This window comes from Mustela nivalis (genome assembly GCF_964662115.1).
Source record: "Mustela nivalis genome assembly, chromosome: 8".
Lineage (NCBI taxonomy): Eukaryota > Metazoa > Chordata > Mammalia > Carnivora > Mustelidae > Mustela > Mustela nivalis.
In genome coordinates this window covers 139,581,054-139,650,691 of record NC_139027.1, presented here as the reverse complement: position 1 = coordinate 139,650,691, position 69,638 = coordinate 139,581,054, and the positions used below count along the sequence as shown (strand labels likewise).

The following is a 69,638-nucleotide window of genomic DNA, read 5'->3' as shown; positions in this document are numbered from 1 at the left end:
ACCCCTCCAGCCATCCCGCTAATTCCCGGGCTCAAGGCCTGTTTAGCGAGGGCGGCGCCCGGGGTTCTGCCCGGCTGCTGCTTTAACTGGCTTCCTTTTATGAATGAAGGAAAAGGAGAAATGTGTTTATTTGAACTCCTGCCTCTGAGTGACAGCCTGGGTCGGGCTCTCCCATCTACCCTCTCTCCCTCCGTTTGTTAAGAAAATAAGGGAGAACACGTCCCTCCTCCCTCCCGAGCTCCGGGGCTTTGGGCTGGGGCCACGGAGGGCAGGGTCCGCGCTCCCCGGCCTGCTGCCGTGATGGAAGGTTCTCAAGGCCACGGATTACTTGTCCCACCCCTGCCAATCACCCCGCTGTTTACCCCCCAGGGCAGGCCGGGCAGCTTTTGGCACAAGTCACCGCATGGGCTTGAGGAAGGAGGTGGACCAGGACTCCCGGGAGGCGCAGGTGGAGGGCCTCGTCTCCGTGTCCCCCGAGACCGTCCCCATTTGGGCAGGAAGGGGAGCAAAGACCAGCAGAGCCCCCAGACAGGCTGAGCTGGCTTTGCCCGAAGGAGACGGCTCTGCTCATCCAGAGCCTCACGGGCCACGGGCCACAAGGGTTCCTTCCGTCTTCCATGCGGCCGTCCCCAAGGACGTACCCCATGAATCCCTGGGAAAGGAAGGGGGGCGATTCTCTGGGATGCCATGCATTTTGCCGCCTGCTAATCCAGGGACACATCTTCCAGAGCGATTGTCCCCTCTCCGGGGTGGCTGAGCAGGAGACCACCCAAGCCTCAGCCTTAGGGACCCCAAAACCAAGGATAAAGACATCCGATGTCAGGGGTTCAAAGGGACAAGAAGGGATCCTAGCCCAAGGATCCCAACCGTTTAGGGAGCACAGGAGCCCCAGATCAGACCCGACCGCTCCCCTGGACAGAGGAGGGCCCCCTGCAGTGCGTCACCGGCCAGGGGTCAGCTCCGCTGGCTCGATGCCGAGCGTGACCGACCCCAGCCCTTCCTCCCAGGACCTTTGCAGGAGGACCACTTCCTCCCGAGTCTGGAGCTCAGTTCTCTTATCTCCTTGGGGCCTCGAATGGCGAGGCGTCACGAGATCTTGGGCGCTACGAACCCGGTATCGGTTAGGAGAGAGCAAGGGCAAAGGGCTGTCTACTGTCTCTGCCAGCCTTTGGGGGAGTGGCCATTGCTCTGTGGCAGGGTTGGAGGGGGACAAGTGCAGCCGAGAGTGGAAAGGAGAGGCTGTCTGACTTCCGGGCGGAACCAGCTCGGCCCCGCCAAAATCCACAGATGCAGCACAACTTTCGGCAACTCCTGCCTGCCCCGGCCCTAGGCTTGCAGCCTCATGTAAGTGTCTGCTCGGCCGGCTTGCCCGAGAGCCTGACAGTGACAGGTTCTTGATCTGGTACCTAACGGTCACTCAACAGCCCGGGGCCTGTTCTCCTTCGCCGATGGAAGCCAACAGCCCAGACTCAGGACCCCACCCTGGGCTTTAACCCTGTGCGGAAGGGAAGGGGCAGAGTCCGTTTCGAGGGGATTACACCCTCCATGGGGGCGGTGTGGACCAATATTCCGGAATTCAGATATGCCCCCCAGCAAACTGTGTCCGTCCCAACTCCATAGGCTTTCCCCCCGAGACCCTGCCCTGCACAGCCAGGCCTCCTGCGTCTTGGTAAGTATCGGGTCCTCTGCAGAGTTCCCACAGTTTGCAGAGCGTTCTGTCCTCAATGTGTGGGGCTAAACGTGGTCCTTCTGCTCTGCAGGTTTATGCTCTTTGGCAAGAGGGGGAGGAGAAAGCTTCCTTTCGAGCAGCCTGCTAGACCTGTCTTGTTAGAGGAATGATCGACGCAACTCATCTTGAATTTTGATGCAAAAACCGATAGTGACATTTTACCAACAAAGATGTTATCATGAAGACGTTACTTAGGCACAAAGATGATTCCTTCCATTTATTTTTTTGCACACGTAGGGATGCTGGGCTGTTCGGGCCATCTTTGGGTGAGGCATTGGAACCCTGGGAAGAAGGTCGAGTCCCAGCTGGACGCCGTGAACCCGTGACGTGGACTTGTCCTTCTCTACCCGGGAGCTCACCTCTTCCGAACCGTCTGCCGTGTTCTTCTTGCTTCTTTCTTTCTTCGAATCAGACGTCCCCCTTTTTGCTTTCTTTCTCTTATTTCTGAATGTCACCACGTCTTACTGGGTAGTGAGACTGGGAATGTGCTGGTGTCCAGAGTGTGGGGCGTTAATGAGCTGTAAGTGTGGGTCAGTGGACGGAGGTGGCAGAAACCGCAGGGCTGATTCTCCTGGCTCGGAAAACAAAGGGAGGCTCTTGATGGGAACACGAGTTTCCCCCGGGATGACCTGTCACCTGATGTGATTCTTAGATGAGAAGGTGATGCTTTGAGCCTTCGATGACACAGACTCCCTGCTCTGGATAAATTCAATGTCCCCCAAAGGCCACTTGCTTCCCTGTGTCTGAACCCGAGTCCAAGCCATCCTGTGCTAAAAGGAGCTACCTCTCCTCTAGTTGGCCAAGACCATGGCCAAGGCCGTGCTCTGTTCTCCGACGTTCTATGACGCCCGCGCAGCCCCGGGCGGTACACGCACGAGCATGGTTTTTGCTTAAATGTTAGATTAATTATCTTAATGCATATTAAGGGGGGACTATCTAGACCATCCCGTGAGTGGTTTCAAGGATTATTTCTTGGGATGAGGCTAAGTTTAAAAGGTAAATTGACTTTAATTAACTTTAAACATTAGATAATATTGGAAAAGCCAGAGCATGTCCATGACCGGCGTTGGGGGCAGGGGCACTCCTTTGTTGCTGCCTTTAGTGATTCCCAAACTGTCTAAGCTCATGAAGATTCTCCAACCCTGGACCTGCCTCCCCATCTGAGGTGCCCAAACCCCGTCCTCTAGAGCCAAGAGCAGACTGGCCCCCTCGGTTCTCTCACCACCCACCCTGGACAGGCCCTAGAACAGCATCCTGTCCACGTGGGTGCAAGAGATGTTGGCTGTTGGTAATGGGGGCTATGGGGCTCTTTTTAGTGACAGGGAACTTGGCAGCCGGACTCTGGCCATCTCTTGCCCTGCCTCAGGATTAGGGGAAAAGGCAAGCACAGAAACTGACAAAATGGCAAAGGTGTTTTGACTGGTGGAGAAGAAAATGGCTTTCTCTGTTTGTCTTCAATTGCCAGGATGGAGAAAATCAAAGCAAAGCAAAAGAAAATTGCCCTCAGCAGCGAGCCCGCAGGAGCCCTGACGACTTGGCGATGAGTGTGGGCCGCCTGGCCGCAGAGGAAGCCGCGAGAAGGGTTTGCGTCAAAGGTGACCTGCCCCCAGGGGTCTTGAAACAGGGACGTCACACTGATCTGTCCGCCACCAGCCTCCAACCCCCAGGCCCCTCCAGGAGCCAACAAGAACATGGCTTTCTCGCTTTAGAACTGGAATAATGAAAGTGCCCTTTTGTCTGACGCATCTCAAGACTTGAGCTGAAATTCTGCTCCCAACCTGAAGTCACAGCGGGGACCGCTCCCCATCTGCAAAATCAAACCACCCCTGGTCCACAAGTGTTCTTTCCGGTCGAGCCCTGGCTCTCTGGAAATCTGGGGGTTACTTAAATAACATTTTCTGCCTTTCAGTTCTGAGGTTTTTCAGAAACACGATTTCCCCAAAGGGCCAGGTGGCTGAAGAAGAAAGGCGTTTCATTTTTTATTGGTCACGAAATAAATAAAATATCTCTCAAAAGTTGTTACTTTTAAATTGGCCTGGATTTTCTCTTTCCTTCGGTTGAACAAGTTGAAGAAAATAATGTCATCTCTTGGCTACCAACCACTAAGATGATTCTGTTTTATCTAGCAATTTATATGCAGAGTGTGATGCATGGTTTAACCTTCCTAATTGGGGGACACACTGTCTGAATTAGTGACAAGTCTGAATTATGGTGCTTTTAAGAAAAAATATTCCATTTTAGTACTCTCAAGTCCATGAAACCATCAGAACTGGTCTTCCAAAGTAGTGCCCAGTGAAAGCTCCCTGGGAATTTTCTTGAAGCAAAGAAAAGAAGAGCTTGCCAACTTACACGGCAGGCAGACTAGCACACCCTTGAAAACAGCATATTATTTTAGGGTGTTTGTATATCTCCTTTCCAAGTTTTATTTGCAAGAACTCATTTGTCCAAATGACTAATTTCGTGAGGCAGGGGGAGGGTGGTTCCTAAGCTTGGTTGTGTTGATTCTAATTTCTTCAGTCCAAGAGCGAATTTTACTCCAGTCCCTTTCTGAGTGACCACAACCTGGTCCAGGGTAGTAATGGCCAAGAGCTTTTGGGGATCACCTACTGAGGTGATCTCAGCATGATGGAAGACGCTCAAGATGAAGTATGGTGGCCGCCTTGGGCGAAGCACCTTCTGAGCGAGGCAGGGAATGTTCATAGCCACCTGGGGCAGAGCCCTTTGGAAGACCCAGTACTGGGGGCCTGTTGGGTCAAGTGGTTCACCTCAGCGCCCAGGCTCTGGGAAATGCCTGTCATTTCACACAAGGACGTGGCAAGGAGGCAGACGGATGGCTCATGCTTGCCTCCCCTCTGGGGCTATTAGAAGTGAGAAGATGAGCATGTGCCCTTGGGGATGGTGGAGGAGCAGGTCCCCCTCCACCAGGTGGGGGCCGTGCGCTGTCCCGCCATGACCGATGTGTGTGCGGCGGCTCTGAGCAAACGCAGCAGAGACTGGGGTTTGGAAATTCCATGGCTAACAAGGTGGACAGACAGTAAAGGGAAACAGGAGGCCACAGGGGTCGAATGTGGAATATCAATACTTATACATAATTCAAATCCAGTTAGGGAAGAAGGTAAAACCACTCGCCTGTGCCTTAGAATGTGCTAGAAGGGAGGAAATCTCACGCACAAAACGATGTGCCCACCATGTCATCGAAATATCAAACATGTCTCAGGCAGGGCGGTACTGGTCATGAGGTCTGTGGACAAAGGTGCAGCAGGGGCGGGCATGGCAAGCTTCTCACAGACATGTTTCTAAGTGATCCAAGGTGGTAGCCACGGCCTCTCTGAGGTCAACAGTGAGGAAGAAGAACCAGCTGGAGGAACTGAGGCAGAAATGAAAGACAACTAATTAGCCAAAGCCCCAAACAGCTTTCCAGGTGACTTTTCTCTGGACTGGACTTCAGGACGTATGTCCACGGCATAAGGAGTTTGAGGGACAATGAGTGAGCGTGCCCCCCGCCTCATGATGGGCACAGCAGAAACGTGTGTGCATGACTGGGTCCACACGCAGGAGATCAGACTTTGCAGAAGTCTGCCAAGAACAGAACTTCAGCCTCAGTGTATTTAGATCCCATTGGGGAATCTCTAATTATAAAAAGAACCACCATTGCTCTAGAGGTCCGCCACGGTGGGAGCTGGGTGCGTGTTCCCTTGTGATCTGGGTGTGACACTGATGGCACCTTCCCTCTAAGAGGCCTCCCTTCCAGCTCTTGGGGAAAAGTGGAGAACTCGTGGGGAAGCAGGTCAACTGGTCGTCTTGGTACAAATGACTCCCATTGTCAGGGACACGCGGAGAACCCCGCAGAGAAGAGAGGCGCTTACCTGGGCTTGTCAGCCACTATCTTTGGGCTATTTCAGGCAAAAATAAATGACTGGACGAGCTGTTTTAATCCTTTTCTTTGCTACGCCTTGTTTGCTTGTCTCTGTTGTGCTCTTTTTTCTTTCCCTACGTGTGCATTTAGTCAAAAGTAATTACCAGAAAAATATGGAAGAAAGCAAAAAGAATTCCAAGTATGACTTGCTTTTTGCTCCTCTCTTAAGGGATCGCTTTTATATATATATATATATATTTTGGCAAAGCCAGAACTACTTAAAGCAGACCCAAGAAAGCCTGTCACCCCGTTTTAGCCTTTCTACCAAACAGCACTGGCTTTTCCGGGAATAAAGAGAGAGATCATCCAGCGAAATTCCGTTTGGGGTTGACTTTGATGTTCCGACGTCTCGATGCAACTGTAAACATCTTTTAAATTCACACACCACCCCTAAGAGCCTTTTCTCTTCTAAAAGGAAATTACTTGCAACAAATATGACATCGATTTTCCATCTCCCTTGATTAGTCTCATTTGGTCTGATTTTTATTATTTAAGGCTTACCGACAACGAGAATATACAGTTAGCGATGGTTCTAATTAGATTTTGTGACCTTTAAGGAAGAAAAGGCGGGTCTGGGCCCGGCTGCGCCTGAAACTGCCGGAGAACAGAGCTGGGTTTATGACTGTCTCCCGACGGCTCCCACAGGGCACTCCCCGGGCCGCCGAGTCTGCTCCCAGGATGAGGAGGGGCGAGGGAGGGAAGGGAAGAGGTTCGGGAGGAACAGGGTGGCCGGTGGCGCCAGCACGGAGGTGCTCGTGCCGGCAAAGCGGGGCTTGTGTGCGAACTGCCATCAACAGATGGTCCACTAGGAAACAGTGGCGTCAAACAGATCGGGCTTGTGACTGGGTCCATTGAGAGCAAGTGGACTGAGCAGGAAAGATGAGGTCATGGGCGCATATAGGAAGCATAGGGAATCTTTTATGCGCGCCCATGAACGGGGGGCATTATGGAGACGTCCCCGCAGCTGGGACAATGGGATATTTGCTAAAGGGCCAGCTTGTTCATCTGAGATGTTGGGGGGAATATGCATTTTTCCAAGCCTGTTTTCCATAATGGCTTGAGCTTTGGAACACATCGACCAGACCCAGAGAGAGATAAATATGTGGTCTGTCGAGTGTCCGATCTTTCCTGAGTGAGGCATTCAGTGGAGTTCAACCCCGGACCCTGACAAGTCGCAGACAGGAGCCAACACAAATGGGAAAGGCTTTCCTCTTTAGACGGACCTGCTTTTCCGAGCATCTGCCCTGACGATCAGTGGATTCGACGCTAACGCCTGCAGCGTGCCAGCGACCCCAGAAGGCGCCCACCGTGTTACGTTTGTTGGAGGCGGACCGTGATTCCCATGGCCCATCAACACGCCGGCCCGGGACACACAGACACCCTTACCGGGATGCAACAGACATTTGTACAAACGCAAACCAAAAACAGATGGGACTCCCCAGTGGCCATTTTTTTGGTTTTTCTTTGGCGTGATTCAGGAGGCGAGGGACTGGTAACGCGTGAGCCGAAGTTGAGGCCGGAGCAGAGAGTCCCGATGAACCCGGCAACCATGTTTGAAACAGAAATAACTATGGAAGAAAAAGCCTGTCGCTGAGCCCGTGTAGACCTCGGACGAGCCGGCGCTGGGCTGAAACTAGGTGGATGTAGTTCAGAGACACCAGACCCAAGTGAAACCTGACCGTCAGTGAGAAACTCTGGAGCTTTCCAGAAGGCACTTAGCTGAGCACGCCGCAGTGTGAGCAGAGTCAGGGAAGAAAGGGACACCCCCGCCCTTCCCGGCACGAGGTGGGCCTTCGTGTCTGAGCGAGGTGGTCTTCAGGGGCCAGGGTGGGCCCGAGATGCCCTCCAAGTGCTTCTGCCACTTGCAAACCCATGAGAGAAGAGGCTGAAGATCCCTGTCCCTGGGCTTGGGGAAGATGGGGTCATCTTCATGCCAAGATGGCGGCACTCAGCCCAGCGGCTGGCCTCACCACGGCCCAACTGGATACCAGGCACGATGTGGACAGTCCCCGATCCTACGCACAGCTACAGATGCTGACTGAGAGGTTAACTAACTGGCTCAGGGCCCCTCCGCTGGAAAGGGCCAGTCCAGGCTCAGACCCGGGATGACCTCAGCACCAACGCGGGCCTCCTGCTGGACACGCTCTTCTTCTGGCTCATCCTTACCCATCTGTGGGTCAGCTTTGCTAGAGTGTTCGTTCTGTTGCCCCCTTGTGATCTCCTAGGACCCTTCCTTCAGAGCAAGTTTGGACTTGGGTGGTAGGATCTTGGCCTAGTTACTTAATTCCCTGCACCTCAGTTTCCCCATCGGCACATGGAGGCTTAATGAGAGAAGCGAAGTCAGGGGGCTTGCTCTATGATGAAAGGGCCAAAACGAAGCCACATCAGGGCCCGGTGTACAGCTCAGTGGCCAACAAATGTTTATGATGCAGACCTTAACATGGCCACTCTCTCTTCACGTGGAAGGGGGGGTGAGGCTGGCTGGGGCCTCAGACAGAGAAGGCCTCTTTCCGTTCTACCCTGGGGCCCGTTGCCTTCACCTTAGCTCCCACTTTGGATAGGAGCCTGCTCCGTCCGGGGACAGACACCCTTCCCAGCACTGGGGCTCCCGCCCAGCAACTGCTCGGCAGGGAGCTGGTAGACCGGATGGACTTCCTTTCTTTGTCTCTGCAAGACAAGGTGACAAAAAGGACCCGTGATGGGGTTGGTGAGGTCTCCTCGGCGGTTTGTCACTGATCACCTGGCTGGTTCTGTCACCGGCCGTGGTGAGTCGAGGAGCCGCGAGAGGCTCCCTCGCAAACTTCTGGCCCCTTGCCTGCAGAAAGCACGGCCCGCGGGCTCCCGGGTGGGTGCTGGGGAGGGTGCGGCGGGACCGTGTCAAGCAGAGCGCCTTGCGGGGACAGCGACCTGTGTGGCAGCAAGCTGTCAGGAAGGCAAACCTTGCGATGGCAGACATGGCTTTCTCTTACAACATCCATTTCTTTTAATTATTCCATTCCAACAACTTTGAAAGTCACTCGGTAAGCTGACAGATGATTTATGCCTTGCATTAGCTCCTGGCGGGGACGGCCAAAGGCCTGGGCCGCCGCCCGGCCTGCTCTAGGCGCCCTCCCCGCGGCCAGCTTGTGCTCCTGGGGACCCTCCACTCGCCACCAGACCTCCCGGACCCGTCCTGGGGGCCCTCCTGTGGGGCTGAGGTCCGTTCCCTCCCCTCCTCATCCTCACTGGCTTCTCTCCATGGTTTTCCTTCAGTTACGAAGATCCGAAATCTCTCTAAATGGACAAAGGCCGCCACGGAGAACCCCTGACATAGGGCAGCTCCCCTGGCCAGCGAGCCCCCGGGGCCCCGGGCCTCAGGAGAGATGGGGGTTACCTGGGCCTCAGCACCTGCCCCAGGAAGACACCCAACTGCCTAAGAACGTGCAAAAACAAAAGGCCATCGCTATGAGCACGGAAGCCCGCGCGGCTTCGGGCTAGTGCCCCAGTGAGAGCCAGAGGGTCGCTGATGGGGACAGCAGGGTGCCCGCAGCCCCACGGATTCTCCCTGCCCTGGGAGGATCTCAGGTGAAGGGCGCCCGTGAAATGTCTGTCTCTCTGAAGGTCAAGACTGTTTTATGGGCCAAGAACATTTACAGAGCTGCAAAAGGGATCATTTTTGCTAATGCCGTGAAATTATACTCCGAGTCAAGTAACAGTGGCCCACGGCAGGTACGGAGGTAATTTTCCTCAAATGTGAAATCTGGCTTTTAGAGAAGTCGGAAGCCACTCCAGCTGAGGTTAACGGGGTCCCTTTTCCTGTGTACTTTAAGTGAGGCGAATGGGAGCTCTAACTTTGCAAACGGGCCGCTTGAGAAGAGTTGCCGGGGAGGGACGGATGGAGCCGGAGCCCTGGGCGTGGTAGGGCCAGCCAGTGAGGGGTGGAGAGGGCCTGTCCCGGAACCTTCTGTCCGTTCCCCTGCGGCTGTGTGTGTCCCAGGCAGTGCAGGATGGAGGCAGGGACAGACACCTGGCTGCTGGGAGCCCTCACTAGGTGGGGAGATGGAGATGGGGCAGTTCATTCCAGTTAGGGCAGGAGCGTGGGACAAAGGCAATAGTATTACCCCAGTTTGACGTCGGAGGTCAAGCTGCCGCTGCATCCGGCTGCCTCTGTGTCGCTGTTGGGGGGGGGGCGGACGTCCAGGCACTGCGGCCCCACCCGTGAGCTGCCCCTGGCCCCGAACCTGCTCACCCTCCAGGGCTGGGGACTCCTGGGAAGAACCACATCCTTCCCGTGTCCTGTTCAGTCCTCTCGGGCTTCCCTGCGTGCCTGTGCTGGGGTCCTCTGGGCCTCCCGGTGTGTGCGCCTCCTCTTTTCCAGACTCCTCGGAGGAGAAAGCAGCCGGAGCACAGCTGTCCTGGGCCGGCCTGCTCCCTCTTCCCTTCCGCTCCCGCAGCCACGCTCCCTGGGTCCTGCACCTGCTCCTGCGGGCTCTCCTTCCTGCGCACCTGCTCCTGCGGGCTCTCCTTCCTGCGCACCTGCTCCTGCGGGCTCTCCTTCAGCGTGGGTCCCGAGCTTCTGCGAGGTTGCCCACCTGCCAAGCAGCCATGCAGAAACCAAGTTCATGACCTCCCTTTCCCCGAGAGCCAGTTCCCTCGGGGCTCCCAACGTGGGCTTTGCCAATGGAATTCCCACCCCAGGTCTCAGGCGACGTCTTCGGCAGCCGGCCGGCTCCCAGCACAGCGTCCTGGCAATAGCGGACTGTTCCTTGCCTTCCTTACCCCATCAGGTCAGGGGTGGTAGCGCGGGGTGCTCCCGTGGACTCTATTTGGGAAATGTCTCCTGGTTCCAGCCCCATCGCTCCCATCCTGGGTGTGCTGCCCTGAATCAGACCGTCCTTACCTGACCTATCAGCAAATTCTCCCTGCCGCCAGCAATTCCATCTGAGGCCTTCTCTGCACTGACCCCAACTCACCCCTAGCCCGCTCGCATCACCCCCTTTCCCAACCCTTCAGTATCCTCCGTTTCTCCTGCAGAATGAACCCAACCCTTGGCCTGTTCCCAAGCCTTTGGTGAGCTAATGGCCGTCCTCTTCCCGAGGGGCTAGGAGAGCTTAGAATTGCGTGTGATTTAACGTGTGCCTGGCACGTCCCCTCCCCGGGCCTCCTTGTCTGGTGGGGTTTCCACCCTTCCGTCCTTTAAGACCAACCCAGCACCCCCCCCCCCCAGGGAACCCTTCTGGCTCCCCGTCCTTTGAAATTCCACGCCATCTCAGAAGTGGCTCTTCTGCAGACCCAGGGCCCCAGACCTGTGCACGTCCTCCGGATGCCTCTGCTCTCTACGACACGAGCTCATGAGGACAGGCGCCTGCTGTGTTCATGTCCGTGCCTCTGCCATGCCGTTTTGGGTGGAGGACACAACAGCTTTTAGGTGTCAGCTGATAAGACTCATGAAACCGAGCAAGGCAGTGTCCCGGGATAAAGCAGGAATAAACCCCAGACCGTCCCAAGCGATTGCAAACTCCAGACGAGAGAGTCTGGAATCATGTAAAACACATGGAATGCCCTTTGTTGTCAGTGCAATTGATGGGTCATCAGAGGTTTTCATAAATGACGTCTTCAGGATCTAGAGATGCCAAAGAGATAGCAATGTCTGGTTGCCAGGGGCCAGCCAGAATGGCGGGGGAGGAAGGTGTGAGCAGGAAGATGAGGAGGACCCCACCCCGGGCAGGATGTCCCTTGCAGACTGTGCGCCAGCGAGCCTAAGCGGCCCCCTGATCCCCGACGACCTTCCTATTCTATCCGACCCACTTAGAGAATCGAAGACCAGCAGCGCCGGCAGAAATGCTCCTTGCAGGACGCTGCCCGCTAATGGTTGGTGACCCAAGAGCCAAGAATGATCTGGGACCCAACTCAGGAACCAGCCCATCTTTTCTGTTCGGTGCAGCAGCCCCAACAGCTGTCCTTGGGTTAAGTGAAGCGAGGAAGTGTTAGGGTGGACAGTCTAGCCGGCAAGGCAAGCGGTTGTTTGAACTGGATTACTTGTTTGAAAATACTTTGCTCAATAGAGAAATTGTGAGCGATTGAGCTTTTTTTGCAAATCATATATATAGATATAGATACATATCATATATATATAATTTGTTTGTTTTTTTAATGGATCTGGGGAGTGACTGTTAAATAGAAACCATGATGGCTGAGCGCTCCAGGAAAGTGAAAACTTGCTCCCCGGGTATTTGGGCATGGAGTTCTGTTTGCATGTTGGGCTCTCTCAAGGTGGCAGGGGCATGCCTGCCTCATCTCAGGCAGTGGACCTGTCTTTGCCGGGGACTTACCAGCAGCCGTGTCCGAGCCTGAGACGTTGTGCGTCCCACTTGCCATCTGTGACCCTCATGAGTTCTGTGCTCCAGGCATCTGTCCAGTGCTGGAATCCAGCTAGTGATGAGGGGCGGGGCGGGGCGGGGCGACAGAGAACGGAAGTCCCCAGGCTTTCCCCTGCAGGGCTCACGCTCTCCCAAGTGTGCCTTTGCCTTCAGGAGTCCGAAGGAAGTAATTCACGGGTTCCCATGCTGCCCTGCACGTAGTAGGTACACCGCACGTGTGTGTGGATTCCTCCCCGTGGGCTCTGGCAAGGCATGCTTCTGTTATTTTAATTTAATTTTACTTTTTGGCATCTTGGACATGATTTACCACCAGCTCTCTCTCTCTCTCTGGTGTACTTTCTGACTCAGACACAACATTTGTAAACTTGAAGACAGCCTGTCCGCGAAATTAATTAGAGCCAAAGTTAAGTACCAGTCATTAGGTTGCTTCTCCCATCACATCATTTTTATAAGCCTGTCTGAATGAACTGTGGCTCCCCTGCCCCCGAGAGTCCTGGACAGGGAGGGAGGGGAGCCCCTGGATCGGGGTCCCTTCCTTGGGAGTCACTGAAAACACCCCTGTGGGAGGGTGGCAGCCACTAGGCTAGGCTTTGTCCTGTCAGGATGCTTACGCTCCCCCGTCCTGGCATGGAATGAGGTGAGAAGCGAGATTGGTGTGGGGAAAAGAAAAACAACACAGCAACAACTAATAAATGCCATCATAAAGAATATTTTAATCCCCTAGAAGGACTATGCTTTTAAAGGCCCGTGCTACATTTTCTGTAAGAAAATAGATGCTCCCACTTGCAAATGAAACAGATCCGTCTTGATTTACGGCTTAGAGCCGATTCCAACAAAATTTAATTCACCTAAAAGTACTCCTTTAATTATGACTTTTCGTTCATACCATCTCGCACTTGAAGGTCTTGGTCTGGCAAATCGGCTGGTTTCACCTCCATTCCCACCCTTTGTCCCACTGGGGTCCCTGGACAGGGGTTCAGAAGGCAAGCCACGCCTTGTCCCAGTTTCCAAGGTACAGCTTAGCCTTGCCACTCACCAGGTTTGTATGTTTGACGACGGACGGTCCCAGGTCGGATCCGAAGAACACCAGAGCCTCTGACGCTGGAGGGAATTAACTCCGGAAACATCCCCTTCTGCAGCTGACGTATACCGGGGACCAGGCTTTCACTAAAAAATAGCCAAACCCAGGAGTCCGGCAAGAATTTTCTAATTCTCTGAAGAGAGGACCCTGGGGTTCTTCACCTGGAAGGTGTCTGGCATCATCCAGACACAGCCTAGAAGGCTTGAATCTACCCCCAAAGGACTCTGAATCCCTTTGGGAAATCTAGGTTGTGTTTCTCAGTTAGAACTAAAACATACTCTCGGATCTATGTGGTTCCAGAATCATCTTCTTGTGAACCCAATGCAGGGTGTGGTTCAAACCAGTCAAAATGGTAACCCTAGGGAAGTCAAGTACGTGATCTTTATCTGTTTTTAAGTTTTGGAGCCTCCTAGCTGTGAATATTTTGGTACCGGCACTGGTTCTAAGTCACTGGCTATGTAGTCACCATATTTCCACAGGACCCTTGCCCTTAGGATAACGTGGGAATGATCTTGGGAGTGGGGATGTTAGAGACAGGAACCTGAAGAATCCAAAATTTCTGAAATTCTCTGTATGCTATTTCAACTGCCTTCCCCCACCCTTTTAAAATAAATTTGATGTACCAAAAGAAAACGGCTCTGGTTGTATAGATATCTATACTATTTAGGAAGTAAGTGATGTAAGGTTTCAATTTTAACGAGCCATTTTGTTATAAGAAACTTGAAATCCAGGCCTTGTCCCAGGTTGCAAAGAGAGGGGACAGCAGACCCAGCATGACACGGCCGAGGTCACCGACTGGGGCCCACATCCCCTGCCTCCACATCCACCAACAGCTGCTGTAGACCACAAGAGGACGATACTCTCTGACACACGGGGGGCTTCTTCCTAAACCCCCATGGGGCCCCACAGAAGGGCCTAAACGCCCAAAGTCCTGCCGAATCCGGTGTGGTTCTTGGGGTGAGACGCACCTGCTCCTGCCAAGGCCTGCGGAGCGCCGGCTGCCCGTCTGCAGGGCCAGCTCCGGAGGGCGGGGCACCCAGTGGTGCCTCCTAGCGAGGGAAGCCCAGACGCCAACATCTGGACAGGGAGCCCTCCAGCGGTTTCTGGGCCCAGAGACAGCGGTACCCTCTTGGGTCATGCGTCTACCTCGGGGGCCGACTGTCCCTCCCTGTTCAGACGGACCAGCCCAAATACCCATCTCTGCTTGAAGAGTGTCAGACGGTCACGCCGGCAGATGCCTTGCAGGACAACCCAGCCCCCGCCTCTCATCTTACACACGAGGAGGCCCACAGGGCACCGCGTCCCAGGCAGCAGGTAAGGGGAGGGCCTGACCCCACGTGGAATGGGGGTTCTCCACCCGTTGTCTTCCCCCGGCTGCCGGTGCCACTGACCCCTTGTGGCTCTACAGTGGCCACCCCCTGCCTGCCCCCAGGGAGGCTGGAGGCAGCTGTCCACCCCCTCCTCTGAGGGGGCCCCTCGGCCTGAGGTGGTTTACCTCGCTGAAGAACCTATACTTTTAGAAGCTGGTAAACGGAAGCATTGAAGAAATGCCGGGACACGGCGCATACGGCTTTCCCTTCCCTGGTTTGGGATAAAGAACAGGCGTCCCTCCCTGCGACGTGGGATAATCGGGCAGCATTACAAGGTTGGGAACTTGGGGTGACCTTTTCTCTTGCCAAAAGGAAATAAAGCCACTTTTGAGCATTTTCAGCATAAAGAGACAATCTCTTAAAATCACTACCCGAGCCCCGCCTGGGAGAGGGACAGGCTGGAGACCCGACTTCATCTGCCTGCCAGGCAGCAAATTGATTTAGCAGGCAACAAATGTCAGGAGAAATTAGAAAGGGGGTCACAGCGCCAAGAAATGAGAGAAGGCTGACCAGTGTCGCAGGGGGCCAACCTGTGTATTCACGATGGCTTCTGGCTTTTTATTTCCTTTTAATATGTAGCCTCTGCTGGTGACCAGAACAATCCCTCACGTGTATGAGGCCGGTTTGCACACACCGGGCACTTCTCTGGGTTCCGGGGCACGGGTGTGCACGCACGCGCGTTTGCACTCGGCTGCTTGCCACCAGCTTGCCTCCGTGAGGCCGCTGCTGTGGTCAGATAATTCTTGGAGTTTGGACTCTTTCCCTGGACCACAAAATGAACACTGGCATCACTGGGGAAAAGCTGTTCTCTCCGCCCGATCTGATTGGAATTGCAGCAGGAGAAGGGCTGTGGTCACCCTGCCTGCCCTCCGCCGCCCTCCTGCCTGGCCCAGGAAGATGTGGCGGCCTCAAAGAAGGGGCCACGGGCGTGGGGCTCCGTGCTTCACTGGCTGTCGTCTGCTGGTTGCCGAGGGGTGCAGGCAGGAGGGCCAAGGCCAGAGTGGCGGTCCCGGTGCTGCAGATGAGGAAGCCGGGAGCCTGAGCCGCGGCAAGCACACCTGTCCCGGAGCCGCGGCCACAGACACAGGGCGCTCCGCGCGCCTGTCCCGGCTGCTGGTCACGCGGCTGTGCTGTTCCCTGTTCCAGGGTCTTCTCCCTTCCGGGGAGTTTTAAATCGTTTGGTTGGAGGCCCTCCTGTTTCCTGGTCCACCCTTGCAAGTGTCAGAGAGTCTCACATCGTGTGGACGTTGCTCAGTGCCCAACCCTGGGAGCTGCCCTGTACCCTGGGGGTGCCTAACCCGTATGCCCCTGTGCCCAGTGCTCCCTGCGAGTGCACGGAGGCCTTCTGCCCCTGTCCCCTTCCTGTCCTTCTCTGGAGACCTGTTGGCTACCTTCCGGCCGGAGACTTATTTCATCCCCCTCTGCCTCTGTCCTCTGCATTCTCCCCAGGGAAGCTACAAGGTGAGTGAGGCTGGTCTGGAGGTTGCCCTGTTTCACGGAAGGCTATGCACCCCATTTTCTGAAGGTGCCCAGAGAAGCATCCTCCTGCTGCTGCATCATCCTTCGTCCTGGCTGGCCTCATCTTCTTCCTGTTCTGCCCAGGCGCCCCCCGGCCAGCTCCCCTGCGCAGGAGCTGTTCTGGGTGTGGGGAACGCGGCACTGAGCACCGTTCAACCTCTGTTTCAAGGTCGTTGGAATCCCAGTGTCGGGTCCCAGGAGTGGACAGTGAACCCACACACCTCCAGCCCTGTGATCTCCCAGGACCTTCCTATGGCCATGTCTTGAGTCTGTCTGGTTTTGGAGCAGACCCCAGATGAACGTTTTAAGGAGACTGTCGGAGCCTTTGCTGCCCATCAGACTGATCGTTGGCTCCGTGGGTGGCTAGAGCAGAGAGGTGGCTGGGCACTGTGGCTGCTGAGCCCCGAGGTGGAGGCCAGCATGCTGGCCCCACTGTCTCACGAGGTCAGCCTCAACAGGGGTTCAGGGCCTCGGAGCTGCCCTTGCCCCTGGCAGGCAGGGTCCACTTCCTCCTGGTCCTTTCTCTCTCCCTTCCGCAGACTCCTCTGTATCCCTTCTTTCCTCCTAGCCCCCAGCTGGCTTCCGGAGCTGGTGTGTGTTGTTCCCCAGCCAAACAGTGGTGCGGAGTTAACTCCCCGCTGCCTGCCTCACCCCTCCAGGGCGTGATGCTATCGGACCAGCCGCTGTCTGGCTGGGCTCGTTGCGAAGAACAGAAAAAAGCAGGGGGAAGAGAAAGAAAAGCTGGCAGAGGGGCTCCAGGTGGTAGCTGCCTCCAGAGACAAGCCAAGCTGGATTCCTAGTCCTAGGGGCTGTCATGGCCACTACCAGCCCACGGCCAGGCCTTCTAGAGGGGGCAGCAGGCAGCAGGAAGCAGACGTAGGCTTGCCCTGTGCCTCAGCCCTTCCAGGTCTGGCCCAATGCGGAACACACATTAGTCTCAGCCCAACTGCAGAATTTGGGAAAGTGTGGACCACGGGGACCTCCAAATCCCTGGGCGGGGACAGCGCCCATTGGTCCCTATTCCTGGGACCACCACAGACTTCATCTGCACCCCATGCACGTGCCTCCCTGCCAGCTTCCCCACCCCACCAGGCTTTCCTATCTCCAGCCTATGGTCCAGACCTGACCCCTGGGATCGGGGAGGCAACCGAGCAAGCCCAGGCCCCAAACCAGATGCTGGTGGAAGCCCCATGGTGCCGGTTCCCTCTCTCCCAGCCTGAGGGTGGAACTCAAGGTGGTCCCAGCTAAATAGCTTCTGAAAGAAAAGGTCAAGGGGAAGGCCCGTATCACTGTGTCTTGCCAGGGGTTTCCCAAGACCCAGGATCCAGGAAGAGATAGAACCTTGTCATGAAGTTCCCATTCAGACAAAAGCAATTCAGCAGAAGGATGCTGATCTAGAAGCCTCGGGAGAAAACCAGGAAGCTGGTCATCTAAAGGGGATTAGGGAAACTCACTCAGGAGTAGTGGGAGAGCCGAGGCAAGAGGAAGCTGGTGAGGTGGGAGTCTCCCCTTCCTCACAAACTCTGGCTCTAGGTAGAACTGGCCTGAAAAGTAGGGTCCACAGTTACTATGGGGGGTCATGTGCCCTGGGAAGAAGACCTAGGCACTAGGGTCTTGGGAACAGGAGCTAAGCCACAGAGAGAGCACACCTGGGAGTCCCATGCTAGGCTTGCATCTGCTGTTACTGAGAACACCCATCCTTCTGTCTCATTGGTCCCTCTGTAGGACTGCAGGAGGCCATGTGTTCACCCTTGCATTTGTCCAGGCCTTTGTCAATTCATACATGTCTTCTCCTATCTGTCCAATCACTCATCATCTAACCATCTTCGATCTGGCCAACCACCTTCCTTCCGTCTTTCCTTGCTTCTTCTCTTCCACTGATCTACCTTCCTATTTCCAACCACCCTTCTTTCCTTCTTTCCACCCGCCCATCTCTCTATCCATTTCCACAACCACTGGCCCACCCACCTGCCCTTACACCTGCCCACAACCCATCCATCCACCCACTCATCCATTCCTCCAACCATCCATCCACTCACCCACCCGTCCCTCTATCCACTGTTCCTTCCATCCACTCATCTACCCATCCACCCAGCCATCCATCCACTCATCCGTCCTTCTGCCCATCCATCCATTCAACCATCTATCCATCTGTTCACTCATCCATCTATCCACCCATTCATTCATCCACTCATCCATTCAGCCGTCCAATCATCCACTCATCCATTCACCCATCCATCCATCCATCCATCCATCCACTCATCGACCCACCTATCTGTCCATCCATCCATCCACCAACCCACTTCCCTATCTGCCATTCTCTGGCTCATCCACAGGATTCCCTGTATATTGCAGGTAATCACACATGTACACGGTATTTTCTCATGTCCTGTGCTGTTTCAAATCGACTCCAGCATATTCTTCCCACAGGCACCCCATGGCATCGTCAGGCCAGGGCTCATCATCCCCATTGAGCTGGGAAATAGAACAACTTGCTAAGTTTCAAACAGTTAAGGGTTGGAATATGGTACCATTCTACCACACCTGTCTGCATCTGACTCGCCTTGGGTGAGACCCTGGAGATTATGTGGTTGGGTTAGTTATGAGGTTTGACTAGGAGCAACCAGTCCTCATGGAAAAGAACACGTTAAGAGAAAGAAGCACAGCATTTGCTCCGACATTGGTCCCTGCACACCAGAGCAGCTTCCTTCTGTGTTCTTCGCAAATACAGGTCTTGAGAAAATGAATCTGTGGGCTGTGTCCAGCTTTCCCATCTGTCCACCAGCCTGGTGTACAATGTGTGCGTCCTCACGTACCTGGTGGAGGCGCTCAACTTTCCCGTCTTACTCTTTGGCTACTAGGGCCTTTGGGGTGAGCCAGCGAGCGCCGGGCCCACGCATCTCTGCCCAGACTGCTGAGGTCAGCACTTTGGTTTTCTGGGAATAACTGCCAGAACTCTGGGTTCATGGAGCTGCAATTTCCCTCTGTTGTTTGGGGGGTGGAGTGGTCATCAGTTGTCCTTAATAACCGAGCAAACAACAGTATAGCTTTGCCATTGGCTTTCTTAATAGCAGAGAGTGGTCTCTCTCTTTCGAATAGCAATTCCGCAGACTGCATTACCGAAGCGGCTCTTGCCAACCCTGTCCAAGTGGCTATGTCGTTCTTTTATTGTTTCTCTGAAAAGCTCTTATTAATTAAGGTGAAAGCCAGACACAAACCCGGCCGCGCTGCGTCCTGAGGCACCTGGCCTGAACTGTTCCTTAGGGGACCTGCAGCTGTCCCCTCCGCTTTGTCTGGGGCTTCTGGTCTCTCAGAGTTCGCCAAAGCCTGAGCCTCACCCCAAGAACTGGGGACATCTCCCAGCCACGGTGGGGCTGGCAGAAGAGATCGGACTGCCTGTAGCCCTGTCCGCTCTGCCTGTGCTCGGTGGCCAGAGAGCAAGGGGGCAGTGACCGTGGGAGCAGACAGAATCCCTTGCACCTTTGGATCTCGTGCACTATGTCCTGTTCTGTGTCTTGAGGTTCAGGGAAGTGTCAAAGGGAGCCCTGTCCTCAAGGGACAGAGCACTGAACTGAGGAAACGGGACACGACGTCTGGGAACAAGAAGCCGACAGTCCAAGCGGCAGAGCATCCGGCACCCCAGGGCCATGAGGCCAGTCAAGGTCCTGGACCCTGCAGTAGATGACCCTTGTATTTCAGAACAGGAGAGGAAAGGTCAGGGATTTTTCTGGAGTCAGGAGACATTAGAACGAGGCCTTGAGAACAAGGTCAAGTCGGAAGAGAAAGAGAGAACGCACACAAGAGCTGGAGAGGGTGTGAAAAATGGATCTCTCGTCCTTTCCAAGGGGCAAGGGAGGAACCGCAGGCATAGAGACGAATAGGGCCAGACCAGCAGGAATTGGGGGCTGATGCCCAAGCTCAGACTGGAGGGCAGTGGGGGCTCCCAGGATCTAGGCTCAGGCGGTGACTTCCTGCGAAGTGACAGAGCTGTGAGAATGGCAGGGATGGGGGAGCTCGGGGGCGGGGAGGGTGTGCTCTGCCACGCGCGTGCCGCCAAGGTGCGGCCCCCTCCTGAGCCATCCTTCCGGTCCTGGTAGACACACTCAGCCTGAGGCGGCCGAGTCCCCTTAGAGGACAGGGTCCCCGAACCATTCCAGTTTGGCCCGGTGACGGTGGGCCGGGCCCTCCACCTGCAGAAGCCTTGCTGGGGAAGTACACACTCCAGGTCACCCCAACCCCAGCACCGCTTCCAGCTCCTCCTCCTGCCCCCTGCCACTGGGAGGCATCTTCGCTGGCCTGTCGGCCCTCCGTCCTCCCTGTCCCCGGGAAGAAAAAAAGAGAAAAGATCCACCTGCCAAGAAAGCATTTTGTAATTCCAAAGGAGTCAAGAGCAAAAGGCCCAGCTGATGCGTCTTGCGGCCCCCAAGCAGCTCTGTAAATAAGCGCATGGAATAGTCATCAGATTCATCAGGCCTCATAAACTTTCCCCCAGTGAGATTCCCCCAGGGACCACCCTGGCTCGGCCCAGCTGCACATTTGCTCTCTCCCTGCAAAACCGGCTGGCTGGGGACACAACGAGCTGTCCCCAGGCCCCAGCTAAGAAACGTCCCAGGCGTCACCAGCTGCCCCCGTGCCTGGGGCTCCAAGCCCGGATTTAGAGTAGCGACACCACAAAACCTCCCTGACGGGGGCACCCCTGGGGCCTCACCCTAAACTTCTCTTAGTTTGGGGGGGATGATATTTGCCGCAACCTTGCTGGGGGGCTGTTTCCTCCCCTTCCGTCAGGAACTTCCCAAGGCCCCTCTGATCGGATGTTCTCCATTGGCCCAATGAGGAAGATTTAAGGATTATCTTAATAATAAATCAGCAGCCAAGCAGCAGACAGCCCGGGAGCGGCGAGGTTTTAGTACCTGCAGCTGTGGCTTCGGCTCCTTTGTCAAGAGTAGATGAGAGGGAATAAAAACTTGCTTTTTTCGGGAAAGCAAAGGGAGCGCAGGTGTCCCCAGGGGCCAACTGCAAGCCAAAGCATTTGGGAAAAAGTAGTTTTATGGGTTTTTTTCCTTCTTTTCTCCTCCAACTAACAATTACTCTTGAAAGCAAAACCTCCGTTTCCCTCTCAGCTCGGGTGAGCCCAGCGAGCTGCGCGGGTTCCTGAGCGTCCAAGACAGCTGAGCACGGAGACCCGCTCCTGGGGCCTGGTCACCAGCTCTTCTGGGCATCCGAGGGGGCTTGATCTCTACCGTGTGGCTCAGATCTGCACCAGATAAACGCCTCCCTGGTGGCCCATCTGCCCTCGTGCAGGTGCCCAAGCTAGTAGAGAGTCCTCCACAGAACGGCGGACCCCGTGCTGAGTCCTCCCCACCACCACGTCCCAGGCACTCACAGACACCCGACGGAGCAGAAGACACTTCTAGTCCCGTTTCCTGGAGGGGCAGGCGATGCAGAGTGTCGTCGCATCCTCCCACCCCCAACAGCTGGGAGCGGCGGGGTTGGGACCGAGGGAGGGTCCTCCCCACCGGGAGCGCTCTGGGCCGCCAGACATTCCCCATATTGCCTTCCCCCCGCTTTTAAGTCATGTGCCAACCTGCCCTCCCTTGAGTCAGCACTGCCTGGCCCGCTTCTGCAGAAACACCCCCAGCCTCCCTGGGCAGCGGCAGGAGAAGGACGTGAAATGCAGAGTCGGGGCATCAGCACATGATCCCCCTGCTGCCACGGTCCTGTTGGAGACAGTGGGTGGTGCGCCCGGCCAGCACCTGGTTGCCTCTGTCCCGATCACCATCGAGGGGGTAGGTGGAGGAGAAGGGAGGCCCCTGTGCTCGGAGGCACTTTCAAAAAGAAGAGACCGGCTCTTCCCTGAGTCTGGCCTCTTGGCCTCTCAGCGCCTTCCAGCTGTGTACCTAGTGCCTCGTCCCCTTCTGGGATGCAGGCTGTGACAGGCTGAGCCGGCCCCACGCCCCCCCCCACCCCGTGAGTGTCTGCCAAGCCCAGAGAAGCCGCCAGAACCTCAGCTCCCGTTCGTGCATCTTCCTCCTCGTTCCCTACCAGATATTTACGCTCTACAAAGCCACGATTATCCAGGTGGAGTGGACTTGGCACAGAAAGGGGTGTCCCATCAACGCAACAAGAACACAAAGATGGACACAAGTGCCGGTCAAAGAGGCAGCGTCCTGTCCTGAGGCAGCTTCCCCAGCATGCCATGCAGTTCCTAGCAAATGACAGACCACAGGACATCCTTCTCGCCCAGACCCCAAGTCCCGCCAAGCAGCCCTCGGCCCCGCCAACGGAGCCGTGGTGGACAGGCATCCCACCGCATCTCCCACAGCACCTTCTGGACCAGTCAGAGGAGACCTGGCATCTCCCAGACCCTCAGCCCTGTGGTGGGTCCCCAGACGCATGTGGGGCATGTTGCAAGCAAGCGTTAGACGCTCCGAGCCCATGTGTCAACAGTAATGGTAATCACTGACCTTGAGGGAGGGCTGCGAAGCGGTCAGGCGCTGTGTCCGTGTGTCCCTTTGTCCTTCCTTTCTCTTCCTTCTCTCCTCTTCCTTCTTTCAAAAAACAAATTCTGTTTTAAATCTATATGCTGTTTGCCAGGCTTCCACTATGCTTAACGTTTAAGGATTAATTTGCTTTGTTTTAAAGTCTATTAAAATAAAAAAAATCATTGAGAAACACTGAGGAAAACGTATATACATACATGTGTACCTCAGCATATAAAGTAAGTATGAAGTGAGATGCATTTTCACAGACTGAGCACACATCGTAACGGGCGCCCAGACCTGGACCCAGAACTTGGCCTTGCCCTGGAGCCCCCATCATGTTCCCCTCGGCAGCGACCCGCATTTCCTGACGGAACCCATCGCCCTGACTTCTAACAACAGAGATTACGGTTGCCTGCTTTAAAATAAACAACAACAACAACAAAACCAGTCACTATGTTTTGCTTTGTTTTATTTTGTGAGACAGAATACTATTTGTTTTCTTTTTAATTAAACGGTTAGAAAGAACGTGGATTTTCTGAGGATGAGTTTGGAACATGGATGGGCTGTGTGGGGGTGTGGGGGTAGCTGGCCGGCAGTATGTGTTTGTGGGGACTCTTTCATGGAGGCAAAGTTTCCACGCAGTGAATTCACAGAGAAGTGTGCAGCTGAATGGGCTCCAAGCCATGCACGTACCCGGGCAACCACCGCTCCCAGCAAGACAGAGACCGTCTCTACCATCCCAGAAAGTGCCCCCGTGGCCCTTCCGGCTCCCCCCAACTACCACCAGCACTGCTGTGCTTGCGGTGGCTGCAGATTCCATCTCCCTGGGCACCGGCCGCCTCCACTGGTCCTGAGACAACAGGTGCTCCTTTGTCTTCGAGTTCCTAGGGCGGCAGGTGTCAGCTCATTCTTTCCTTACATGGAGTATCGCATCGGACAAACATGCACCCTTTGCTTTAGGGCTGACAGACATCTCCGCGGTGCCCGTTTTTATGGACGCACGTTCTCTTCTCTCTGGAGTGAACGAAATTGGTTTGAGAGAGGCGGGTGGCGTGTCTAGCTTTTTAAGAAACTTAGAAACGGTCTCCAAAGTGGGTGGGCCAACTCGCGCTTCCTCCCGCAAACGTCCGAGAGTTCCAGGCGCTCCTCGTCCTTGCCCGCGGAGGATGTGGTCTGTCCTCCGAGGTCGGCCTTCCCACCCGACGTGAGCCTCTCCTTTGCCCCTGTGTTGCCCTGGTGGCTGGTGATACGCAACGACGTTGCGCTGTCCATTTGTGGGTCTTCTTTGTGAAGTGTCGGCCAAGTCTTGTTCTGCTTTTGCTTCCTTACTGAATCTTAGGAATTCTTTATTCTGGAGATAACTTCTCTATCAGATACATGTACTGTAAATACTTCCTTCCTATCTGTGACTTGCCTTTCTATATACACAACGTTGACTTTGGATGAGGAGAGGTGTATGTGATTGTGAAAACATCTGATTTGCCAAGTTTTCATTTGGGTGGTTACTGCTTTCTGGGTCCTCTCTAAGAAATCTGCCCGCCTCAAGTTCATGAAGAGACTCTTGTATGTATTCTGCTAGAAACGTCATAGTTCTGGCTTGTGTGTGTAGGTCTCTGATCTACCTCAACTTACATTTTATGTGTGAAGAGTGAAATAGAAGTCAAGGCTCATTTTTTCCTATGTTTCCTGCTTTTCCCACTCCATTTGCTGAAAAAAAAACAACCACCATTTTTTTTCTCATTGAAGGTGCCACTGCCTTGACCCCTCTGTTAAAAATCACTTGACGGAACGCACCCAAATCTATCTCTGATTCTTGATTACGACCCATTGCTCTACTTTGTGATTCCGTCCATACCACACCGTCTTGATTTCGGTAGCTTTTGATGCATTTTGAAATCAGAGAGTTGTGTTCTCCGGGTTGGTTGTTTACTTTCAAGATTGTTTTGGCTATTCTCGGTCCTTCGCACTTGCACTGAAATGTTAGAAACAAGTTCGTCAGAAGCATTCTATAAAAATGTCTCACTGAGGGGCGCCTGGGTGGCTCAGTGGGTTAAGCTGCTGCCTTCGGCTCAGGTCATGATCTCAGGGTCCTGGGATCGAGCCCCACATTGGGCTCTCTGCTCAGCAGGGAGCCTGCTTCCTCCTCTCTTTCTGCCTGCCTCTCTGCCTGCTTGTCATCTCTCTCTGTCAAATAAATAAATAAAATCTCTAAAAAAAAAAATTAAAAAAAAAGTCTCACTGATATTTGGATTGGAATTTTGTTGAAACTATAAACATCCATAGTTCGATTGGAAAGAACTCGCACCTTAGCAATACTGAGTCTCTAAGCCACTGGGGTGGTTTATCCACTTAGACCCCTTAATTTCTCTTAGCATTGTTTCCTACTTTTTTTATATGCAAGGTGTGCAAAACTTTAAAGTCATTCTTAAATGTTTCATGTTTTTGATGCTATTGAAAAGGGAATTGTTTCAAAATTTCATTTCCAATTCTTTGCCGCTAGAATAAAAAATATAATTGATATATTATATTGACATAATATATATATTATATTTGTATCCTATGGCCTTATTAAACGCACTTATTAGTCCTAGTGGTTGTTTTCATATATATTTTTTTATATATTCTTTAAAATTTTTTACATAGTCGTAACATCTCCATGCATAGTGAGGCTTGTGTTTTCTTTCCAATCTATACAACTTTTATTTTTCTTGCTTCATTACATGAACTAGGAATGTCAGTACAATGGTAAATAGAGCCGAGAGTGAAGGCAGACATTCTTGTCTGGTTCCCAGTCTTAGGAGAAAAGCCTTCAATGTTTCAGTGATAATTAAGATGTTCACAAGGATTTTCGTAGATGTATGTCCATTATCAGATGGAAAAAGTTCTCCTTGTGTCCAAGTTTGGGGACAGTTTTGGTCATGAAGAAGCCCTGAATTTTGCCAGATACCTTTTCTGTATCTTTTGAAATGACTGTATGGTTTTATCCACTTAATTTGTTAATATGGTGAATTGGTCAACTTTATATCAACTACACTTACCTTTGCATTCCTTGAAAAAACTTGACTTAATTGACTTAATCTAATTAAATCTACTTAATCTAATTTTAAAAATCTACTAATCATGATGTATTATCCCTTTACATGTCACTGAATTCAGTTTGCTAACATTACATTAAGAATTCCTACATCTGTTTTGTGAAGAATTTCAGTGTATAGTTTCCTTACAAGGCCTCTGTCAGGTTCTGGTGTCAGGATTACGCTGACTTCCTAATATAATTTGATAAATATTTTCCTTTTGGTTTTCTACAGGAGTCTGTGTATAAGTTGTATTATCTTTTTCTTTGTGTGTTTGATAGCACTCACCAGTAAAGCACTTGGGGCCTGGAATTTCCTTGTGGGATCTAGTATCTCCTTCGGTGAAGTGTGTGTTCAGATCTTAAGGCCATTTAAAAATTCTGTCATCTCATTAAAGAATTATATGAAGTTTTTATGTGTTGCGGATAAAAGTCTATTGTCCATGATGTGGTCTGTAAATATTTCTCCCAGGCCATGCCTTGCCTTTGCCCTTTCTTAACAGCATCTTTGGAAAAACAAATTTTTAAAAACTGTGACAAACCCACTCAAGCTAATTCTCTCACCATCTGAGCTGCTGGGTGTCTCAACAGCTAGTTCCTTTTCTCTGCTGAGTCGTATTTCATGGTATGGATACACCACAGTTCACTTAACCATGCTGCCAGCGAAGTCTATCTGCATTGTTTTTTCTTTTGTTTAAGTAGGCTCCACGCTGGGCTCAAATGTGGGGCTCAAACTTACAACCCTGAGATCAAGACCTGAGCTGAGATCAAGAGTTGGACTCTTAACCAACTGAGCCCCCCAGGTGTCCCTGGGTTGCTTCCTTTTGTCTTCTATGAATAAAGCTGCTATAAACATTTTTGTACATGTCTTTGCATAAACGTTAAGTTCCCATTTCTCTGGATGAATGCTCAAGTGTGTAACTGCTAGGGCATGTCGCGGTCATGGTTCATAAGAAACCGCCATATTGTTTTCCAGATTGGTTGTACCATTTCACGTTCCTATCATTGATGTGCGAGTGACCTGTTTTCTCTCCATCCTTGCCAGCATTTGACATTATCGCTATTTTTTAAGCCATCCTGGTCGATATGCCCTGATAGCTCATGAGGGGTTTCCTTTGCATTTCCCTAACGGCTGATGATGGCGAGCAAATTTTCATATGCTTATTTGCCATCTGTACACCCTTTCCAGGGAAATGTCCATTCATGTCTTCTGCCCATGTAACTGGACTGTTTGCTTCTTAGAGTTTCAAGGATTCCTTGGGCATTCTAGATATAAACCATTTGCTGAATATGTGGTTTTCAGATATTTTCTTACAGTTTGTAGCCCATCTTTTTATCCTCTTAACAGGGTCTTTTGCAGAGGAAAATTTTAAAATTTTGATGAGGTTCACTTTATCAGTTTTTCCTTTTACAGTGCGTGCTTTTGGGGTCAATTTGAAGAACTCTGCCTGGTGCTAGATTCTGGAGATTTTTCTCTCCTGTAATTTGCTAAATGCTTTATGTGTAGTATTTAGCTCGATATTCACTATTCTGCCCCATAGTTGCTTGTCCAGGACTATTTGTGGAAAGGCTGCCCTTCCTCTGTTAAATTGCTTTTCCGCCTTTGTCAGAGTCAGTCAGGCAAGCATGTGCGGGTCTATTTCCACCGATTCCGCTCACCTGTGTGTTTCTCCCTCCACTGCTCCCACACTGTCTTGACTGCTGAGCCCGCAGAGTAAAGCTTCCCAGCAGGTAAAATAATTCCTCCCTCTTCACTCTTCTTTGTTGTTTCAGCGATGTTAGGGCTAGCATGTACGTAAATTTTAGAATATGTTTTTTTATGTCTATAAAACAAACCTGGGCTCTGATAGGAATTGCATTCAACCCATAGATCAGCTTGGGGCGAGCTGACATCTTTATTACATTGAATCTCACAATCCATAAATATGGTATGTTTCTCCATTTGGTTAGGTCTTTATTTCTTCAGCATTTTATAATTTTCAGCATATAGATCACGCACAGGTTTTGTCCGGTTTCCGCCGCGCACCGGGTTTTCCTGGGAGCCATTGTAAATACTACTGTAATGCTAATTCTTTCTTCTGGGACGGTTTCTGGGGCACAGAAAATGGAGCAGAAGGTGTAGAGAGTTCTCACCCGCCCCCCGGCGACACGCACAGCCTCATCCTCCCCCCAAGAGCAGTACATTTGAGACAACGGATGAGCAACACAGACATATTCTTATCATCCAGGACCCAGAGCTTACAATAGGGTTCGGTACCATCGTTGTATGTCCTATGGGTTTAGACCAACGTATAATGCTGTGTAGCCACCATGCTTGTGTCACGAGGGTCATGCAGAGAGGGTTCCCTGCCCCCCAGATCCTCTGTGTTCCCCCTCCTCTTCCTTCCCTGCTCCCAAACCCCAACAACCGCTGATCTTCCTCCTGTCTCCATAGCTTTCTCTTTTCCAGGTTGTCTTATAGTGGGATGTAGCCTTTTCAGATCGGCTTCTTTCACTCAGTAACAGGCATTTAAATCTCTTCTTTCTGGCTCTCTAACTCATATCCTTTTGGCCCCGAATAATATCCCATTGCTTGGATGTGCTACACCTTATTTTTCCATTCCCCTGCTGAAGGACACCTTGGTTATTTCCAGGTTTTGGTAATTATCAACAAAGCTGCTACAAATATCCGTGTGCAAGTTTTGTGTGAACAGAAGTGTTCAACTCCTTTGGGTGAATACCGAGGAGGTGCTTGCTGGAGTGTATAGTAGGAATACGTTCAGTTTTCTGAAGAGCTGCCCACCTGTCTTCCAATGTAGTCACGCCATTTCGCGTTCCCAGCAGCCATGAAGGAGCCCTCCTCCTGCTCCACATCCTCGCCGGCATCTGGTGATCTGGGTGTCCCGGATTCTGGTCTAAGAGGTGTGTAGTGTACCTCGCTGTTTCAAATTGTGTTTCCCAGACATGCTGCGGAGCGTGTCTTCATACACCTACCAGCCATATCCATGGATAGATAGATAGATATGACAATTACTGTACAGATATATAGAGATCCATCTAGATATAGACAAATACCGATATATCTCGGGGGAGGTGCCTTTGGTTAAGGTTTTTGGCCCATTTTGAAATCAAGTTGTTTGTTTTCTCCTTGTTGAGCCTTAGGAGTCTCTTGTCTATGTCAGAGAACAATTCCTTTATCATACGTGCCTTTTGCACATATTTTCTCCCCCAGCTGGTGGCTTATCTTTTCATTCTTTTGGCCGTGTCTTTCACAGAGCAGAGATTTTTAATTTTCGTGAAATATAGCTTGTCAGTTTTCTTTCCATGAATCACCCTCCGGTGAACTTCCGACGCGCTTCTCCTACCCCACGCCCCGCTGCTGCCCGCTCCGTAGGCGGGACGGGACGGCCCCTGCGGGCTGGAGCCCAGAATTTCCCTTTCCTCCAGGTCCGAAAGGCTCGGGTAGAACCCCAGCCAGCTGGGCTCTGCTTAGATGGTTTCCCAGAGGTCGCACCTTTTCCAGAAGAATGTGATGCTTCGTCTTGTTTCAAAACGGCCCCCACCCCGCCAGGAGGAGGGGGCTGCTCGCGGAGAGCACCTGGCCAAGGTTCTGAAGGTAGGATCCACAGAAGTGTGGGGCCCCCGGTGATGAGATCCCCTGAGATTGTTTTTGTCTCTAAGACTTGCCTACACCGAGCCTCCCACAATTTGTCAATTTGTGGTTTGGTTTTCCCTATGTGGGCGCCGGCTCCTGCAGGGGTTCGAGGTTCTGGCTCTCTGCCCTGGTGAGCTGTGACGCTCCCTACTTGCCTGTTGGTCTCTTCAGTTTAGGGGGGCTGCCGTCTGCCCTGTCACTTCCCTTCTCAGACAGGCCTGAGAAGACTTGCTGATCTGTCCGCTTATTTATCTATGTGCTTGTCTACAGGACAGAGCAGCAACTCCCAGCGTCTTACAGCTGCTCTGGAAACCAGAAGTCCAACATTGGGTTTCAAACTGTGGTTTCCTCATGTTCTTCGTTAACAGTTACCAATGTCTTTAATGTTTGCACATCGATATTGTATGTCGCGATATTGCTGAACTCATTACTATTCAGAAGTTTGGGGGTGGGGGGTTGGCATTGATTTCAAATGTGATTCTTAGACCCTCAAGTCATGTGCAAATACAGTTCCGTTCATTCTTTGCAGCCTGTGTGGCCTTTCTCTCTTTTCCTTGCCTTATTACAGTAGCTTCAACATCTGGGACTATTTTCATCGTGAGAAAGTATCCCATCTTTTATTGTACATTGTGATGTTTGCTAAAGATTTCTGTAGTCGCTCATCATTGGGTTAATATCCCTTCAATTCCATGTTTGCTGAGAGTTTTTACTGTGAATGGATATTGAATTTCGTCTGAGGCCTTTCACATACCTGTTGCGATGATCATATACAGTCTATGGTCTGTAGATATGGTGGGTGAGAATTCTACCGCTGAACCACCAACGCCCACCAGTCTGTGAATATGAACGATGTTGATTAATTTTCTAACGTCCACCCAGGCTGAGTTCCCAGGATAAGTTTCCCCTCGTTAGGAGACATCACATACATACACAAGTGGGTTCAGTCTGTAAGGATCTGGTGGGGGGGTTGGATCTACGGTGATGAGGGATACTGTTCTGCCCTCGGTTCTCGTGCTATGTTTGATGCTGGTTGTTGAGTACTGCTATGTACGTGAGCTCTGATACGTTCTCCTCTTCTGTTTCTCTGGACGAGTCTGCGTGGAATTGGTATTATTTCTTCCTTAAATGTTCAGTACAATTCCCTAGCAGAGTTATTTGCGCCTGGAGTTGTCTTTGTGAGAAGGTTTCAACGTTCAAATTCATTTTCTTTTTAACAGTTGTAGGGTAGTTCAGGGTGTCTGTTTCACCTCAAGTGAATATGGTGAAAGTTTGTGTCTTTTAAGGAATATGTCCGTTTGGTCTCAGTTACTGAATTTACTGACAAAAGGTTCCTAATATTCACTTGATGATGTCCTTTTTATCTCTATAAGATTTCTTTTTTTTTTTTTTTGAAATTAAATCATCTTTATTGCTAAAAGTTAATTAACAAGTGTTAAAGAGAAAAATTCACTATTACTATTAAAGATCTGGACTCACATAACTGTTCAGCTTTATCTGAAGGTTAACAGAAGGAAGGGTCTTGCACTTAAGCTAACAATTAACACTTCGTATTATTTTAAACTAGAATTTTTAAACCACTCTAAAAGAATTACATGCCTCTTAGCTAATGTTGTAATTGTATCATATTACTTAGGTTCAAGTTCTTCCTTCAAAGAGTCATCAGAATAACATGGACTGAAGAGACTTTCGAACACTTGCCATCTCTTGCTGCTGAGTTTCCATCATAATTTTTTTTTGCAACATAGCCATTTCTTTTCTAAGTTCATTTTGTGCACCAGTAAGTAGACTATCGTGATTCTTCTCCAAGTCCTCCATACTAGCTAGTTTTTCTTCTTGTTCCTCAGCTTTCTGCACATCTATATCCCACTGCTGAAACAAAGTCAGAAATTGCTGAGAATATTCTTGGTTAAGCTTCTGCCTTTGCTCTTGCTGGGTTTTCCAAACATGTTCAATTTTCTGGTTACTAGTTTTGAGAGACGCTTTGGTATATAATTCTAGTCTTTTTCTCTTGGCAAGAAGAGCCTTGTTAATGTCAGCTCCAAATCTTTCCAGCATATTTTGTACTTCACCCCCCATATCTTCAAACACTGCTGCAGAAGTCCTTTTCTTCCCATGCTTCTCAATTACTGGAGTCTTCCCTTCAGTAACATCCTCCTCGGAACCACTCAGATCTTTTTTATCTTCCTTCTCAAAGTCATAGGCTCTTACAACCTGATCCTCCATTGATGTCTTCCCAGATTTCCCTGTATGTTTTCTTCCAGAGGGCACCATATTTAGATGTTTTCTGAGGTTCCTGTCCGCTTGGCCAGCGCGACGCTCCTCTCTCTATAAGATTTCTAATTCTGATATTGGTAGTTAATATCCGATTTTCCTCCCCGATCAATTTGAACAGAGGTTTATTGATTTTACTGACATTCTCAAAGAATGCGCTTTTGATTTTATTGATTTTTCTATATTTTTTTCACCTTCCTCTTGTACTTTGGGTTTAATTTACCATTTAAAAATTTTTTTTCTTTTAAGATGGAACTTTAGGTAAATCAAGTTTTTCCCGCTTTTCTAATATAATAATAATAATAAATGCTTGAAGTTTTCTTCTAAGCCCACAAATTCCAAGTCATGTTTTAATTTTCATTCAGTTCAAATAGCTTATCCTTTCTACTGTGATGTCTTCTCTAACCCACGGATTATTTAAAAGTATGCACCGTAGTTTTAAATATTTGCAACTTTCCAGGTGTTTTTTTTTTTTAGAAGTCAGAAGTTTATTTGAGGATTTCAAATTTAGCATATTTTACTTTAGATAAATGAATGTACATCTCCAAGATTCTGAGAACAATCAGATTGCAAACATACAGAACACATATGTACATGGTATCAAAGACCTTTCTTATCTGAACTACCCTCATAATAGAATGCTACATAATCACTGGGATCGTATCTAAAAGGTGAACAAGATTTTAATATGAGAAACGGTTAAATATACTAACACCGTATCAACAGTGTTAAATAAGCATTTTCATAATGTTTGCTTAACATTTACTTTCAGATCTTTCTGCCTATAAAATAAGCCCATGATTAGATTCCCACATCTTGTTAAGGCTGACTGATGTGGACTTTGGCTTTGTTGCATATAAATTTTTACAGAAAAAAAAGTTTTCCAGGTGTTTTTATATTGATTTCTAGTTGAAGTCCATTGTGGTGAGAGAATACTATTTGTATCTTTCCAATCTTTCTAAATTCACTGAAAGTTGTTTCATGGCCCTCAAGTGGGATTCATTTTGGTGAATGTTCTACACGCCCTTGAGGAGCCTGGCGGTCCTACTGCTGTTACTGACTGTACTGTGCAAGGCTTCTGGGTCTCCACCGACTTTCCGTCTGTCTTACCAATTACCGAGAGAAGGCTGTTGAAAACCACAATCAACTCTGGGTTTGCCTCTTTTTCCTTGAAGTCTGAAACTTTTTGGAGCTCTGTTCCTTGGTACATATGCAGCATGATTCGGTTCTCTGGATAAACAGCCCTCTTTATCCGTGTAATAGTCCTTGCTCGTAAACCCACGCCGTCATGTTTAAAAGGGAAGCTCCAGCTCCCTTTTGGTGAGTCCTAGAACTGGGTGTTTCTCCACCCTTGCACTCTTCCTTATGAATCTTGCAGTCGGTCTCTTAGGGACAGCACAAAGCTGGGTATTCTTTTTATAGGCACTGCTACAATCTCTGCCTTTTAACTGATGTGTCTAGACTATCTGCTTTTTTTTTTATTTAAATTTTATTTTTTCTTAAGATACAATGTATTGTTGATTTAGAGGTGCAGGTCTGTGATCCGTCAGTCTTACATAACAGCCAGTGCTCATTCTATCACGTGCCTCCTTAACGTCTGTCCCCAGGGACCCCATCCCCTCCCCCACCCCTCCAGCAGCCTCCGTTTGTTTCCTAGGATTAAGAGCCTCTTATGATTTGTCTCCCTCTCTGTTTTTTTCCTCTTATTTTATTTTTCCCTATTTTCCCCTATGATCCTCTGTTTTATTTCTTAAATTCCACCTATGAGTGAGATCATATGATAACTGTCTTCTTCTGATTGACTTATTTCGCTTAGCAGAACACCCTCTAGTTCCATCCATGTTGTTGCAAACAGCAAGATTTCATTTATTGATGGCTGAGTGGTATTCCTCTGTGTGTGTGTGTGTGTGTGTGTGTGTGTGTGACTTCTTCTGTGTATTTCACATCTTCTTTATCCATTCATCTGCCGATGGACATCTGGGCTCTTTCCGTACTTTGGCTATGGTGCACTTTGCTGCTATCAACATGGACTCTTTGCGTTTAATGTGAGAATCGATATGGTTGAGCTTAAATGATCTTGGTGCATGTTTTTCTATCTACCATCTGTTTGCCATTTCTTTCTTCTTTTTTCTCTTGTGGCTGGAGAGCCTCAAGGCCACAGTTCAGGGAGCGGGAGGGCAGACAAGAGTCCTGGTCTCCATGAGCGGAGCAGAGTTTGGGGTTCAGGGAGGCCCAGTGCTAAGAATGTGTGTCAGAGTCCGGAGAGAAAGCCGAACACAGAGGAAACATGAGGCATCAGGAGAGGGTCCCCAGAGTCTAGCGGAGTGTTACTCCTGACAGGTGCACAAGGAAGCGACCCCAGCGGCGGGAAACCTCCGTGGGAAAGCAGCAGGGACACTGGTGCCTCCCGCTCCCAGCGGCCACGTGTGCACTTCCACGGATGCGTGGGGCACAGAGCAGGCACCCATGGAGCACCGGCGTATCTGCGGCCCCCTTTCCCCAGACAGCCTCCTGCTCTTACTACTTCCTGTATCCTCTTACTTGGGAGTAGTTTGTAGGCAAATTAGATCACTGATTTTTAACCCTTTCTCTCTTCTCCAAAACTAAGGAAAGCCACAGCGAGCCCTCGGAGCCCCTGCTCCAGCCGCACCTGACAGACAAGTTGTGACACGTCGGGGCTCCGTGACTGTTCAGTTTAGGGTTTAATAATGTTCCTTTGTGGTTTCGTCTTTGATCTGTGTCTTAGTTAAATCAGGGTTACATCATTTCTGGGTATTTGGGAACTTTTCTTTTTTTTTTTTTTTCGTTGATTTCTAGTCTACTTGTGCTGTGTTCACAGGACAGTAAGATAGCTCTGCGAGTGTTCAATCTTCTAAAATTTATGGAGACATTTTTTGGCCCCACATATGGTCTATCTTAATCATCATAGACTGTGCTCTGTAGGTCTTTCCACGTCTATAGGAAAGGAGGTATATTCTAGAGTCGCTGGCACGGTGTTCCACAGAGGTCTGTAAGGAAAGGGACACTATGATGTCGGAGTCTTTAATGCTTTGATTTTTGGGGTCTGGTGTCACTGCCAGTTTCAGAGAGGAAGTGTTAAAAATCCATCTGTGACTGCGGACGTCTCTGCCCCTTTGGTTCCATCGAGTTTTTCCCTCATGCATATGGAAATTTTGGTATCAGGTTCATACGCATTTATGACTGTTCTGCTTTCCTGATGGATGGGGAAAGGTTTTCATTATCATTATGAAATGTTCCTTTTTATCTCTGGTAATCTCTCTTGTAGTCTATCTCGTGTGATATTAATGTGACTAGACCAACTTAATTGTGGTTTGCATAATCTCTTTTTTTCTATCCTTTTATTGACTTATAACCCACCATGTCTTTGTGTTTTAACTATTTCTTGTGGATTACAAATAGTTGGATCTTGCGTTTTTAAATCTAACTGGACCAGATCTGCCTTTTAATTGAAGTGTTCAGTCTGTCTGTATTTTAATATAATGATGGATAAGGTTGGTTGAAGTCTACCCTTTGCTAATTTGATTTTAATGGGTCATTTTCTCCCTTCTCTGCTTTTTGCTTTCTCTTGGGTTAACAATATTTTGGAATAGTTTTTAATATCCCATTTTAGTTTCCTGTCATTATTTAAAATACACATCTTTAGACTTTGTTTTTAATGTTTGTTCCACGGACCATGATATGCACTTTTTCCCATTTTTTAAAAAATTTGTGGTAACATGCACAAATACAAAACTTACCATCTAATCACTTCTAAAGGCAGGGTTTCAGAGGCATTAAATACGTTCCTAACGTGCTACCATCACCACCGTCCACCTCCGAGATCCCTTTTGCCTGCTGCAAAGGGCTGTCTTCTACCGTTAAGTAGGATGTGAGCCCTTTCCCGGGCTAGGGAAGCACCCTTCTGTTCACGCATAGAGAATTTTTACCAAAAGTGGATGCTGAGTTTTGTCAGGTACTTTCCCCTCATCTGTAGGAACAGGACTTTCCTTCTGGAATCTGCCTCTATGGTCAACTTCCTAATGTTCAACCATCTTGCATTCCCAGCACAAGCCCCATCTGGTAATGATGTGTTTCACCATTTTATATATTGGTGGATGGGACTAACCAATATATATTCTTCTGATTCACCGATGTTCTGTTGGTGACGTTTGTGTCTTGGTTTCCAGGGTACATTGGGCACATTGATCCACTTAACGCCTCTGGTGGCCAGTGATGCCGGCCCCATAAAATGAGCTGGAAAGTGTTCTCGCCTCTTCCAATTTCTGGAAGAGCTGAAGCAGAATTGGTGTTATTACTTCATTAAATGTTGGGGAGAAGTTGTTTTTGAAATAAGCTGGGTCTGGAGTTTTCGTTGTTGGAAGATTTTAATCTAAAAATTCAATTTCTTTAGCAGATATTGGCATATTCAGGTTATCTCTTTTGTCTTGAGTGAGTTTTGGTGTTTTGTGTCTTTCAATTAATTTGTCCCCTTCGTCTAAATTGAATTTATGGCATAGAGAGATCACCTTACTATCTTTTTAATATCTGTGGTGTCTGCAGTGATAGCCCATCTTTCATTTTTTTTTGATATTTACAATTTGTGTCTTTATTTTGTTCAGTTTGTCTAGAAAGTCATCAAGGATATTGATCTTGTCAAAAAACTTTTGGTTTCACTTATTTTCTCTATTTTCCATTATACTAATTTCTGCTCCTATCTGTTATTTCTCTCCTTTCTTTGGGTTTAACGTGCTCTTTTCCTGGTTTCTACAGTGGGATCCTGGATTATTTACCTGATACTTGTCCATGTGTGACCCCCAGGTAATTTGGAGGTACGGTGTTTAATTTCCAAATATTTGTGGCTGTTCCAAACGTCTGTCTCTCATTGACTTCCAGCTAAAGTCCCTTACAGTCAGAAAATGTACACTGTATAATTTTCACTTTTTTAAGGTTACTTTTGTAATGGCCCCAGAACATGATTTGTTTGAATGAATATCCCATTTGCACTGGGGAAGCGTAAGTGTTCCGTTTCTGTCATTTGGAGTGGTCTCTAATCTCAAATAGACAAAACCAATGTGTGGTCCGGGTCTTCCCTAGCCTTACTGATGTTCTGTCTTATTCTATTGGTTACTGAGAAAGAAGTGATTAAGTCTTCAAATATAATTGTGGATTTGTCTATATCTCTTTTTGGCTCGATTGGTTTTTGCCTCACCCAGTCTGGAGCACTGCCATCGAGGGCGTCCGTATTTGGGGCTGTTAGGTCTTCTTTGTGAAATGATTCCTACATCACGAGGGGATGGCCTTATTCCTACATGGTCTTTTTTTTTTTTTTTTTGAAGTCTTCTCTGTCTGCTATGAATAGAGCCACTGCCACTTTATTTTGATCAGTATTTACTTGGTATATCATGTTCCATCTTTTTATTTTAAATTTATCAACGTGAGGAGCCAGCAAACTTTTTCTGTGAAGAGCCAGTAAATACCTATTTTAGGTTATGTGGCCACATATGGCTTTTGTCTCCTGTTCCTCCTCCTCTTCTTTGCAACTGTTAGGACTTGTGAAAACTGTTCTTTAAGACGGGGCATCGGCCACATGTGGCCTGTTGGTCAGTTTGCCGCTCCTTGTGCAATTATATTTAAGGTGCATGCCTTACCGACAGCATCTAACTTTGTCTTTTTTTCCCCCTTTAATCCAATGTGGTGACGTCTGTTTTTAATCACTGTGTTTAGACCATTCACATTTAATGCAATTATAGCTATAGTTGAATTTAGGTCTTGACATTTTACTTTTCTATCTTTCTCATCATCATCATTATTTTTTGCCTCTGTTCCCTTTTCTGCCTTTTGAATCATTTGAAAATATTTTTAGTTTCCATTTATTTGGTCTATTAGCTTTTGGTTACACGCTCTTTGTGTTACTGTTTAACTGTTGCTTTAGGGACAACATACACACTTAACATTTCTCCAACTGTTTAGTGCTGAGGCTTTGCCACTGCATGTAAAATACAATCATAGGCTCCCCTTTACCATCTGCAGATTGTCCTGTCACCTTCTCTCCGTTACAGCTGTCACATGTATTGTATCCATCGACGTCACATCTCCCAATGCCACGTTTGCTTTTTAAAGTTATTCGTATTTTAAAGTATGTCCCGCTGACATACTCACCGATACTTACCTTTGTTGTTGTTCTTCTTCATTTCTGATGCTCCGAGTTTTATTCCGTATCATTTCCCTTTTGCCCGGAGAACGTTCTTTCATATTTCTTTGAGAGCTGGCCTGCTAGTGAATGAACGCCTTGTTTTTCCTTTCGAGTGTGTCTTTATTTTGCCTTCATTCTTGAAAAATACCTCTGCTAGACTAAGAATTCTGAGTGGGCCATTCTTTGTGGCACATTTTTTTTTTTTTAAAGATTTTATTTATTTATTTGAAAGACGGAGATCACAAGTAGGCAGAGAGTCAGGCAGAGAGAGAGAGAGAGGGAAGCAGGCTTCCTGCGGAGCAGGGAGCCCGATGCGGGGCTCGATCCCAGGACCCTGAGATCATGACCCAAGCCAAAGGCAGCAGCCCAAACCACTGAGCCACCCAGGCGCCCCTTTGTGGCACATTTTTAAAGATATTGTTTTGGGGCGCTGGTTGGCTCAGTCGTTGGACGTCTGCCTTTGGCTCAGGTCATGATCCCACCCTAGGATTGAGCCCCGCATCGGGCTCCCTGCTCTGTGGGGAAGCCTGCTTCTCCCTCTCCCACTCCCCCTGCTTGTGTTCCCTCATCTTGCTGGGTCTCTCTCAGTCAAATAAATAAATAAAATCATAACAACAAAAAAAAAGATGTTGTTTTGTTTCCCTATCTTTTGACTACCACTGTTTCTGATGACAAAGCTTTGGTCATTATTTCCCTCTAGGTAAGGGATAATTTTTTCTGCTTTCAATATTTTTCTTTGTTTTTGGTTTACTGTGATTTGATTTGATGTGTCTGGGTGTGGTTTTCTTTGAGTTTATCCTGTTTGGAATTCTGTAAGCCTCTTGAACCTGGAAATTTATGTCTTTTGATATATTTGGGAAGATTTGGCCATTACTCTTTCAAAAAATTTTTGTTGTTGTTGTTTTTTGTTTGTTTTTGGTGGAAACTGAGAATTTTAGGGCCTTTCAAAATAAATCCATTCTGGAGATAAGCTGTAATACGCAGGGCCTATGATTAACAATACCTTAACGTATGAACAACTTGCTAAGAGGGTAGATTTTGCGTTAGGTGCTCTTAGGACAGAGAGGGCAGGCAAAGTCCGAGGTGATGGGGAGAGGGCGGCACTGACAGGAACAACGGGGTCATGTGCATATACTCAGCTCCAAAAACACCAATTCTCTATAGTTTATCATTTAAAATATAATCTCTTACAATTTGTAATTTATAGATTATAAATCATTCAACGCATTTAATAACTATAGCTTTTTCTGGACCAATCATACCTCCAGAAAGTGGTTAACTTTTTTTCTGCACCAATTCCTTCCCTTTCTGGGGTTTTGATAGTGAGGGTGTCGACAAGTGCCCAAGATGCTTGGTTTTTGAAATCCTATTTTTCCCCTCTCAGTTCTTCAGACCAGACAGCATCTACTGACATCTTTCCCCGCTTCCTGTCACCTTCATTCTGCTCTTAGTCTACCCAGTGAGCTATTTTTAGATCCCATATTTTGTTTTCCTGTTCAGAAATATTGATTGGACTCTTTTAAAATTAACTTTTCTTTCACAAATATTCACATCTACAGAAAGGCTGCAAAGATATGGAGTGTTTCCAAACACCCATCACCCAGTTTTCCCCAAGGCTAGCACCCTACGTGGCCAGGGACCGTGGCACTTTTGTCCAAACTAACTCGCCGACACGGGGACAGGACTATTAACTCAACCCCAGACTTGCTTCAGCTTCCACCAGTTTCAACACGAATGTCCTTTTTTTGGTTCCAAGATTCCATCCAGGAAACCACATTGCATTCAGTGATTGTCATAGTTCTTCTTTCTTTGCCAAAACTTCTATTTCTTCCGTTCTTCTCAAGGCTGTGCGGCTTTGCCTCATGAAGGATGACCAGGACAGCTGCTGCTGGGGCTGCGTCTGCTCATTCCAGCATCTGGGTCACCTCAGGGTTGTCATCTCTTGATTGCCTTGTCCCTGGAGATTTGGTCAGATTTTCCTGGTTCTTGGAATGCTGAGTAATGTGGATTTTCATCCTGGACATTTGGTTTGTTTTTGTTGTGTGAGAAGACTGGATCCCATTAAAAATGCCCGGGAGGATGTCGATCTTCCCGCTCTTTCTCCCTGCCGCCCTCCACCCTCCTCCTCGCCTCCTGAGCTTCTGTGCTTGTTCGCAGGCTCCGTGCACAGCCAGGAGCCCCCCGCCGCCTCCCGCTCGCTGTCCGTTCAGTGTCCCCAGCGCCGGGAGAGGCCTGCCTCTGTCCAGTGCACATCCCACAGGCTCGGGGGCTGGGGCGGGACTGCTGGGGGGTGTCCCTGCCTGTAGGGGTGCACACCGAAACCCCCTGCTCCCCTGGCCACCCCCCACCCCAGCTGTGGCCAGAGTGTGGGACAGAACTCTGTGGACACTCTGGGGGCCCCTGCGGAGCTCCGACGGCTTTCTCTCTGCCGGGACCCTCCAGCCCCCCGCCTGGCCTGAGGCTCCTGCTCTCTCCGCCCAGCCAGGAGATGCACTGAGTTCTGGGCAGGCCCCTCCTCTCTGCACTGCAGCCCACAAGCGTCTCCACGCAGCCAGCTGGGCCAGCCGGAGGGCTCACCACATCCCCTCACGTTCTCTGGGACAGAACTCTCCGGCACTGCCTGTTTGCAGCATCTGAAAACCACTGCTTTCTATGTTGTCTGGTTTTGTCCAGGGCGGCGGGGTGAATCCTGGGCCTCACACCCTCGCGGTGGGAACCGGTGGTCAGACCGACGGTAAGGGGACGTTACATGGTGACCTTGCTCCTTTCCTTGCCGGACACCCCCTGGCCCCAGTCGCGTGCCTCTCCTGCGCCACCACAGCCCCGAGCCCCACCCTCTCACCCCCCAGGAAGACCGCGGCACCCTGCAGGGCTTCTAGCCACCCTGTGCCGAGGGCTGGAGCCATCCCCGCCGCAGAGAAGTCACGGGGACGTGCGTCACTCCCACGTGCTCGCACCCCTGCCATTTCTAACTGCTTGTGGCTCATTAGTATCTCCCAACGGTTGTGTTTTCTAGTCTTCAAGAGTTGACACCTGCCATCCGTGGGTCTTTCCATGACCACGGACACCCTTTGACCCTTACGATCTCCTACAAGCTGAACCCTAGTACCCTGTTCTCCTTTTCTGGATGAAAGGGCCGAAGCTCAGGGCCACGGGTCACAGGACCAGGAAGCAGCAGAGCAGGGGTGGACAGGCCTGCAAAGCTGCACCTTCCCCTTGCACAGCAGATGGGAATGTGGAGTCCACCCCACGGAGGTGGGCTTTGGCTTTTCGGGTCAGACACCTAGGAATTGTGGCCCTGGAGGTGGTTGTTCTCTCCCGCCCTCCTTAGAGCCTCGGGACTTCATGGGACTTGACCTGATCCCAGCTCCAACTGGTGTTTGGACGTGTGTGTGTCGGGGGGCAGGGCCCCGATGAGCTGCCAGTGGAGGGCTCTCTGAAAGGTGTGAATTCAGCCTGTCTATCGTCAGCTCAAAACTCCTCAGGGACTCCCACTACTCTTAGAATAGAAACAAGTGCCCAGTGGCCTGCAAGTCCGTTTGCGCTCAGCCGTGCTTACCACACCACCTCCCGCCACCGCCTATCCCGACGCCTGTTTCTCTTTTCTAGCCAACTGGCCTCTTTGCTCTCCTTCCGCATGTCATGGCTTCCACCACCCCAGGGCCTTTGCACACGCAGTTCCCTCTGCCTGAAATTATTCTTCCATGTTCTGCATCATTTAATACTCACTCATCCTTGCAATCTCAGTTCCGATCTCATTTTCCTGAGAAAAGCTTCCCCCAGGCGGCCCCTCCCGTGCTGTGCCTGTCCCCGCTATTAAACCACCTTCTGTGGGTTATTTATTTACAGCACATTTTCTTACCGGAGCTGGGCAGGAAACGGGACTGCGTTGTCTTGCATCCACAGGAGGAAAGGGCCCTTCCTTGGGGGCCCCGCAGGCTGGCAGGACTGTGTTCCCCGGGCCCTTCTGACCTGAGGCCCATTACCACTGGAGCGCATTTAATTGGTCTCTGAAAAACTCTGGGGGCTAAAAAAATAAAGTCTTTGTGGCCCACCTGTGCTCAGAGCTGCCCTCTGACGCTTTGCCAGGGCAGCTGGTAACAAGTGTGGGCGCCCGAGTTTTGCCGGCTGACCAGGGATCTCGGAGGCTGAACCTCCGTGAAGCCACCACAAACCCTCACTTCTGAGCAGCCGCAGGTGGGCCACAAGGCAGGTTCTGACGGCCCCGTGCTGAGCACAGACCACCCGGCCTTCCCGCAGCTGGGAGCCCGGCCCGAGCTGCCCTCCAGCCGCTAAAGGAGGGGCAGGTGCGGCTAGGCCCGTGGGAAGGCACGCGTGGGGCAGGGGCTGGGCGTCCTGTGTTGAGGGTCTTGCCCCCTGGCCCCCGCCTGACACACATGCCAGCTTCCCCAGCCCCACACCCTGGGTGGGAATAAGATCCCTGGCCACATACTAAGCAGACCGCTTATGAGACATTTATTCCCATGGGTGCCCGCAGCACCCTCATGGTTGCTCCCAGAAAGTGAGCGTTCGAGGTGGGTCTGGGGGTCCTCTGGCACCTCTGCCTCACTCAGCCCAAACCCCTTGGGTGCCGGGGGCATGGTCTACTCCTAGCCTCCCGCAGCGCTGGTTCCCCCTTTGAGGCCGCTGGAAACCACCTCGACCAGCAGCGGGGTTCCCACAGGCAGGATGAGCTTTGCAGGGGTTGCATACAGTTGGCACTTAATAAATACTACTGGACCAGGAAGCTGTCCATCACCCCACTGGACCAAGCTTGCTCATGGACACCAGTGGAAGCCAGCTAACCTGCTGGAGGAAAGGGACAGCGTTGGCATTCGAGAGAGGTCTGTAGTTGGGGACCTAAGGCCGCGTCCGTCATCAGCGGGGGGATGGGCGGAGTCTCCCGCGAAGCTTGTCCCAGTCCACCACCTCGGCTCCGGGCCCCCACATGTCCCGGGTGCTAACGCGGCCTCGGAGCTTTCCAGTCTGGGGGGTTTGTTTTTGATTTTGTTTTCCTGCCTGAAGAAAGCTCTCGGGACCCCAGCGGGAACCTAAGGGCAAACAGTCCACCTGTGGGAGGTCTGTAAGATGCGCGCCATCCCTGTCCCCCAACCCCCAGGATGGGAAGGGAGGGCCAGGCCGTCAGGAGGGAGAGCAGGCGTGGGCTCGGGAGCCGAGCCTGGCTCCGGGCGTGGGGTGCGGGGCTCGCAGGATGACAATACCTCACATGTGCGTGGGGCCTGGTACTTTTCCAAGAGCTTTTAAATGCATTATCTTGTTGGAGGCTCATTTGAGGCAAGGACTCAGAACCAGCCTGGAAAACAACTGATTTACCGAATCCGAGCGGAGAGGAAGCCGAGTGCAACGTGTGTGTGTTTTTGCTGAATCTCAAACCAAAACAACCTTTTGTTAAAGAACAAACAAATAAACAAAAATTCTGAACACCAATTCACCAGGGAACACCGTCTGAACAGAGGTTCTGGGCAGAGAATCACGCAGCAAATCTGAATTCCACAAACATGTCCTCAGGGAAGGGTTGCTGGGGCCCCAGACGTGCTCGGGAGGGGCACCCCCTCTGAGAGCTTTTAGGGGCCGTGTGCACTGGGGACAAGGTTGACCCTGCCAGGCAGACCGCAAACATGGGGCCCTCAGGAGGGGCCACAGAGGGGGGCCGGGGAGGGAGCCCCAGGGGGAGGCACCACTCAGGGCAAGAAGGGGCACACTTGGGGCATCGGGCCGTGCTGATCCTGGGTGGGCGCTACATTGCCCATTGGGGCAGCCCCGGAGGCTTCCTGGGGGGTGGCCGGCCCCATTCGGACTGAGGCCGTGAGGAGGGCTGGGATTTTCCGAAACGATGGAATGATCAGCATTTCCAGAACAGAAAGGATTTCATCCAGTTGGAACTGCTTCTTTGAAATAAGTCCATTTCCCCGATTTGGGGGGGGGGCACATAGAGGGGAAGTGACAGCTGGAAGTGTGTGTGGGAGTTTGGGGGTTGACAGGTTCTTGTGACCCAGGCCGCATGGGAGGTGCGACCCCCCCACTCGCAGGCCCAGGCCCACATCCTGTGTGTTTGCGAGGCCACCCGAACGCCTGGCTCTCTCCCTGCTGGAGACGGACTTCACGAGCCAAGGACGCAGGGAGCAGGGCGTGAGTGGATGGAGAGAAGCCCTCCTCTTGCCCGGGCTTCCTGGCTGGGTCCTGTCAGCCTCTCCCTGCCCTAAGGACCGGCCCTGAGCCCTGGGCTCTGCAGAACTTTCCGGCCCCTGCTCGCCCTGCTCCCAAGAACCATCCTGCACGGGGGAGTTCAGGGCCTGTGTGCCCGAGGCCCTGGGAGCGCGCCGTTGGGCTTTACTGTCTCTGACACAGGCAGCAGCAGGGTCTCCTGTCAAGGCGGGGGGAAGCTGGCTGGCTCTCAGCCACCACCGCTACCCTTTTCCCAAAAGGGACATTCCCAGGATTTCGTCCTTCGTTCCTGCCTACAGGGCGACATGGGTTCGACTCCAGGCAGGTGCATGGCCCCTTCCCCGGTCAGGCGCTGGGGACCCCCAGACCCACCCGCAGGAGGTTTTGTGGGCTGTGAGGCCAGTGTTTCCTTCTCTGTGCCCCCCAGAGGAGTGGGGCTGCTCCCGGGATGGGGGTGCTAACGCCTACAGGTCTCCCCGCCATCGGCAGGCCCTCCGTGTGCGCAAGGGTGCTGGGCACTCTGCACCCACACCTTCGGGTCCACGAGCTGAGCAGCTGCAGTCTTCACCGGGCCGCTCCCTGGAAACCACGATCGAGTGGACCCGCCAGTGCCCACCTGCCCCCCACTGCTGGCCGCCTTCTGACCCTGTTGCTGGGGCTCCAGTGCAGCCCCGGGAAGCAGCCGCCCCATCCTAAAGCCCTTTGGCCCTTGGGAAAGCCAGGCCTTTGGCTCACCCCCCACAGTCCCCCTGACGCCAGGCGTGTAGGCTAGACCTCGAGCCTGCAGCTGGTCCCCAGCTGGGGCCCTGGCCCTGAGGCTGCCTTTGTGCCTGCACAAGGGAGACTCAGTTCGTCCCCGCTCCTTGACCCTGCACCCTGCAGCCCCCTGGTGGGGGGAGCGGACAGTGCCAGCTGCCTGGAGAGGGAGCTAGACCACCTCCGTGACCTCTGCCTCCCCCAGGGCATCTTGGGGAAGCTGGAGAGAGCTGCCCACTGCAAGGCCATTAAGCAGGCTAATGAACCGTGAAGGCTCCTGGCCCCTCCGGTCCCCCAGGGTGCGTCCCCTCCGCTCACGGAGCCTGCTGCCCACCTAGCACCTTGTGACTGCTATTCTTGTCACTTAGCGTGTCGGGCCGTGGTTTTCCCAGACGGGGCTGGGGCCTCAGAGCTGCTCCTTGCCTTTTCCGGGCCCAGCTAGCGCTGAGCGCAGCAAGCAGCTCATAAATATTTGCTTGGGATCAGGCCCAAAAGTCACCTTGATTTCCAGAGTGAGGGAAGGAACTTGGGAGTCTGGGGACGCTTGTGGAGGGGTGAGGCGGTTAGCGGGCCGGGGCACAGCCCGTAACCTGTGTCCTCTGTCCCCGGCAGAGAAGTATGGGCAGCTTCTTCCCTGCTGGCGGGTGCCCGAGTCGCCGAAGGCTCACTGGGATGGAGTCTAAGAGGGGACAAAGGCCCCGCCTGCTCTCTCACCGGGGCTAGGGGGAGGCTGGCCCCCAGGCCCCCTGCCTCACCGGCCACAGCTGGACCCAGGGAGGGCGAGTCTCCTGCATCTGTGTCCTTGGGCACCAAGGCTATGCCCAGGGGACGTCTCGGGTGGAGGAGACACTCCGTAGGGCACTTGCCTGGTGATGTGCGCAGCGGGGAGGGTGGCCTTCCCTGCAGACAGCAGGAGCGCGGGAGGCCCCCACAAAGCCCCTGCGTCGTGAAGCCTCAGGAGTTGGTCTCCATGGACCCGAGGACTCCGGCCCCCGCTCCCAGCCCTTCCCAGGCCCCAGCCCTTCCCAGGCCCCAGCACTCTCCGCGGCGGCAAAAGCGAGGTCACCAACGGCCTCTCAGTGCTGGATGCTGGGTTTCGAAGAGGTGGGAATGCCCAGGGCCTTGGAGCCACGGGCGGGCCGCCGGGTGGAAGACAGGAGAAAGAGGCCAAGGTGTCCTGATGCAGCCGTATTTACTTCAACTGCCGGGGTATCCTAAGGGCCCGGAGCCTCCCCTTGTACCGTGAGCCTGGGTCCCTGAAACAAGTCACGGCTACCCTTCCAAAGGGGCAGGGCTCCTGGGGGTGGTGGCAGCCCTGGCTGGAACAGGGGCCTGGGCTCTCTAAGAGGTGGGGGCCGCGTGTGGGGCCAGGGGCCAAGGACAAGGCCATGGGCACCCACTGTGTCTGGAGCCTCCAGGGTGCAGGGCCCCGGGGCTATGGGAGGAGGAGAGTCTTCGGAAGCCGGCAGGGAGGCTGGGAGGTCACTGGAAGGGCAGCAAGTCCCAGGGCTGCCCCCAACCCTCCCCCCGCAACCCTCCAGACCCTCAGCTGTCTTCTAGGACAGAAGTAGGAGCTGCTTCTATCACCGTGACAACTAAAAAGAAAAACAAACCAAAGCCTATCTCAGGTGTCCTCTTCCGACTGCTTAAAATTCATCAGTGCAAAGTGAGGTAAAGAGCCGGGTGCTGGGGGCCGGGAAGGGGCCGGCCTCACACGAGCCTGCGCCTTTTGGAGTCCCTCTCCACATCGCCCTCCTGGGCATCCATCTCACAGCCGAGTGGGGACACCAGGTTCAGCAGGGGGTCCTCGGAGGCCCGGCCGAACAGCGCCAGCAGGAGTGCCACGCCGAAGCCCGTGGCGCGCTCCCCCTGTGGGCAAAGAGCAGGCTGGTAACCCTCTGCCAGGCAGAGCCGGACCCCCCCCCCCAGCAAGCCCCTCTCTGCGGGCAGGGGCTCCCGCCCCCCCCCCACTTGTCCTATGGTCCCCCTCTCGCTCTCCTGTCCCGGGACTCAGCAGGGAGCAGCGTGGCGCAATGGCTCTGCGCACGCCGGTCCCAAGCCCCGGGTCTTCTCGGGTGGGAAAGGGGTTGCTGAGGGCCCTGGGCCTCCAGGCAAGGACAGGCTGGCCGGAAAAGGACACCCAGCAGCCCCTCCGTTTCCGGAGCGGCGGAGACCAGAGGTTGGGGGTGCAGGCACCCCTTGTGGTCGACCTGTGGAGGTTGGGCCATAGGCAGTGTGACCCCAACATGTAATGCTTCTGACGAGTTCCACCAGCAGCCAGAGCCGGCCGCGGATGCACGAGGGTGGGAGCAGCCTGGCCAGCGAGAGGGGCGTGCGGCGGGGTCGGGGCAGCGGGGAAAGGCAGGCACCACGGGGCAGCCCGGACTCACAGCGTGCACTGGGGCGGCGATGTCCACGTGCACCCAGACCCCAGGCCAGTCAAAGCCGATGTGTGAGGCGATGAAAAGGCCGGCGCAGGAGCTGGGGCTGTTGTCCCGGTCCTGGGGGGACAGCAGGACACAAGGTGACCTTTCTGCTCCCGGCAGCAGGGGCGTGGGGGAGGGGCATCTGGGGCTGCTCCCGCTTGGACCTAAGTGGGCACCCCTGTGCCCCCTCGACCACCCACTTTCCAGACACCGCCTCCCCTAGTGGCTGCAAGAAGAGACCTCGGGGGTTGAGGGTTCCCCAGTGCTGGGAGATTGCACAGAGGGACCCCGAGGACCTTGCACGTGGTTTAAGGGGTCTGCCTTCACCCTGGCGTGATGCTGGAGTGGCGAAGGAGCACAGCCTGGAGCGGGGACCCCCAGTGCCCAACACAATAGACCCATTGCGGGGGAGACCAGAGAGAGCCACGTCCCCGCTCTGGATGCTTCCCTGCTGCGTGTGGATCTGGGGCCCCACAGCTGCCACGTCTTGGGTCCCTCGGGCGCCCTGCACACCTACCGCCACGGAGTTCTTCATGTCAGCCACGGCCGAGGTGAACTCGCTGAAGTGCAGCTCGGGGCAGTAGACCAGGGGGTGCACCAGGTCCCCGCATCTCCTCCCGGCCTTCACGCAGGCCGCCTCCCACTCGGCGCTGTTGGTGAGCACTGCGGCGTGGTACTTGCCGGTGGCGATGCCCTGGGCGGGAGGCGGGGCCGAATGGAGCACAGGCCAAGGATGGAGCAGCCAGGAGAGGCCGCGAGCAGCATAGGAAGGAAGCAGGAGTGTGAGCGTCCCAGGGAGGACGGTGCCTACGCTGTCTGCGCCGCGCTGGGGGCCCGGGATGACATCCCCGGCCTCCTTGGCCAGGCCCTAACGATTAGGGGACTGCACCTGCCTGGTGTAGGCCCCCCGCCTCCCCCCGGGAGTCAAAGTGGCCCACCTGAGCTCCGGTCAGTGTGGCCATGTCCAGGATGATGTCCGCACCCAGGTCCTTGGAGGCGTAGGACACGCCATCCGCCAGCACCAGCCTGCCCTCCGCGTCAGTGTTGTTGATCTCCACGGTCCTGGGCACAGCAGAGACCCCCGCTCAGGGATGGCACTCCCTGGGGCACTGTGAGCGAGTCCCTTTGGAACTGGGGAGACTCTCTTTAGAGCCCTCTGTCCTCTGGCTCCCCAGTCTCCCAGAGGCAGGGCCGTGCCCATCGCCTAGGACAGCGCAGCACCAGGGCTGGGGGCAGATCCCCACTGCCCTCCAGGGGGAGCCAGGGAAAGCCGCCCCGCCCCTCGCCCCGTCTGTAAGATAGAACAGGGTTGTGTGGGCAGCATACACTGCACTGGGCTAGCCCTTGGCCCACAATGCCAGGCACTGGGTAAGCGCAAAAACGGAAGCACCTCTCTGGGTCGCCCTGGGGGCAGACCCCCTCGCACGGGGAGCCCAGCGGGCCCTCCTGCTGTGGACCTGGGCCACCTGCTCCTCCAGCTTCGATGCGATGACTTCTAGGTATGTCCTTACATAGCTAAGAAGCAGTCCAAGGGCTGACCTTGAGGGGGAAGTGCAGGAAGGGCCCCAAGCAGGGAGCGGAGGAGGGGCAGGGCTTCAGATGCACAAAGAACCTTCACCCTTAACGTTGGGATGAGCTCATCCTACAAAAGCAGGCGGGATCCTACACTGGGAGCCCAGCGCCCTGTCCGGTGATGCGGCTGCCCCTCCCCAGGCTCCTGGGATGGTGCCCTCCCCAGGGGATGCGCCCCAGCTGACCGGCCCAGCCCTGGGAAGGAGATGGGCCCCCTGCCAGCTCCAGCCCGGGGGTAGCCAGGGGGTGAGGGGAGCCAGACGTACTTTCCTGAGTACAGCAGGTGGATGTCGTCTGGCCTCGTAGCGTTGGGACCCACAGAGTTCTCAGCCAAGCAGAACACAGCGTGGAGGTTGTCTTTGAAACCCTGGAGGGAACAAGGTACACGTGGCCGTGCATGGAGGAGGGAAGAGGCCTTCTACCAGAGTCTTCTACCCTCAGGGACAGACGGACAGACAGAGCCCTGGGGAGCAGTCCCGGCAGCCCCCCAGCTGGGCAGTTCTATCTCCTCCATCAGAGCCCACCCAACGCAGAAACGAGCCCACAAGTGTGGCTGGGCTTCCGGCTTTAATCCTGGCTCAACCAATCACCCAGCACAAGGGCCAGGCTGCTGGCTGAGCACCCTGGCCTCTTGTCTACAAACCATGGTCGGTGATCAGTGTCTCTCACTGCACAAGCCCTCTGCGCTCGGCACTGCCGCACAAAAGCAAGCCACACATGTATAGGTGCACGGGGCCTGGGGAGAGTTGTCTCACAGAAACTGAGGTGGGAAGTTAGTTTTCTGATGCCCAGACATGACGTCTCTACATTGAGAGACGTGCATGAAACAGGCTGAGGCGGTTTCCGCCCCACATGGGTCCTAAACCTGCCCCAGAAATCCCCAAGCAGGCCTCGCCCAGTGGCCGTGGTAGGGGGAGTAGAGGTGCCACACCCAGTCCCTGCCTGTCCTCTGCTCCCACACCCGAGCGCATAACCAGGACGCATCTCCTCTGGGCATGGGGCGTGCCAGGCCCCTCCAGCAACAGTGATCCTTCCCCCACCAGTTCAGAGCCCTCGGTAAAGGCACACACAGGCCTGCGGCAAGGGCCGGAGCCATGGCCCCGAGCAGGGATGGCTTTGAGCTTGAGCCCAACACCCAGTGCCCGGGAAGGCACCCCGCCTCGCTTCTCGGGGGCCGCGACACTGGGCAGCCCGTCAGCTCCAAGGTACCCCCAAGAGTGGCTGGGATTAAATGAATTGTGACAACATGTGGTCTTGAAACCATGTTTCAGGTGGTTGACCCCTGGGGCTCTGAAGCTAGAGAGGCAGGTGGGCCTCACCAGGGAAGGAGGGGAGCCTCGTTGGGTCTGGGCTGGGAGGCGAGAGGAGTTTGCAGAGCACAGGAAAGCGCTACATAAAGGTGGGACAGCAGGATGGTGAGGAGAGACCGCGGTCCCCAACCTGATCCTGTTGGGTGCCTTCCCCCAGTTTTGGACTCCGAAGGTCTGGGGGGGCTGCTGTTCTGGTGTGGGGTCCCTCTTGGGAAGGCCAGCTTAGAGGGTGCTATGGGCCTGGGGCAGGGGGTTTCCGAGCTCAGGTTGCAGGTATTGGGGTGCAAGGGCGAAACACACAGGTCTTGGGATCCCCAGGGGGACCACAAAGCTGCAGGCAGCTGAGGTTTTAGGTACGTGAGGCCTGGAGCGTCACGGCCGCCCCAGAACCAGGTGCCCCCTGCTCCCAGCAAGCCCAACGCTGCATCGCACATCCTCTCCTTTTAAAAAATGTTAAAGTATCTAATGTTGAAATAATTTCAAACTCACAGAAAATTTTGCAAAAATGGTACAAATGATTCCTGGATACTCCTGACTGGGACCCCCATTCCCTCCAGGGTGAATGCCTGATGTGCCCCGTGTGCTGGTCTGCACTGCGGAGTCATCACCGACTTGGGGATCGGGTCCAGTCCAGGCACATGGACTCGGCCATCACCTCAGTCTCCTCAATTTGCGACTCCTGGGGTCCACCCTCTGTCTTTGGTGACCTTGAGCTTCACTGCTTCCTGGGGCCTGCGCTCCCCACCCACACTCAGGAGGATGCCCAGAGACCCACCACTTACGGTGCTGTCTGCCCCGCAGCGACTTGCTGTCTCCCTCCTCGGCGCAGGGAGGTTCTCTGGAGAAACAGTGCTCCCCTCCCCCACTTACTATTTAGTCAACGCTTGGTTCCTACTTACAGTTGTGCCGATTCTTAGGAATTAAGAGTGGAGCCTCTAGAGAAAGGACCCAAATAAACAAAATCATGAATGAAAGAGGAGAGAGCACAACCCACACTGAAGACATAAAACTATAACAACATATGACAAGCAGCTATGTGCCAACAAATTAGGCAATCTGGAAGAAACGGATGCATCCCTGGAAATGTATAAACTACCAAAACTAAAATAGGAAGAAATAGAAAATGTGAACAGACCCATGTCCAGCAAGGCGACTGAAGCAGTCATCAAAAAATCTCCCAACAAACAAAAGCCCAGGGCCAGACGGCTTCCCAGGAGAAATCTACCAAACATTTAAATAAGAATTAATATCTATTCTGTTAATTCTGTTAATTAATACCTATTCTGCTGTTTCAAACAGTAGAATGGAAGGAAAACTTCCAAACTCTTTCTATGAGGCCAGCGTGACCTTGATCCCCAAACCAGACAAAGACCCCACCAAAAAGAAAAATTACAGACCAATATCCCTGATGAAAACGGATGCAAAAATTCTCGCCAAAATACTGACCAATAGGATCCAACAGTACATTGAAAGGATTATTCACCACGACCAAGGGGGATTTATTCCTGGGCTGCAAGGATGGTTCAACATCCCAATCACTGTGAAACAATTCATTAGTAAAAAAAAAAAGAAAGAAAGAAAGGACAAGAACCATATGAACCTCTCAACAGATGCAGAAAAATCATTTGGCAAAGTACAGCATCCTTTCTTGATCAAAACTCTTCACAGTGTAGAGATAGAAGGAACAGACCTCAATATCATAAAAGCCATAGATGAAAAGCCCATAGCAAATATTCTCAATGAGAAAAACTGAGAGCTTTTCCCCTAAGGTCAAGAACATGGCAGGGATGTCTACTCTCACCACTGCTGTTCGACATAGTACTAGAAGTCCTGGCCTCAATGATCAGACAACGAAAAGAAATAAAAGGCATCCGGAAGTAAGTAAAGAAGTAAAGTCAAACCCTCACTCTTTGCAGATGATGTGATACTCCATGTGGAAAACCCAAAAGACTCCACCCCAAATTGCTAGAACTCATACAGGAATTCAGCAAAGTGGCAGGATATAAAATCAATGCACAGAAGTCATTTGTATTTTTATACACTAACAATGGGACACAAGAAAGAGAAATTAAGGAGTTGATCCCATTTGCAATTGCCCCCCAAACCATAAGATACCTAGGAATAAACCCGACCAAAGAAGAAAGCAATCTGTACTCAGAAAACTATGGAACACTCATGAAAGAGATTAAGGAAGACACAGAGAAATGGAAAAACGTTACATGCTCGCGGATTAGAACAAATATTGTTAAAATGTCTATGCTACCCAGAGCAATCTACACATTCAATATAATCCCTATCAAAATGCCATCAACTTTTTCACAGGGATGGAACAAATAGTCCTAAAATTTGTAGGGAACCAGAAAAGGCCCCAAATAGCCAGAGGAATGTTCAAAAAGAAAACCAAAGCTGGTGGTTTTGCAATTCCAGACTTCAAGCTCTATCACAAAGGTGTCATCATCAAGACAGTATGGTACTGGCACAAAAACAGACACACAGATCAATGGAATAGAGACCCCAGAAATGGACCCTCAACTCTATGGCCAGCTAATCTTCGACAAAGCAGGAAAGATTATCCAATGGGAAAAAGACAGCCTCTTCAACAAATGATGTTGGGAAAATTGGACAGTCACAAGCAGAAGAATGAAACTGGACCATTTTCTTACACCATCCATAAAAATAGACTCAAAATGGATGAAAGACCTCAATGTGAGACAGGAATCCATCACAATCCTAGAGGAGAACACAGACAGCAACCTCTTTGACCTTGGCCACAGCAACTTCTTGCTAGACATGTCTCTAAAGGCAAGAGAAACAAAAGCAAAAATGAACTGCTGGGGGGCGCCTGGGTGGCTCGGTGGGTTGAGCCTCTGCCTTCGGCTCGGGTCATGATCTCAGGGTCCTGGGATCAAGCCCCGCGTTGGGCTCTCTGCTCAGTGGGGAGCTGCTTCAAACCCCGCCCCCCACGCCGGCCTGCCTCTCTGCCTACTTGTGATCTCTCTGTCAAATAAATAAATAAAATCTTTTTAAAAAATGAACTATTGGGACTTCATTAAGATAAAAAAACTTTTGCACAGCAAAAGGAAATAGTAGATAAAACCAAAAGACAATGGACGGAATGAGAGAAGATACTTGTAAATGTCTTATCTGATAAAGGGCTAGTATCCAAAATCTATAATGAACTTATCAAACTCAACACCCAAAGAACAGATAATCCAATCAAGAAATAGGCAGAGGACATGAACAGACATTTCTCCCAAGAAGACATCCAGATGGCCAATAGACACGTGGAAAACTGCTCCACATCACTCGGCATCAGGGAAATACAAATCAAAACCACAGTGAGATCCCACCTCACACCAGTCAGAACGGCTAAAATTAACAAGTCAGGAAGGGACAGATGCTGGCGAGGAGGTGGAGAAAGGGGAACCTCCTACACTGTTGGTGGGAATGCAAGCTGGTGGGGCCGCTCTGGAAGACAGTGTGGAGGTTCCTCAGAAAGTTGAGAATAGAGCTACCCGACAACCCAGCAAGTGCACACTGAGTATTTACTCCAAAGATACAAATGTAGTGATTCTCAGGGGCCCCTGCCCCGCAGTACGTTAGCCCCCAGACTGTGACGGACCCCGGACTGCAGGTGTGCAGAGCACAGAGACGGTGGCCCCGGGTCCCGCTGGCACATACAGCGGTCCCACCACGTGGCCCATAGATAACCCCTGCTCAGGGGTCATGGTGACGCAGAGGAAGACTACTGGGAAAGGGACCCAGGAAGGCCTGTACTCATGAGCGGGGTCCAGGGCCCAGCATGGTGGTCGTGCTCTGCCATATGGTTTTAGTCAGGTTTCTTCACAGAACAAGCACTCATGGGGGGGCCTGATACAGCCAGACCCTGAGTGACCCGCATGGCCAGACACACTCAGGTAGAGGCCATGTATCCAGGCAGAGGGGACAGCCTCATGGGAGGTGACACCCCAGGGAGAGGTGACACTCCTCGGGAAGTGACAGTCTTGGGACGTGACAATCCCAGGAGAGGATACCCTCAGAAGGGTGACAGTCCCAGGAGAGGTGACGCCCCCAGGCAGAGGTGACAGGACGAGCAGCCCTGGCAGAAGGCAGGAAGCTCTGGGAGCCCAGGGGCGCGCAACGTGGCAGTGAGAGGAGGGGAGAGGCATGGAGCTGTGGGGACTCAGGACACCGGGGTCGGGACCTGGGGGAGAAGGGACAGCTCACAGCAGGGGGGCAGGGCTGCACTCACCTGCTTGATGGCAGCTCTGAAGGCCCCCAGGATGGCCGCGGCGCCTCCGCAGTCCCTCTTCATCCCCGGCATGGTGGTCTGGGGGGGCACGGAGGGGACACAAAGTGAGCGTGAGCAGGTGTCGGCCCCGCCGGCCACAGTGCCCCGCCCCTGCCCGGCCCCCAGGGGTGGCTCCCCCAGACCTGTGTGACCCACAGAACCCAAGAAACTCCCACTGGTCGAGTGGCTGGTCTCCAGAAGCCGTGGGACAGAAGGGCCAAAGGCGCTGGGCTCTTTCTGCCGGAGCAGGGCTCTGGGGGGCTACCTGATGAGCCGGAGGTGGGAGGGAAGGGGACCTGGGGAGCTGCCCAGAGCTGCCACATGGGCTGTGGCCTGGCTCCTCCTCTCCGTGGTGTCCGCCTTCCCATTTCCCTGGTTCCCATTCCTCAGCCCTCGGCCGACAAGGACGCTCGGACCCTCACCCTGACAGGAGCCACGGAGACTCCTCCGTGCACGCCCCTCCCTCCTTCCCGCCACCACCAAGGCCACCTTTCTACAGCAGACCACCCTGCCGTGGTCACCGCCTGGCCTCGGTGACACTTTCGGCCGCGGCTCTCTGCTGCTTGACGTCACCATCTCAAACAACCCGCTCAGGTTCATGTGAACTCTTCCCCAATGTCACAGTCACGTCCGATGCCACCCCACCGCGCGCTCTGTTGGTGTCTAACGAGGGCTGTGAGTGCCCAGGGTCCCCTCCCGCCGCAGAGGGAGCTGCGATTTTCTACAAACGGGTTGAGAGTGGTTATGCATTTTTACATTTTATAGGTTCCCAGCTCTAATTGACAAGTTCATACTCTAAATTAACAACAGGTCATCAGATGTAGGATTTGGGCTTGAAATGGACAGAGTGATTTTTTTCGAACCCTTATCGGATGACACAAGCCTCGAGTTTTAATGGAAAGTATTTTTAGACATAAACCGAGCTGCTTTCATAATTAAGCTGAGTGAAAACGACCCAGCTAGCACTATCGAAAATAAGCTGTCTCTTTGACCTAATCGGCGAGAAAGCGCAGGATTGTTTAAATGGGGAAAACGGGGCCTCAGATCTGGAAATCAAACCAGTCGCGAACGGCCCCTGCGGAAGAGCTTGAGTCGGTCACGGCAACTGTGTCTCGCTGCCGCTGGGGCCGGAACAAACGGCAGGCGGCAGGTGTAACTCAATGACTGCACGAGCTTTGCCGTGTTGCTCTGATTTTTACCGAAAGAGATGATTTCCGGAGTCACACGAGGAGGTCCCCTGCCTGGGTCGCGGGGCTGACACTCCCACGATGCAACAGAGCGACAGCGGGTCGCAGCCGCGGCAGGGACGGACCCTGGACTCGCCGCTGACCTCCAGGGAAAGCGAGCACAGCCCACGCGGCTCGGGCCTCCTCGCCGAAGGACTGCAAGGGCAGGTTTTCCCAAAGCTCAACCTCGGAGCGCCGCGGTTTGCAAGATTCCCTGTGACAGACCAGACGGAGCGCGCAGAGCGCCCCCGCTGTCCCCCGGCCGGGCGCTCCGAGTGGAAGCTGGGGACAGTTGCCGGGGCTCCGCTCAGCTGGGCTCTGGGCTCCAGAACACGGTTTCGATTCAAAGCACAACTGACACGGGACGGGTTATTCGGACTCAGGTGTCCCACGGACATTTTCTTAAACAGCAAAGCTAAGGGGTGCCTGGGTGGCTCAGTCAGTGACCTGCCCGCCTTCAGCTCAGGTCACGATCCTGGGGCCCTCGTTTCAAGTCCCGCATCGGACTCCCTGCCCAGCGGGGACCCTGCTTCTCCTTCTCCCCCCACCCTGCTCGTGCCTTCTCTCATGCGTTCTCTCTCGCTTGAATAAGTAAATAAAATCTTTAAAAAGTAAAAAAATAAAATAAAATAAAGAGCAAAGCGAACCTTTCATTTCTAGGAGAATAGCAGACAATACTTGGTGCCGGAGGGAAAATTCGAGATTTCAAGCAAGAGAATCACCATTTTGAAAAACTTGTATTTTCTGCCTCCGTGACAGAAAACTCAGTGATTTTTAAAAGTAAACGGATAGTGGTTCCAACTGTGACTTTTAAAATTACCCTGCGTTGGGCCACAATTTGGAGGCCTGAGTAACTCCAAGAACGAGGTCTTTCGGGTCACCCATGCATGGTATTACGCAATCACGCTGTCATGGTTCAAGGTGGACGGTAGTTACTAAGTAACAGGGTGCAAAGGGTCACTGCCATGGTTTCTGATCCCACACCGTCCCTCGCCCTTCAGAGACTCCCGCTTGTCGAGTTTTGGTGTAATAGCAAAGAAGAATGTCCATAGTTACGTCTAAAGGGCACTAAACTCTTTCTGCCTTTTCCAGCTACAAAGTGAGTGAGAGCAGATTTTCTTTTTGTGTTTCAACTCAGAGAACACATCACAAGAGACGCCATGCAGAGGCAGACACAGGATCTCGGTTGTCTTCTATCGAGGTCGACAGGGAGAGATCAGCAAGACGTAAAACCACGCCACTCTTGGCACGTGTGTTTTCATTTGGGGATATACAGTTGTTTTCATAAAGTTATATTATTTACATGAACATGCAAAGGATTTGCATTGTTATTTTAAAATAGATTATTAAGTATCTTTCCCAGTCTTCATTTCTAGTAGGGTAAACATCACTCTGATTAAAAAAAAAAAAAAATCCCCTTGGGGTCAGTGCTTGTTAAGAAAGAAAGGGGGTCCTGACACTTAACACATTTGAGACCTGCATTCCCACTGATCTTGATTTGCCTTTGAAGTCTTTGGAGACCGAATGGTCTGGTGTCCCCAGCAAAAGGACTCATTCTCAGGAGCCCCTGTTTCTCACTCTGGCCCTCCAGCAAGCCAGCATCTATCTGCTCGCAGAAGGAAGGAGCTGGGACTCCTACCCGCCAGTGCTCTGCTGCCTCAGGGACAAGAGCCGGCATGGTGGGTGAGAGAGGGCTGGCCAGTACCAGGCGCAGCCAGAGGGACGCACCGGCTGTGGGGTCTGAAAACAGTAATTCCTCTGCTAAAAGTCAGTCGGCCTGTTGTCATCAGGGGTGAAATGGTTCTCCCGAAAAATCTAAGTGAGTTCTGATCATATAGACAAGAGGTTCAAACCCAACTATTCTCACCACTTATCCTCTGCCAGGTACAGGGCTGGCCGGACAGGCGGGGGCTACGTGGTGTGCCTCCCAGCCGACAGCTGGGCAGGCCGGCGTCTACACTCCCAGTCTACACAGCCGTCCTGCCTCCGACAGTGACTCCGAGCAAACCCACGGGTGCAGGGAGCTGGGGCCTCCCGGCCTCCCTCCAGCTATGGGAGCCCCTGGACTCCTGGTTAACACATTTTTACTCCACAGACATGTGAAGGCCGCTAGAAACGGAACGCACGGACAGCATCACGATTTCTGGAGCTCCTTGGGCAACAGGGTTTGGGGCTGTCTCTGCCAAGTGATCCTTACATGAAGGACTTTTCCTGGGTACCCTGTACAGGTCGCTTCATGCGATGGCAATGTCCTAATTCACATTAATAGTGTTTTCGGATCAAGCATGAGTGCAGGAAGACCGACCAAGCTCTGTCCGTGTCGTACGCGTAGAGAGGTGCGAAAGACCAATTCTGAGGAAGTCACTGACAAATCTGTGGAAGCCAGGGCTTTCAAACAGAAGCTGAAACCTATGCCCTTGACCACAAGAGACCAAGAGGGAGGCAGAAGTTCTTTCCATCCAAAAAAAATCACATGAATGTGATTTGAAAGTGTTGATCTATTACTGTTTTATGTGTACTATAATATTTAAATATTTATTTACTTCCTTATTTAAGGATTTTATCTTTAAGTCATCTCTGCACTCAACATGGGGCTCGAACTCAAAACCCCGAGATCAAGAGTCATGGACTCCACCAACAGGACTGGTCAGGTGCCCCTGTAATATTTATTTCCCTTTTTTCCCTGGCATGATAATATGTACGGAATTCAATAAAGGTGAATTCACTATTGGTGTTTGTTTTTAACCTTTACTATTGAATCATTTCCTGATCAGGCCTAAAAATCCTGCTGTTTATGGGAGGAGGGATGTTAAAAAAAACCAAACAAACAGACCATCCACTCTAGGTACCAAATGGACCAGACAGGCTAGCGGCGCAAATGGTAGTGGACAATCTCCCCGAAATAGCGACCGATACCAGGGCCAGGTCAGAAAGTGCCTCTTGGCTCCAGCGGGAGGCCTCCAGGCGGAGGTGGACGGCCCACACCACCGGATGGCCTCAGTTTACAAAAGGTCAGATAGCCCATCTTCTGTGAGAATTCTTCCCGTTTTTTACATGTCGGTAACTAATTCAAATTATAGACCAGCCCTTGGGCCAACAGGACACATTTGGGCACCGCCCCAACTGCCAGCTCTCCACGACTACTCTGCATGAGCCTAGCCTGTCCTCTGTCTTCCAGAGCTTTCTCTCTGCGAAGGTTGGCTCTCCTCTTCCCGGTTTCCTGGGGCCCAGATTTCACACGGCCGCTCCTTCCCAGCCCTTCTCGGTCTTGGCGCTGCAGAGCCCGGTCCAGGCCCGGTGCCCAGTGTTGCTCAACCCCAGTGTGTGACCTGAGCAGATGAAGACTGTCCTGCTCCTCTTCCCGGGGCCCTCCCGGCCCCCAGCACACAGCAGGCCCGGACGTGCTAGGGGTGGAGGAGGCAGGCAGGCAGCTCAGAGGCAGAGCTGAGCCCTTTGTGGCCCAGCCTCCTAAGATGACCCTGCATAAGGGCCCCCGGTAGGAGAGACTTCTGCCACCAGGCCTCACGGGAACACCAGCAGGTGGCTTACTTGTGGGGCCAAAGCCCTGTGGCCTTCACCGGGGACCTGTTCTCCGAGTGGGCTCGTGCAGACATGCACGAAGCATTCTGTCTGCGGAAACCCTGATGGTCGTGGGGACGCCACCCCACACCCTTTTCTTCAGACAGAATCAAGATTCCTCGAACCGTGCCTCCTTGGGCTCGTTTTCCAGCCTTTTAATCATTTCTTCTGCTTTTCTCTGGATCCTGTCCAGACTATTAGTTTCCAGATCCCTGTTCGGAGCGCAGACGAGATACTATGGCCCCTGCTGGCGAGGAATTGGCCCCGCCGACTCTTCCTGAGCCCCTTTCGCAGATGTACGCCAAGGCCTCAGAAACCTTGCTCGCTGTCTTCCGCTGGCGCCTCTGAGAGCTGACGAGGCCACCGAGAGCCTTCCCCACCCAGGGGCCCTGCCCAAGCCCTGGCCCCCGGAAGCTCACCTTCCCTTTGATGCTGAGACCCCCGGTGTCATAGACGATCCCTTTGCCCACCCAGGCAATGGTCTGCGTGGCTCCTTCTGGGGTGTGGCTGAGGACGGCCAGCGCGGGGGGGTGGACAGCAGCTTTGCCAACACCATAGATTCCTGCAGAAAGCACAGGGAGAGGGTCAGCTGGGCTCAGGTTGAACTGAGCAGACAACTCCCAGCGGCCCCCCCAAAAACAACAGCTCCCCCCCAGAAATATCTGCTGGCGTGTGACTACTTCTCCTGGAGCGTGTACAGTCCCCGCCCGAGCTCCCTGCCCCCTCTCCTGCCCCCTGGCCAGCGTGGGATCGGGGAATGCAAATTAGTTCCAATGCTCTGGGACTGCAAACGAATTCTGTGTGAAGTATCGTTAGGCAAGAAAACCCGCTGAGGAAAAAAAAAAAAAAAAAAGAAACTGTATCATTCCCAGAAAGAAATGAACAGGACTGCAGAATGAAATGATTTTTGGATAATGCTTCAAGGCCACTCCAGCCCACGCTCGCTCCCCCTCCCTGAGCCCTCTGTGCGCTCGGCGCTGCACCACCCCCTCCGAGCCCCCTCCCACCACTGCCTCACTGCGGGGTGTACGTGCCCCGTCTTCTCAAGAAAGCCTCTTGTGGGCAGAGACCAGGCCTCAGGGTCCCCCAGGAAGCGAACTGAACGATCATTAACGTCAGGATGAGAGCAGATGATGGCCGCCCAACAAACGCTCATGTAATCCTGCAAAACCCGCTGTAAACGCCATCTCCTCGTGAAGATTCCCTGACGTTCGTAACCTCTCCCTCCACTTGTTGGTTTGTGTTGGTTGTGCGGCAGGCCCCTCGAGATCGCCCCCACCGATCCCTGCCCCCGGGGTCCCCTCTCAGCATGGATGGAGCCTTGCGCCTTGCTTCTGGATATGGCGTAAGTGATGAGACACCACTTCCGAGACTAGGTTGCCAAAAAGACCTTGCCTCCTTCTTGCTTGCTCACTTTCCCTCACCCAGAAAACTTGCTTTGAGGGGATCAGGAACAGCCAACAAGGCCCCCAGGCCTGGTGACAGCACCACAAGAGAGACTGGCTGGGACCACATCACCGGCCCCAGTTGAGCCTCCAGATGACAGCAGACCCGGTCAAGGTGCTGGTCTCCGCCTGGGAGAGACCCAGGGCCCAGGACGCAGCCCAGCCATGCCTCATTCCCCACCCACCGGACTGTGTGTTTCCTCTGTCACTTCCTTCTGGGGTACTTTGTTTGGTAGCCATAGATAAGGAATGAGGTGACTCTTCCCCAGCCAGACTGAAAGTGCCTCATCCTACTTGTCACCATGCCTCCAGTGCCTGGGCGGCGGGGGGTTGGGGGGGCAGGGAAGATGGGTCTGGTGATCAGGAAAGGCCCTCTGAAGAGGTGGATTCAACCCAAGACATTCAAGGTACAATGGCCCTGCTGTGAGAGCATCTCGGGGAAGGACTCCAGAGAAAGAGAGCCGCGATACGAGGCCCTGATGTGAACGTGGGCTTGCATGAGCAAGGAGCAGAAGGGTCCTATGAGCTGGCCCAGGCAGCCAGGACGGCAGCCCTCGTGGACAGAGAGTGGGCCGGGGAAGGACTTGGACACCGCAGCTTCCAGAATCTGAATCAGCGCTCCTTTCTCCCCCAGGATGGTCTGCTTCCCGAGGTCTGGCCTTGGGGTCGGACAAAAGCTGGCTCCTTCCATGGGAAGCTGGAGGCCACCCAGGCATGGCCCACGGCCACCCTGCCACCCCCGGCGCCTGGGACCCGTCCTGAGGCCACGGCCCACGAGGCCCAGCCCTGCCCACCTCCAAATCCTCTTGCCTTCAGCTGCTCGTCTCGGATGATCGTCGGGGTGATGCCCAGATCCTTCCCAACTTTCTTAATCTCCTGGACACGTTCATGGAAAAAACAACACGAAGACACATGAAGAGGCTTAAGTCAAGGCGAGGGTGAGGCTCGGGGCCAGGGGGGCCGAGAGGAGCAGGCCCAGAAGCCAGGGCCTCCGCTCGCCGGGCCGTGAGCGCGATTAAAGCCAGGACCGAAGGTTCACCCTCCGAACAGCGACTACTTCCTGCAGACGTGGCTGCGGTCCCACAGAGGGACCTCGAGGAGAAGGCGCAGTCCTCCCTCCACCCGCGGAGGCCTGGGGCCCCTCCCAGCTAGGTGGACAGCAGGACGCCGTCCGCAGCAGCCCCAGGTGTCCCCGGGCAAGGTCGCCTCCAGCCCGGGCTATCACCTGACTTCCTTGGCATCTACCAAGGATTCGTCCACCCTGGTCCCACTCTGGCATGACTCCCCGGGGCCACGAACCTCGAGGAAGGTGTCCGTGTTCATCTCATTGCAGGGAGTGTCCACGATGCGGGCGGCCAGCCGCACCCCTTCCGTGGCATTTGTTAAGCACTGGGAGAGAGAAACCAGAGGCTGTCACTGGGACCTAGGACCCGGTAGGGAGGGCTGTCCCTCCCGGTCTGCTCCCGTGGGATCGTAGCAGTACATGTCACTGGGTGGGGGGGTGGTTTCAGGGCGGCTGACGGGGCGTCGAGGTCAGGCGGAGATAAGACTCACGTGACCTGCTGTTGTCTCCCCCGTGTCTGTGACCCCCCGTTCCAGCCACAGAAAGTTCCACATGGCTCTGCACCTCGCCTCCAGGTGACACCAGAACCCTTCAGCCTGGCGCCTCCAGCCGCTGTCCGTGAGGCCCGCCTTCCTTCCCAGGCCTCTTCTGCTGCTCACTCCCCTCGCCCTGGGGGCAGGTGGCCCGCTGCCTGGCCCTGAGTCCGCGCTGGGCATTCCTACTTGGGGCACCTGCCAGTCCCACATCCTCTCTCGGGGGAAGTGCTGTCCTTTGCTATGAGGGGAATGTCTGCCTCGCCCTGGAACTCCTCTGAAGCCCCCTCCCATGTGACGGCTGCAGGAGGCTTCGAGAGGCTCAGGTTCCGTGAGGTCAGGAGGTGGGGTCCACGAGGAAGCGGGAGGGAGGGCACAGCCAGAAAGCCGCCGCCCGCAAACGCAAACCGGGGAGGGAGTCCTCAGCACAGCCGGCCCGATCTCAGCCCCGGAACCGACCCGGGAGGGACGCCTGATGCTGGAGCCGGTCCGCCCGCGGGGTTTGCCTGCGGCTGCCACAGCCGACCCATCCGCCCTCCCTCCTCCTCTTGTCGGGATCCCAGTCCTCCTCTGTGGTCCTTCTTAAAGGCTGTGCCCTCCAGACGCTTCTCTGGACCCTCCCAAAGGAGGGAATGTGCTCTTCGTCCTGCGTCCCCAGGCCCGCTGGCCCCCTTGTGGCCCTCCAGCCAGGGGGGTGGCATTTTCCTGACGTGAGCCCCATGGAAGCGCATCACAGACTCCCCGCCTTTGTGTTCCCGGCCACCCGATGCCACACGGCTCTGGGCACAGGGTGTGGAGGGAAGAGCGCACATACCCTGCCTCGTGCAGCGGCCCAGAGCCCAGAAGGGAGCAGAGACCCAGCCCCGTACCCGCACTCCACCTGGCACCAGGGAGGCCCTCGAGACGGGCGTCTGTGCTCCAACATGGGGGCCGCCCGAGGCCCTATACTGGCCGCCCTCTACGGCCCCACCCCTACTTTCTGGAAAGAACGTGTGTCCCACATTCGCTTCGGCGCTGATCCTGGGAGGTCTCTGCCTTCTCCTTCATGCCCGCCTCCTCCTGCTTTCGTTGTCCCCTGCCCTGCCCCGGTGCCCACCCCCTGCCAAGCATCCGCCGCGCGGTGTCCAGCCACCCCTCCCGGCGCGCAGGGAAGAGGCAGGACTGAAAGAGCAAAGCTGCATGGGGGGTGGGGGGGGTGCAAACAGCGGGGAGCTCATCGTTGCCGTCCTGGCTCCCCAGGGTCAGCGAGGGCCGGCCCCGGGTCCAGTGCACCAGCCCGGCTGCCTCCCAGGCCCTGCTGATGAGCTCGGAGAGCTTCTGCCCTCCCAAGGTAATTAAAGCCCCGAGCCTCAAAGGCAGAGATGCAGGACTTGACAGTTCAGATATGAAATGGGACGGCGTGGTCCCTGCCGCCTGACAGTGGGCTCTCCTCTGGGACGTCGAGGGCCCCTGTGTGTGGGCGTCACGGAGCCCATCCACCCCTCGTCTCTGACCCAGCGTGTGGCCACTGTCTGGGAAGCGCACCAGGGCCCTAAGACTCGTCTCTAAGGGGGCCGGGCGCTCACCTCGCAGCCCTGCATGGGCTCAGAGGCGTCCGCCGCGCGGGCGAAAGGGCACACGGCCCCTGTGGGGAAGCCCGGGGGAGGCGCCCAGTGCCCCTCCACCACTGCAGAGCCCTGCAATCTGGGGGAAGAGCCCCATGGCCTTAGGAAAGAGCCCCAAAACCTTGGGAAAGAGCACCACGACCTGGGGAAAGAGCCCCGAGACCGTGGGGAAGAGCTCGTGCCTTGTTGTCCCCCAGGATGGGTCATTCGTTCATTCATTCATTCCATCCACATCTCCATGAGCACCTACTGTGTGCCAGGTTCCACACTAGACCCTGGGAATTCAAAGGCGTCCAAGGGACTCCTGTCCAGCAGAGAATTATAACACCTCACTCCATTAACCACCACAGCAGCGGAGGGCGTGAGAGTCCACAGGGGGCAGAGGACTTGTGAGGGGCTGATGCGGTCTCTGCAGTATGGAAAAGGCCACACGGGGTACCTGAGGCTCCCGTGCTCACAAGCCAGGACAGACGGGCAAGAGGGCTGGTAGATGGCGGCAGCGGTGAAGACCTGGCTCTGTCCCTTGCCGGCGTGGCCCCAGTGAGTCACCTAACGGCCCTGAGCTGCCTCGGTCTGCTCAGCCCTATGATGGGGAGCACAACAGGTCCCACCTTTTAGGGCTGTCTATGCGAGCTGCGGGCTGCGAGCAGCGGTGGGAAGGGAGGTGGAGGGGAGGCATCTGGAGGCAAGAGCAGTGAGGGGGCTGCCCCAGTGGCCCAGGAGAGCCGCGGGACGCAGTGGGGAGTTCCGCAAGGCAATGGCAGTGGCAGAGTAGGACACGCTGGATGTGAGGGTCGAGGAGACTCACCCCCCCATTGGCCCTCATCACATACTGGGCCCACACTACAGCAGAGACCAGGTCCCTGCCCTCCCAAGGCTCCCACCCCAGGGCAGGGCACAGAAGCCAAGCCGAGATGCGTCGCGTCCGTGTGGACGGCACTCGGTGGGCAGAGGGCCTGACGCGGGCCGATGGCAGACTGAGACCGCTCAGGCCTGGAGCAGAAGAAGCTGGGGAGGGAAGCCGAGGAGGACAGAAAGTCCACCAGGGTCAGCGGGAAGGGAAGAGAAGGGCTTGGAGAGCGCGGGGGGGGGGGGGGGGGGGCAGTCCCGGGTGTGCTCAGGTCTGGAACTCAGCAAGAAAGCTCTGCAGCTAGAGCGGACAATGGTCGTCGGTGCCCGTCGGTGGGATGGAGCCCACAGGCGCTCCGAGAACGCAGAGAAGACAAAACGAGGGTGGAGTGTGGGAGCACTAGGGACGGGGATGGAGAGGCGGCAGGCTGGAGGGCCAAGGGAAGGACGCAGGACTCTGGGCCGGGCAGACCCTTCCAGAGGGATGACAAGTAGTCAAATCCAGCAGACAAGGCCCTAAAAAACAATGTCAGGATGCGGGGCGGAAACTCGGTTTTGGTGGGCTGAGGGAGAAAGAGAGTTAAGAAAGGCAAAGCAATTAGACCGTGTTTTTTCAAAGTCTGGAGATCAGTGCCAGGAGAGGGGCCGTTGCACGATGGTAGGGCCGGAAGCATGTGCTCTGCTTCCAGAGCGAAGAATCCAGGTGGAGGAGGTGAGGGGTGCCGGCGTGGGACAGCGGTGGGGGGGTGGGGTAGGAAGGACAGCCCGGGTCTGGGTGGGGGTGGAGAGGGTGAGGCCATGGCCATGGGGTCTGGGACACTTGCCACGGGGAAGGAACCTACCAGTCAGCCTAGACCAGGACTCCTAGCCTCGAGTCCCTCCCAGCCTTGCTGGCCTCAAAGGATTATTCTGAAGATCCAACGAAACAACATGTAAAAGTGCACCACAAAGGGGAACGGACACACGCGCGGAGAGGATGCTCAGGCTAAAACAGGAGAGGGCCCAGCACTGGGTCCGTGCCCAGTAAAGACCACCTGAATCCTGACAAGGAGTCCCACCCCGAGGGAGGGGCCGGCTACCTGGGTCGGGAAGGCACAGAGACCGCTGCCCACCCCCCCTTCCAGCGGCCGCAGCGCATGCTGGCCGGGGACACGGGGCGAACATCTGGACACCCACTTGCAAAGTGGACACCTCCACAGGCCCGTTGTCTTGTCCCACCAGGAAAAACTCCACCGTCACCGTCTTCTTCTCCGTGCGCCGCGCAGCCCCGGAGCGGTGGGTGAAGAGCGGGAAGGCCCGGGCCAGGGCGCAGGCAGAGGCGAAGGCATCGGACCGCTCGCAGACCATCTGCAGCACAGAGGGGCAGAGCCCTGAGCAGGGGCAGCCCCGCGGGAGCCGCACCCAGGGAAGAGCTAGGGCCCCAACAGAGCCCACACGGGGACGTTCCCGGAGCCACCTCTCACGGCGGGAGAAAGAAAACGTGTGCTACCTGGTGCAGACGGCCTCCAAGACGGGAAAGCAGGATGTGGAGGGGCACGGGCTCAGGATATCTGGGTCTGGGTCTCAGATCTACCACCAAGACTGACCTGGGGAAAATGGCCTGGTCCCTCGACCTCAGTTTCCCTATCTGTAAGCAGGGCTTATGATGTCATGGGTTGTGGCAGCACGTCCACCTCGGAGGTCCCATGAGCCGGGGTGCTGTGCCGGCACCGGGGCTGAGCGATGGGGACACACGCTCCCCACGATGCGAGGGCGGCCCCGGGCACTCACCAGAATGCACCGCTGGGTTCCAGGTGGCAGGCAGGTGCGCACCAGTCGGGTGACGAAGTGGGCGGCCGAGGGGCTGTTGTGCCGGCTGACCCTGGAGGGCAGGGCGGCCACGGTGGCACAGTTCAGGTACAGGGGACAGCTGTCCGTGGGGTTGGGGTTGAGCGTGCTTAGAGCAGCCTGCCAGAGCTGGACGGGAAGGGGAGAGAGGAGACACAGACGCGGGACTTCACCAGCCCGCACGCCGGCAGCCGGGCCCTGCATGCGCTCGCTGGCCGGGCCGACAGGCCGCGGCTGCAGCGTCCCCGGGGCACCCACGGGCGGTGATTAAGATGTGTGGCCTCTCGCCGCAGCTCAGCGAGTGTGTCTGCGGGCACCGGTCCACCCTTGTGGGATTAAGCCGTGCGGATTTCAAAGGCCAGGCTGGGGGCCGCCGGGCTTCACACGCTGCGACCCCGGGTGCCGCCGGGAGGGCTTCCGGGAGCGGGCGGCCGGCGCCCCCCCCCGCAGGGGCCGCGCGGGCCCTCGAAGGCAGAGCCTGGGGGCGGCTCCCGGGCCCCCCCGCACCGCCCCGGGCTGGCCTCGCGCCCCCACGGGGTCCGGGCGGGGCCTCGGGGCGGCCGCGCGGCCCGCTCACCTCCTCGGTGACCCGGGGCTGCAGCTTCCCGCGGACGTAGCTCCAGGGCACGCGGTGCAGGTGGTGCAGCTGCCCGAGCACCAGCAGCGGCCGGCTCTGCGGGTCCGCGTCCCCGGCGCTGGCCTGGAACTGCAGCCCCACGTTCGCCATCTTCCGCCGGCCCGCCCCCCCCACCCCCCACCGCCCGGCCGCCGCCCCGCTCCGCTCGGGCTCCGCTCCGGCCCGGCCTCGGCGCCGCCCCGGCCCTGCCCGGCCGCCCGGCCCCGCCTCCCCCGCCGCTCCGGGCCGCTCGCGAGACGTGCAGGGCCCGCCCGGGGCGCGAGGGGGCGCCGGGCCGGCGGGGCGGAGCGGGCCGCCCTGACCCCGGCCGAGCCCCGGCCCACCCCCCCCAACCTCCCCGGGGCAGGCCCTGACCCGCAGGCCCGAGCCGGCAGGCTCCCGAGCGGCAGACCAGGCCCAGGCCCCGGGTAGGCCCCAGAGCCGGCAGGCTCCGGGCCCTGGGCAGGCCCCGATCCCTGGGGCAGGCCCCAAACCCGACAGGCCCCAAGCCCTGGGCAGGCCCCAAAGCCTGGCAAGCCCTGGCCAGGCCCAGGCAGGCCCCACGCCCACAGGTTCCTCGGGCGGGCCCTGCCTACAGAGTGAGGAAACAGCTCTCCAGACAGCCTTTGCAGGAAGGGGCCCTGGTCCCCAGCCCCCGCAGACACTGGTGGCCCTGACCTCCAGCAGGTGCTGAGCGGCCCCAGGCCCAACCGGGGTTCCACCCCTGTGGCCCTCACCAGACCACTGTCTGCAGGAGCCCAGTGGGCCCAGCTGCCCGGTGGTCCTCGGTGACCCCCACACTGACAGGCTGTGCCCTCACCACACCCGCAGCCGCCTGTCAGGTTTGGATGGGCTGCCCCGGCACACTGGGCACATCCACAGCCCCTTCCTCTTCATTTAATGGGTTCCCTGCCGCCGATCGGGTCCTCACTACCGTAGGCCTGGACTTGAGTCCCGGCTCAGGATGCGGGTTCCCACCCAGGTTACTGCTCCTGGGATGGCTGATCAGAAACTCGGGCGTCCCCTTGTCCAGTGGCCCTGCCCCCCTCCCGCCCCATTCTAGGAAGGACCATCTGGCCCCAGTGGGTGCGCGCTGCCCCCTGCAGCCTCCCACCCGCCTGGGGAGAGGGGAGGGGACACAGAGCCAGAGGAGAGGGCAGCACCGGAGCCAACTGCCACGGAGGAGGAGGGAAGGCTAGGCAAGGAGGGCGACCGGAGGGTGCTGGGGCATGTGGTGGGTGGTGGGGGGGCCCTGGGTGAGGGCAGAGGGGGCACCGGCGGGTGGCGGGTGTGCCCTTGGCGAGCCATGACCCAGTTGAGGAAGCCCCACCAGGACCCATTTAAAAATAAAGATCCTGCCCACATCCTGATTGCTCAAGGGCCTGTTGGTACCCCCCTCTGTCACCTCTAGCTACTTCCATGCGCCACCGTTCTCCTTTTGAGTTTCTTTTTCATTCTCAGCCTTAAAAAAAACCAGCACTGCCAACTTCTGAGCACGGCATCCAAGGCTTTTCCAAAGGCATGGACTTCCCAGCACACCTCCCCCACTCTGCAGCCCACCCAGGGGCCAGAGCTGTGTCTTCCCCGGCCACACCTGTGTCTCCCCCTCGGTCCTGAACCCGTGTCCCGGCTGCAAGATGGGTGCTCGACAACATGCCCTGGGGCCAGAGAGCTTCAGCATTCTGAAGGCAAGGCTTGCGTCCCCTTTCTTCTGCAGGGTCTAGCATAGAGCAGGTGCCAAAAACCTGGTCGCTGAATGAGGGAGAGGAATCCCTTCGAAAACCCACAGCTTTCCCAACATGAAAGTCAACGCTAATTGGATCTTATTTTCTTCAAAAGATTTTTACAGCAGCTGAATGTTTTCACACATTTGTAAAGGGTACGAAGATCGTGTATGAAGATCTATCACTCTTTCTTCTGTTTGCAAATACGCTGCAGACAAACCCAGGGCACTGCAGCAGTGGGGTGGGGCGCGGGGGATGCCCTCAGAGGGTGAGGGGTGGGAGCGGGGCCCTGAAGGGTGAAACAGGACTTCCACAGACACACAGGGCGGGGGAGGGGCCCGGGAGGAGCGCAGAGACCCGGCGTGTCCACAGGGCTCTGAATCCTGTGGGTAAGAACGCAGGGTCCCAGAGAACAGGCGAGGGGCGGGCTGTGGGGGATTGCAAACTGGGAATTCACTCCACAGACTTGTGCTTGCTGGGGAAGGAGCCGAGACGCATTTTAGCAAGCCAGGTCTGGCGGGTTTGAGCACAGGGAGTTGCAGGAGGGGAGAGAAATGGTTGGTAGAGAGATCATTCTGGAGATTCTTTCCTTTCAGAATTCTTCCCTGTGTGACAACAGACCAACTAACCCCCACGACCCCACGGAGGGATGGAGGAGATGACTCAGCCCAGCCAGCATTTATCGAACACTCATGCTGCACAAAGCAAAGGAAATGTTAGATGCTTGTTAAAAGCAAATAGTTCTGATTTTAGTTCTTAGCATCCCCTCCCCACCCCCCCCCCACCCCCGAGTCAAAGAAATCCAAACCAAACAGAACGCTGAGGAGTTTTCCACTTCGAACGCCTGCCAATTTCCTCAAGATGTAGCTTGTGACAGATACAAATATATTCCAGGAAAGTACTTTCCCCTTTGCACTGCAGACCTCGGAGACTCCAACACAAATAAGACAGGCAGCACTTTGTTTAGATAAGTTTTTATGAAGGTCTTAATCCACAGCTCAGGAT

At 53.9% G+C, this 69,638-nt stretch overlaps 1 protein-coding gene, 1 long non-coding RNA gene and 1 pseudogene across 4 annotated transcripts; 1 reads left to right on the top strand and 2 right to left on the bottom strand.

The window, feature by feature from the left end:
- Positions 1–30,561: 30,561 nt before the first annotated feature.
- LOC309871079 (synaptonemal complex protein 3 pseudogene) lies at positions 30,562–31,468 on the bottom strand (annotated as a pseudogene). Its single transcript has one exon. The product of its transcript is annotated as a synaptonemal complex protein 3 pseudogene (transcript).
- A 14,275-nt stretch (positions 31,469–45,743) lies between these two features.
- NPEPL1 (aminopeptidase like 1) lies at positions 45,744–67,061 on the bottom strand. 2 transcript variants are annotated; one of them, XM_082742980.1, is made up of 12 exons: positions 66,871–67,061; positions 66,237–66,422; positions 65,643–65,813; positions 61,717–61,806; positions 61,212–61,293; positions 59,392–59,534; positions 54,129–54,206; positions 48,833–48,933; positions 47,933–48,056; positions 47,512–47,688; positions 46,959–47,069; positions 45,744–46,437 (listed from the first exon to the last, which is right to left on the bottom strand). In XM_082742980.1, the coding sequence occupies exons 1-12, from the start codon at positions 67,018–67,020 to the stop codon at positions 46,279–46,281; spliced, it is 1,572 nt and encodes a 523-aa protein (XP_082599106.1). In that variant the 5' UTR covers positions 67,021–67,061; the 3' UTR covers positions 45,744–46,278. The 2 variants fall into 2 exon arrangements, with proteins under 2 accessions (XP_082599106.1, XP_082599107.1); XM_082742981.1 differs by lacking the exons at positions 65,643–65,813; positions 66,237–66,422; positions 66,871–67,061 and adding an exon at positions 61,972–62,375.
- Positions 67,062–67,108: 47 nt separating this feature from the next.
- Positions 67,109–69,413, top strand: LOC309870600. The gene is made up of 2 exons (XR_014314729.1): positions 67,109–68,799; positions 69,215–69,413. It is a non-coding gene; the product is annotated as an uncharacterized lncRNA (long non-coding RNA).
- Positions 69,414–69,638: the final 225 nt, after the last annotated feature.

What these genes read in the sequence shown, in the direction of transcription:
- NPEPL1 (XM_082742980.1), bottom strand. Translation starts at nt 67,020, where the DNA reads ATGGCGAACGTGGGGCTGCAGTTCCAGGCCAGCGCCGGGGACGCGGAC. An exon ending in ACACGGACACCTTCCTCGAG is followed by an intron (nt 61,294 to 61,716) that starts GTTCGTGGCCCC and finishes GAACGTGTCCAG; the next exon opens with GAGATTAAGAAAGTTGGGAA. An exon ending in CACCTGCTGTACTCAGGAAA is followed by an intron (nt 48,057 to 48,832) that starts GTACGTCTGGCT and finishes TGCTGTGCCCAG; the next exon opens with GACCGTGGAGATCAACAACA.